This window comes from Thrips palmi, unplaced genomic scaffold (genome assembly GCF_012932325.1).
Source record: "Thrips palmi isolate BJ-2018 unplaced genomic scaffold, TpBJ-2018v1 HiC_scaffold_18, whole genome shotgun sequence".
Classification (NCBI taxonomy): Eukaryota; Metazoa; Arthropoda; class Insecta; order Thysanoptera; family Thripidae; genus Thrips; species Thrips palmi.
In genome coordinates this window covers 5,791,906-5,860,259 of record NW_023144627.1, presented here as the reverse complement: position 1 = coordinate 5,860,259, position 68,354 = coordinate 5,791,906, and the positions used below count along the sequence as shown (strand labels likewise).

Below are 68,354 nucleotides of genomic sequence, written 5' to 3'. Positions count from 1 at the left end.
GCTTCCCTGTAAAATCCAGCTGCATGCAGAGTACGACCGTGAGTCAGATGAATACATTGCCCACCGAGTCCTCCAGGCGTTTGATACAGCACAGTTCATCCACATGACATCTGGAGGTGCAGACTTAGTTATCTTAGGTGGTGATCTCAATACAGAACCTGATGACCTAGCTTACCAGGTCTTGTTACTAAATGCAAATCTTCATGATTCTTATCATCAGCCATCAGCTGTAAGTTTTCTTGACACTTTGCAGACAGGAAGATTTGCTTTTAAATCTTATGTATGTACAGTTACATTATTAATTGTTTTCTGAACAGCAAAACAAAACTTCATTTGGAACTTTTGGAACTGCTCAAAACTCATACACTCCACCAAGTGTTCTAAGAAAAGCTCCAAATGGCCAGAGAATTGATTATATTCTCTTCAAAGGAGGACACAGGGCACAGGTAAGTCACATCTACAACATTGGTATGTTCAGAAATACTCCAAACTGATTCTGGAAACCAGTTTTTGACCCTTCCTGTCTCAATTTTGCTTTATGTTTTTATTTTTTTCAGGTTTCCCAGGAGTTGTACAGTTTACCACTTCCGGACACTGTTCCTGGCGAAACGTTTAGTTACTCAGACCATGAAGCAGTGATGACAAAATTCAAAATTACTCGAGATGCCAATGGTAATTATCGATCATTTCATCAGGACCAGAAAACAAAGAAATTGAGAAATAGTGTGTCTTATGCGTCATTTTAATTTACAGCAATTGCTGGGCAGAGCTTAGATCTGGAACGACAATGTGCTGTGTTGAAGAAAGGCTTGGAAATTTGTGATAAAGCTCTAGAAACAGTAGGATGTCATCGCAAACAATATTGGACGATGGCTGTAGCTCTGCTTTTGGTGCTAATAGCGATGTTGTGGGTGGAATGGGGTATCACACCCTTGGTACCATTCATAACTGCACTCATGTGCTACATGATATTTATGGCGACATTATGGAACAACATGGAAGTCAATGGAATTTTGGCAGGAAAATTGGGCATGGAAATTACACAATCTAGAATTCAATCAGCATGCTCCCCGTCTGACTTTACTGATGTAAACATCCCTAAAAGCGAACCATAAAGTTGCTTTTAGTTTAAGAAAGATAATGGGCAATGAAAGATTAGAATTTACAAATTTGATTTTTACTTGCTATTGATTATTGCCTATTGATTCTATGTTTATCTTGAAAACCAAGAGAGGTTTTCTGCTGAAGGTATTTAGATAGCCCCTAGGTTTATTCTTGATGCCAAACACCTTGTGAAGGAAGGTTCTTTTGGCTTTCTCACTCCACTGTGATTATCTGTTGAGTTTTTAATTCCTTTAAACTTTTGTGAGTTTGTTACCAAAATCTTTTAAGACTTTCTTAAAGTTGTGAATGAGAAGTTCATGTTGTATATTTTGACCAACATAGGTTACTGTATTTTAAAATATTCCTTTGTTAAAGGTGGGAAGTCTACCTCCTATTTAGTCAGTGCCTTTAATTATTCTTGAGTTGTTATTTTTAAATCACTGTGACTTTTTAAAAATGAACTTAATTTACTAGTTTCCTTTTTTTATAAGTAGTTGTAGGTAGTACTTAAAGCAAGTAAAAGACAATACATGTTTAAGCCATTTATTTTGGCAACTAAAGCGGGGATACTTATTAATTTCTCAATTTAATGTGGACTTGACGTTCACATGATCAACGGGTTGTGACAGTCAAGACCCTCCCAAGAGGGTGTTGGCGTTTGTTTTTTAATTTTTGTTTTTTCTCATTGGTTACACAGAGTTTAGAAAGAGAGATTAACATGATGTGTCAATCAGAAATTAGATTGCAGTTTGAAATGTGTAGTGGTCTCTACCTTGAGAACTTCTTAACAAAGTAAAAATATCTTGTGCTCATTTTTACTTACAAAAAAAATTATGACTGCACACAATTAATACTCAATGATGTTGAGTTCATGGGATGTGTCAAACAAGTTTCCTGAAGTATTAAATTTGCCAAACTAGAATTATCAAAATATTTGCGGCCCATCAAGCTTAAATTACAAGTCCATCATCAAAGACAAATTAGCCACTCACTACTATGCTTGCCCTTTCTTATCATTTCCTCCTCTAGATCTTGCAGTGCAGGTGGAGCCTACTACGTAGGAAACAATTAATCCTACTCAACAATTGTAAACTACATTTATAGAGAATTATTTGTGAAAATATACAGAAGATAAGTTTATTGTAATGGTAAGAAGGATGGAACTTTCTCCAGTTTATAATAAGAAAATCTCTAGAGTCCATACCTCATCGTTTCACAGAACCAACAGCCACCCTGATCATTTCATTAACAAGATTTGCTCGCTCCTTTGCAATAGATATGCAGTCTTGTAGTTGCACCTCGGTCAAAGTGCTTCCACCTAAAAAAATGAGGACATTTTCACTTGCGACAGACCACAAATTACTTTAAACCACTTGCTTGAAAGAAGCAGTGAGCTCACCTGGTTTGTGAACAGAGAATATTGATTTACCATCTGTCACTACAGTCAGTCTCGCACTAGATAAACTTTCTTCTTCGGCAGTTGGGTCGCTAAGAATTATTTCTCTGAAATTCACCGAGCAAACCAAGGTTAGTGAACAATCGTAGAAAGTATTGTGTTATAAAATATAGGGAGGGTCCAACTCACTCATCAAACACAGCAAATGATGTTGATACAGGGGAACTTTTCACATCTACACTGGTTCTCTGATTGAGATGAACAGTGGGTGTCTTAGTGTCCTCATCGTAATCAACTTTGGGCAATTTCACTGAAAATCGTACAATACTGTAGTAATTAATAGTCCTGGCAGAGAAAAGAAAAATAATAGGAATATTTACCCGTGCGAAGAGCAGTTGACAGCGCTATCACACACGCATCTTGCACACAACCATCGTAGTCAAGGCAGATCATGTCTATGTGGAGCACCCATGCCAAGTTATCCAATGAGATGCCCAGTTGCTTCAGATCAACCATTCCTGATGTGGCCTTGGCTACAAAGCAAGTCATAACTTGAGCTTCTTCACTGGGTGGGCCAGGGCGGAAGCATGGTGAACACAAAGGTGGCAATTCTACATTCGGAACCACAAAGCCAGACTCTGGCTCATCTGCCTTTGGTTTACCAAGCTCCTAAATTAGGAATGAGGACAGATGTAAGACGCATTAACTTAGGATCCAGAAAAGTATTTTAGGTTCAGAGAAAATCCCAGGGAAACTACTTACAGCTTTGATTCCACAAATTACTGTTGTGTTTCCGATTCTTACAGTGGCAGATCCGTCAGATGTGCTAATTGAATTTGCATTTACAGTAACTGTTCGAGTCTTGTCTGGGGTCCTTCCATCGGGTCTTACATCCTGAGCCTGGAAAACAACTAAATGCTGTGAAATGGTCCAATACAAGAACTGCTTATCAAGGATAAAACAGAAACTCACTAAAAAGTCACGATAGTACTTGACAGGGTGAATAGATCTGCAATACATAAGTGATAAAGTTACATTCACATCACAAGTTTCAACAATTACAACCAATTCTTCTATATTATTTCATAAATTATAATATCTGGAGAGGAAAAACTCTGAACAGCGATTTTTTTTCATTTTGAAGGTGGGGGACTTTTGTGAGTATTATGGGCAAAATTTAGCCCATTTTGCGGCAATTATCTTTAGGAAACAGAGGTTAGAACACCGCCAAAGGATTCACAAGAAGATAAATGAGAATCAAAATAAACAAACACCTACTTGTATTGAGCCGCCATTTTGAAGATTTTTGATCGCAGTAACTAAGAAAGTTACTCATTCAATAAAACTGGGACCGTGACAAACAAAATTCACCAAAACAACAAACCCATGTGTTCGGCAGGTTTGTTGACGTTCGTTGTCGTCTGTCAACGGTCCCTACTCCCCCCGGGCAACTCCGTCGTGCGAATACTGTACAGAGCCCACATTATCGGCAGACTTTGAAAAAAAACAAGACGTCAAGAGGATGTGAGGTTAATGGACCCGATGGAGGAAAAACCAGAATGACAACTTCTTTCAAGGGAAACAACACTGTCAAGGTCAGGGCATAATCAAGACAATTGAATCCTCGTTTTGTTTTGCTGGTACACTGGACCAGCGCGTCGCACTCGCAGTGTAGCGTCTTGAGCCCTGTGACTGGCCCTCCTAACCTCTTGCGAGGCCTCATTCAATAACAAGCAGCAATTTGTTGTGGCTTGAATTTTTGAACAAACGATTACAACATGGTTGAACTTTTGGATTAACCGTCCTTTTTATAAGTTGGGCGACACAGTTTAGCCTCTACATTGTTCCTGTCAAGCGCACATCATAAGGTGAACCCTGTTTAAAAATATCACAAGTGAAGGGCAAAAATGCCAAGTTGCTGTTTTTGTGCCAATTACATACTTTTGCCAATATTTTATCTCGAACGACTTTAAGAGGTAACTTTTCTTATTTTCAATAATTCATGTCTCAATTCAGAATTTGATCCTGTATCAAATACAGGAAACCAAGCAGCTCTGTTCTTATAGTTATGAGAAAGGTAGTGTGAAGATAAAAGGTGCTGACCACTGGCTAGGAGTGCAATTTTGCCCATGTCAGTCCTTTTATAAGCTGATTAGTTTCCACGTCTGCTGTACAAAGTTCGGTGATGCGGAGCCCCTCTAATACACAACCTCATTGATTGTTCTGTGCTTCAGATGATGGCGATTTTGGCAACATTTCTTTGCATCGCTTCCCTTGTCTGTGTGGGTCATGGAGAGGTATCGCCACCACACTTTCTAAACAATTTTCTGGATCGTCTGAGCAACTGTTCAAGTGTAGCATTGCCAAAAAAAGAGGTTTGATTACTTTTATTTGCCTGGGTTGTGACATCCTATTTATTATTTATCGGTCTGCATGTCAGTTGTGAAAATTTTCTGTCATCAGCAATGCCTCACCTCAGAAGAATTGTTCAAAGGTATAAATGTGATGGGAGCAGCACCTTTATCGCAACAAGATAGCTTTCTTGTGTTGGAAAGATTAGCGACCGCTTCTTGTTACGATGGTAAATCTCATGCTGTTGAATCTCTTCCGGACCAAAAGACTAGACCAGCCCCTGGACAAGGTAAGATTTTTGTCTCAAGCATAACTAGTGGATAATTTTAATTTTCTAAATTTTGTACCTAAATTATATTGGTATTGTTGTGTGAGCAGTGTGGGGCATGGGCTTCCTCTTTGTGACAATCATATCCCTGTGCTCCCTGCTTGGAGTGAGTGTGATGCCCTTAATGGACAAGGCATTTTACAAACAACTCTTGACTATGCTTATTGGACTAGCCGTTGGATCTCTGTCTGCGAGCTCCCTTTTCCACTTAATACCTCAAGTAAGTGCCTCAAACAGAATATGTTGTTCCCATTACAAAGTAGTAATGGGATTTGTTGTAATTATTCTTATATCATTTCAGGCTTTTAGTTTAATGGACAATGACACACATCATGAGTACCTGTCGATTTGCCTTTATGTGTGGGGTGGAATCTGGGTCTTCTTCATGGTGGAGAGGATCCTCAAAATAATTCATGACAGCCGTGAGGTAATTATTTTGATAATAATTTGATTAATTAGCTTTCATTAGGCTGGAAATGTACTTCCATTTTCTTTTCATAATTAATATTGATCAATCAGAGGTTTTGTTGTAGGCAAAACACAAGAAGGAAAAGGTGCTCTCAGCTGTCTCTTCAATTTCAAGTCCTAGTCAACCGAGTGTGTGCTTACTTCCATCACGCCGACAGGTGAGATCTTAGCTTTGTTTTGTAATTGCTTGATGATCGAGAAAAAAATTGTTTGAATTTCATTAACCATTGCAGGATGAAGTAAATGACAGCTGTATGCATGATCCGAGTACCATCTATGATTGTCAAGAGCAAGTTATCAAGGCTTCTTTTGGGCATACTGAGGTATTGTATACGTCTCGTATTCTACCACATAAAATAAGATGGTGTTGGTGGTTGACTTGACTATTGAAACTTCTATCAAATTTTAGAGGCCGCATCCAAGTAACAATCATAGCCACACTATCACTTTCGATCGCAACAAGGACAGTGCCATTGCTACAGTTGCATGGATGGTGATTTTTGGCGATGGGCTTCACAACTTTATTGATGGCTTATCTATTGGAGCTGCATTCAATGAGAGTATTTTGACTGGTGTGAGCATCAGTGTCGCTGTTGTGTGTGAAGAATTTCCTCACGAGCTGGGTGTGTACCTTCATGTTGCCTTTCACATTTCGTTTACATGCCTAAAAACTTGTGACATTGAAAAAAATGTTCTTTTTGCAGGTGATTTTGCTGTATTGCTGAATGCTGGAATGTCAATTCGACAAGCACTCCTGTACAATTTTTTGTCAGCCTGCACTTGTTACCTTGGTCTTGTTGTTGGTATTGTCCTTGGTGAATTTGAAGCCAGTACCTACATATTTGGATTTGCCGCAGGAATGTTTTTGTACATATCTCTTGTTGACATGGTATGTCTATAAAGTAACCCGTGCACCCTTTTTATTTACAAAACAAATCTTGAAAAGAAATCCAACTTCTTACTTCTTGTGATGTGTTGTCTTCTTTGCAGGTCCCAGAAATGAATGAAGTTGCAGAGGAAGCGAGCAAAGTGAGTTGGCAGAAAGCAGTTCAGACATTATTGCTACAGAATGTTGGTATGTTGTCTGGCGTTACAGTTTTGTACATGTTGGCACGGTACCAGGATCATATTACTTTTTCATGAGCTCTCCAGCCTTTGGTTCCCATAAATACTGAAAGAGGCGTTATGTTTTAACCCTAGCACAATCATTTTTGAAGGAACAATTAATGTGGCATAAGATTTTTATCTTTGGAACTTGTTTACTGTTTTTTGCTTTCTTCTTCATTTCAATACAAAAAGAAAGCTGTTTTATGGTGTTAATTTGGTTTAGCATGATATTCACCAATTACAATGGCTGCTGATAAGTGTGTCCCTTTTAGTATTATATCTCATAGATACTTACTAAGCTTTGAGTTTTGGGAACTTTGTGCATGAATTGGCTCTTCTTTGTAAGCAAAGGGTTTGATAACAAAGGGAAATTCAATATTTTGGAAGGTATTTAATTATCTGTTGGGGTTCCTCTTTGAAAGAATGCTGCATAGTGTCTACTATATTTTTGTTTCACCAAAAATAAATTTAAATTTAACAATTGTAGTTACCAAACAAACACTACACAAGGATGTGTTCAGTGACAAGCCTGGTGGGGTATACTTTTGTATTGAGACTGTATTAACATAGAGTTCTTAGTATCCAAGGGCTCTATATAAAGTGGTCTGCTGTGGAATGATATTATTTTATTAAATTATAATGTGTTAGTGTTTTGTCCATGACCCATAATTTGTGTTTGACCATGACAAATCATTTCTTAGCAATGTTTTTGTTTATAGATGTACCTTTTATACCACAGTTTTAATGTTGATTTACATGTAAGTAACTTAATGAATGACTTTTTATTAATGTATAATTTATATACAGTTTTTCTAATTTTACCTTGTTGTGAACTGTTGTGTGGGTTCTTTATGTTTTTTTTCTCCATTATGTGCTCTTCCGAATTATGTTAAAGTGGGAATGGTAAGATCGAAATGAATATGAAACTTTTTTTTTTTTTTGGGGGGGGGGCGGGGCGGGGCGGGGAAAAGGATGGGGTATGTCACTAATATACTCGATCCTCAAGTAAAATTTGGTTAAATTAGTGACTAAAAGTGAGATGAAAATCAATGCAGTTGTCAGGTGGGACTTGATGTTTATTATATTATTAGATCACACAGCTTTGTGTTTTACTCTGTGATGAGTACTTTCGTCTAGTTAATTAAAAGACATTTTAAAAGACAGAGCAACGACTACTGCCTGCCATTTCCAACATTGTTACATAATCATTTGGAAGTCTTAGATAGATACCTTTTGTAATATTCTTTTTGAGTTGTGCCATAGGTCCTTAGAGGGTAAAGTTAGATTTATGCTTCTAACTTTTCGCACTTGTGAATCTCCCTGTATCAGTCGAAAAGAAGAGGGTATTGTGTGGTTTTTCTCCTTCTTAAAACTCTATTGCTTTATTAAAACATAAAAGAACTGTGTTATTTGTAACTTAAAAGGACTGCATACTTAACAATAAGGCATGTTTTATTGTCATATGGTCAATATTGCTGATTAGGACAGGCATTCTATGAATGAAATTGTGTGAGATTGTGCAGATCTTAGTTGCACCTTGCTATTTATCTTGTTTTATGAATACAGCACTTGTCTTTCCAAAATGTGTTATAGGAAATAATTCTATTATGAATATTTTTGAAGTTTTCTCAGAATATATTTGCAAATTTACTTCTTAAGTGTTTCAGTTTACTTGACATATCATGTTATGTAATGTCCGGTCTGACTGTGGCGATCTCAATCAATGCAAGTCTGCGTATCAAGAGAAGAATATGATAATATTTAGGTCTGCACATTAAATTTAGGTGTGTCCATTTCAAACAGTAGTCTCAGCAGACACCTCTCACAAATTTAGTTTATTTTTTATCCCAGCTTCTCATTTAAAGGCAATTTTAGTCAGCACTATGATACATTCAAAACTGTTCTTGGATACTCAAGAAGTAAAATGGGATGTTTATCTCACTCTCGCTTTGTTGATATGCAGAACCAATCTTCTCATAAGGCTGATTAGGAGTGTACTAAACTGGCAGTGGAGACACACTAAATGATGAGGTGTTTCAATAGCAATGTGTTAATGGTCAGAGTTTGCAACATTTCAAGTTTCTTGAGCTATATTGGCAGAGGCAACCCGATTATGACATGATGACCTTTCTAGTCAATTTGATCAGGCTTTAAAAATATTTCCTAAAAGACAAAATTCAAATTCAGCGTGTCTGCAAATTTTGTAGTGTAGTCTTTGATTTTTCTCCCTTTGTTATTGGCTCCCTGCGATAGAAATTCACCTGACCTTTTAAGAACTTTAATGTATATTTCTCAATACCTTCAGCAATACCTGTTTACTTAAGATCTGTTCGGTTTTAGCAGATGTATTTTGGAATTGAGGCGGGCTCATGTCGAGATGGGTAGATCTGAATATATTTCAATAAAATTTCTATGTTAACCTGTGTGTGGTCTCTGAACTCGCGCCCTGTTCCCCCGGGGATGCGCGCTGGCCGTACCCAAGCAGTGCGCGGCCCTGTCAGCGGCGGCCCGCGTCCGCGACGCACGGTGGGCCAGAAGACCGGTGGAGACGGCCAAAACTCTAGACCCGTTTTAGGCTCCAGGGTCGCTAAATGGGACTCGAACCGGACGTGTGACCCCACCAATGGATTGCTCTCCGAACGAGGAATCCATTGGTGGGGTCACACGTTTGATTCGAGTCACATTTAGCGACTCTGGAGCTAAAAACGCGTCTAGAGTTTTGGCCGCCTCCACCGGTCTTCTGGCCCACTGTGGGACGGCAGTGCCGTCAGTGACGCCGCCCGCCGCGAGTGCGAGAGAGATAGCGCGCGGCGGGGCGGCGGCTCGGCAGCGCTCCGCACGCGGCCCGCGACGCCCAGGACCGCGCTGGCGCCCTGCACCAGTTGGCGCGCGCGGCGTCGACGGGATGGTCGGGCCTTCCCCGCGCTAGCACTGCGAGCACGTCGCCGTCGACCACCGCGACACCGCGACCGCCCTGGACGTCCTGCACTCCTGCAGCTCGACCTTCTGGAGCACCGCGAGCTCTGCGAGCTTTGGAACCGACGCGCATCTTCGGCGACGCGGCGCGGCCGCCGCAAGCTTGCCGACGCCGGCTGGGCGCGCTGCGCGCTACAGTCGGAGCCGACAACGCTCGCTCCGCGTGGCTCCGCGTGGCCGGCCGCCCTAGGGTCGCCCCGGTGGCGCGCGCGCTGCGCGTAGGCGGGACGGACTGTCGACAAGGCGAGGCGAGGCTGCTGGTTGCGCGAGCGGCGCCGTGCCGTTCACAGCCGGAAGTGTCATCAGCCGAAATATTTTGACGGTGAGTTTTAGCGTCTGTTTGAAGGGAGCCGGCGGCCGCCGCCTGCCAAGACTCGCGCCTCACCTCGCGTGTGAGGCCCGCACAGTGGGCCAGAAGACCGGTGGAGGCGGGCAAAACTCTATGCGCGTTTTGAGCTCCAGAGTCGCTGAATGGGACTCGAACCGGGCGTGTGACCCTACCAACGGATTGCTCTCCGAACGAGCAATCCATTGGTGGGGTCACACGTTCGGTTCGAGGCCTGATTAGCGACTCTGGAGCTCAAAACGCGTCTAGAGTTTTGTCCGCCTCCACCCGTCTTCTGGCCCACTGTGCGCACCTTGTCATACGGAGGGTGTATTAGGACGACAAGGCCTTCGTCGAGATCGGTTTAGTTTGAAGCGATAGGGGGTAGGGGACGTGGGATTATGAGATGCGGATGTCTGTGTGAGCCTGCGCCGGCCCTGCTGTCAGCCACTACCACACTGTCAGCGTGCTGCGCAAGGCCAGACCAGCCAGACGGTCCTCTTTTGGGCTTCTCACGCTCCTTGATGGCAAAAAAACAATAACGTAAACGGTACTACCCTTATTTTTGAGTATGTTTTTTTTTGGCGATGGGGAGGGGCCGTGCATTGCGACTGTAAACCAAACGTTGAGCGGTGTTTGAAATCAAGCCGCACTTCCCGTGAGACCGCCGCCAACACGTGTTGTGACGCCGGCGTTTAAATGCGTCTGATGCATCGTTTTGATCAGCGACTGCACCCCGTCGACTCCGCGTCCTTCGCCTTGTAAATAATCGCACGCTCTCCGAGGCCCTCCCCCTCCCCACTCCACCGCCTTCCTTTCCCTCTCCGCCAAGATGGCCCCGACCACGACCAAGTAAAAATAGTCGGGTTCGGGTGCGCTTCGGGATTTCAGGGCTTCCTGCCAGGCACACTGTCAGGGCCTGCTGCCGCCGCCGCCTGCCGTGCGCGGACTTGCCTTGCCTTACCGTGCGGCCCGTAGCACAGTGGGCCAGAAGACCGGTGCAGGCGGCCAAAACTCTACTCTGCAAACTCAACAGTGTACTCAGTACACTCTCTTTAGAGTGTACTCATGAGTACACTATCTTTAGCGTGTACTCATGAGTACACTCTCTTCAGCGTGTACTCACGAGTACACTCCCACGAACGTGTACTCAGCTGCATGAATTGTGCAGACTTAAGCACACTCTCGTTAGAGTGTACTCAGCTAAGCACACTTTCGTTAGAGTGTACTCAGCTAAGCACACTCTCGTTAGAGTGTACTCAGCTGAGCACACTCTCGCCTGAGTGTGCTTATGAGTACACTCCAAATAGAGTGTACTGAGCACTCTGTACAGTTTGCAGAGTAGACGCGTTTTGAGCTCCAGAGTCGCTAAACAGGCCTCGAACCGAACGTGTGACCCCACCAATGGATTCCTCGTTCGGAGAGCAATCCGTTGGTAGGGTCACACGCCCGGTTCGAGTCCCATTCAGCGACTCTAGAGCTCAAAACGCGTCTAGTGTTATGTCCGCCTCCTCCGGTCTTCTGGCCCACTGTGCGTAGGGCTGTCTGTCTCTGTCGCTCCCACCGGGACCGACAGGGTTGGCCAGCCTGCACGACTGGGGCCAGACACGCGGTTCGGCGCAGTGGAGGCTGCATGCAAGCTGGGATAACGCGCGAGCACCGAGAGTAACAGTGTACAGTACAGCACCGCGATTGCAGCGACTGTGTTTTGGGACGCGTCCTGGGGAGAAAGGAGTAATTGTGACTGTGCCGCCGAACAGGCGAGCAGCAACGATTCTGAAAGGGCGGCGTACCTGTAGTGTAGGTGCCTGTCGTGCCTGTCGGCGGCACGCCTGCATGCAGCAGGCAGCCAGGCGGTTGGCGCGCTTTGTTTTGGAAGCCAAAAATACTCGCCGCGTATTTGAATGGACTGCTCTCGGGGTATTATTAGCCCCAAATACGAGGCAGATTAGTGCCTCCTTGCAGGCTGAGAGTCGTTTTTTTCGTCGCAGTCTGCAGGCCGCTCCTGGCACACTGTCGCTTCGCCGCGAGCACCGGACTGGTTGCCGGCTTGGCTGGCTCTGCCCATGGCTCTGCCGGTGTGCGACTCATCTTACGTCGTTGGGACCTAACACAATGGACCCTTGGATGCAGCGGCCGCGCGCGAACAGGCCGAAGACGCGAAGGCAGGCGGAGTAAAACGAAGACACAGCGAACTGTTCGAAATGAGCATCTGTCTTTAAAGTTTGGTTTGCCCGGCAGCTGTGCGGCGGCACTGCGTGCAGTGTTTCGCGCCGCTTCCGCTCAGTGCTGCCACACTTCCCGCCATGCACCACTGTCGAAAGGGTTGCCAACAAGTGCGAATTTTTTCCTGTGCTAGTGTGGCAGCACTATAGTGATTCATCCCTAAGCGTCCGTCGATAAAAACTAAAACCGAGCTGGCCGTGCTTCGCTGCTTCCGTTCTGAACATGCATTTTCTCGCTCTGCCCAGGCCTCGGCCCAGGCGGCCGGATTCCGATGCCATGAGGGCCCCGAGTGCCATGAGGCGACCATGATTGTGACGGGCAGCGCGCAGGCGGCCTCGCAGCGGCACTTCGAGCAGCACTTGGAGCAGCGCCTCCAGCAGCATGGCGGCGCGCGCGGCCTGGAGGGTCTGCAGCAGCGCCGCGAGCAGCAGGACCTGGGCGACATGATCGACAGGCTCATCCTGCAGGGAGACGCCCGCCTGCCAGCGCTGCCGCCGGCCAGGCCCGACTCGATCCGCGTGCACGTCGGCATCGACGAGGACCTCAAGATGATCCTGGACATGGACCCCAGCATCGTGGACATGGTGCCGCCGCAGCCGCCACTGCCCGCGGTGCCCGGCGACCTGGCCGGCCTGGCCGGCGCCCTGCCGCAGCAGACCAGCCCGCGGTTCAGCAGGCTGCCGCCCAGGGGGTGAGTCACTGAGCCGCCGCACAGTGGGCCGGAAGACCGGTGGAGGCGGCCGAAACTCTAGACGCGTTTTGAGCTCCAGAGTCGCTAAATGGGACTCGAACCGAACGTGTGACCCCACCAATGGATTCCTCGTTCGGAGAGCAATCCATTGGTGGGGTCACACGTTCGGTTCGAGTCCCATTTAGCTATTTTGGAGCTCAAAACGCGTCTAGAGTTCTGTTCGTCTCCACCGGTCTTCTGGCCCACTGTGCGCCGTGCAGTACCTCACGCGGCGACTGACTTCTGGTGAAAGGTTACGTAACCACTTCGTGACACCACGGGGTGGCAACGAAAGTTATTTGTTTTGAACTGTGCTTGTCCAGGCCGCCGTCCTTCAAGCACTCCTCCATGCCGCTGCGGACGCAGATGAAGCTGCAGCTCATGCGGGAGCAGCAGATGCAGCAGGAGAGGCGGGAGCAGCAGCAACAACAACAGCAGCAGCAACAACAACAACAACAAGCCTCGGCGTCCAGGGTGCCCGTCAACATCGGCGTGGACGTCCCGCAGTCCGTGTTCCAGGTGAGGCCGTCGCACAGTGAGCCAGAAGACCGGTGGAGCGGCCAAAATTCGAGACGCGTTTTGAGCCCCAGAGTCGCTGAATGGGACACCAACCGAACCTGTGACCCCACCAATGGATTCCCCGTTCGGAGAGCAATCCATTGGTGGCGTCACACGTTCGGTTCGAGTCCCATTCAGCGACTCTGGAGCTCAAAACGCGGCTAGAATTTTGGCCGCTCCGCCGGTCTTCTGGCCCACTGTGCGTCGTCGGGGAAGTCCTTGGGCGTGCCGGTGGAAAACAAAGGAAGCAAAGCCGCCGCCGTGGCGGTAGGCAGCCCATCCTACTCCCCGGGGACGTGAGGGCACGACGCGACGCGACGGTGTGTGGCGGTGAAAGTCCGTCAGTCTGTCGCCTTCGACGGGATCTCGCGATTGGCAGATGTGCCAAATGACATGAAATAAACGGCACGCGGAGCCAAAGGCGAACAAAGCAAGGGTCTGGCCACTGGGCACACTGGGCCTGGCTGCCCCGGCCACTCCGCCATTTCGCCACCCCCTCCTCCTTTCTGCCACACGCCGAAGAGCGATGCATCTGCGGGCAAAATGTGTGGCATGCGTCCCACAGAGGATTTGCCAGAAGACCGGTGGAGGCGGTCAAAACTCTAGACGCGTTTTGAGCTCCAGAGTCGCTGAATGAGACTCGAACCGAACGTGTGACCCCACCAAACGATTGCTCTCTGAACGAGCAATCCATTGGTGGGGTCACGCGTTCCGTCCGAGTTCTGTTTAGCGACTCTGGAGCTCAAAGCGCGTCTTCTGGCCCACTGTGCGTCCTCCGAAATGTTCTCGGTTGACGGTTCAAGAGCCGCACAGTGTCCGCCACCGGGATACCGATGATGGCGGCTTCGATTTCGATACCTCGTTCCGAGTTCCTCCATCGGGTGGAGATGGATCCGGAACGAACCAGAGCGGGTGTGGGGACGCATAAAGAGCGGCAAGTCTGCGGCGAGCCGAAGGCACGTGTCGGATCGGCAGCCAGGCGCAGCGCGCAGCCAGGGCGCCAAACCCGCCAAACCCTCGAGCACCAACCCGGAGTTGCGCCTACACTCTCTCATTCACTTTCCAAGTCTTCTCATGCGTCTAAAATAATTTTATTGTGTGGCAGGTGCGGACGGTGCTGGAGAACCCCACCAAGTACCACGTGCTGGAGCGGAGCAAGAGCCAGGTGCGGCAGTACGTCCAGCAGAGCCTGAACCTGGGCGAGGAGGGCCTCGGCGCCGCCCCCGCGCCCCCGCCCGACGGGCCCGCCCCCTCGCTGCTGCCCGCCCCCGCCGCCCCCGCCGCCTCGGCCTCCGCCCCCGTGCAGTCCGGCCACCCCGGGTGAGTGTTTCTTTCTCCCTTCGCCGTCGTGGTGGCACAGTGGGACAGAAGACCGGCTTAAGGTTTAAGGATGGACGTTCAACAAACGGCTCTGTCAAGCATGAGCCTCTCACTGTTACTTAGTGAGGTTGATGGGCGGATGGAGGCGGCCAAATGTCTTGACGCGTTTTTATCTCTGGAGTCGCCACACAGGCCTGGAACCGACCGTGTGACCCTACCAATGGATTGCTCGTTCGGAGAGCAATCCATTGAAGGGTCACACGTTCGGTTCGAGTCCCATTTAGCGACTCTGGAGCTCAAAACGCGTCTAGAGTTTTGGCCGCCTCGTCCGGTCTCCTGGCCCACTGTGGGTGGTCAGCGTTTCCCCGGTACTAATGTGACCTCCCCGCCATCGCCGCAGAGGGGTCACCAGCGCGCTGCCGGAGGCCCTGTCGGCGCCGACGCCCGCCCCCGCCCTGTTCCCGGGGACGCGCTCCAGGATGCCGCCGAGGACGCCGCAGGAGGCGGCCGTCGCCGCGGCGCTCTCGGACTACCGCGCGCCGTCCACGGTCAGCAGCTCGGCCTGCTCGGCGGCGTCGGCGGCCACCAGCACCTCAGAGGTGAGTCCAGGACGTCCAGGGCACAGTGGGCCAGAAGACCGGTGAAGGCGGCCAAAGACGCGTTTTGAGCTCCAGAGTCGCTAAATGGGACTCGAACCGAACGTGTGACCCCACCAATGGGTAGCTCTCCGAACGAGGAATCCATTGGTGGGGTCACACGTTCGGTTCGAGTCCCATTTAGCGACTCTGGAGCTCAAAACGCGTCTAGAATGTTGGCCGCCTCCACCGGTCTTCTGGCCCACTGTGCAAGGTGGCCACGCTGGAAGCTGGATGCGGCGCTACCCAACGCGGCAGCGCGGCGCGTAGCGTTCCCGAGGCGCGGGGTATTGTCCGCGACCGGTCGGCCACGCGCCGCCAGAGCGCTGCCTGCCGCCCGGACGACGCGCCGCCCAGTCGCCGAATGTTCCATCCGTCCGCGAGGCAGGCAGGCCTCGCCTCGTCTGCGAAGTGGCGAACCGGTTGGAGCGACCGGATAGAATTGGATAGAATTGGAACCGGTCTGGACCGGTTGACGCTGAATGGCGTCAAGCCTTGCGCCCCACCCTTTTGGGCCGTCCCCGGCGTCCCCGGCGAACCGCAAACAAGAGGGTCACGGAGTGCAAGTGAGTAGGCATAGCCAGAACCGATTCATTGTTCCCAACGAACCGAGTAGAAGCGAACCGAATAATGGGTCCCAAGGGCGTGACGGCAACCGACTACTCAATGGCGGGGCCGTCCGGGAGCACCGCACAGTGAGCCAGACGACCGGTGGAGGCGGCCAAAACTCTAGACGCGTTTTGAGGTCCAGAGTCGCTAAATGGGACTTGAACCGAGCGTGTGACCCCACCAATGGATTGCTCTTCGAACGAGGAATCCATTGGTGGGGTCACACGTTCGGTTCGAGCCCTGTTTAGCGACTCTGGAGCTCAAAACGCGTCAAGAGTTTTGGCCGCCTCCACCGGTCTCCTGGCCCACTGTGCAGCGTGGAGGACGCCGTCGAGGGGGACGCCGTCGAGGAGTCCGGCGTGGTCGCGGAGAAAGAAAGTGGCGGAAAAAGCAGTGATGTATGGCGCGGCGGGGCGGGGCGGCGTCGCGCGCCTCGCGGGTCAATGTCATCCAGGTCTCGGCCGGTCTGCCCGGTCGCCGTGGAGCCGACCTGCCTCAACCAGCCGCGGCCACGGCGGCCACGGTCCAGGGTCCGGCGGCGCGAGAGAGGCGGAGCGCAGTGGGCCAGAAGACCGGCGCAGGCGGCCAAAACTCTAGACCCCTTTCGAGCCCCACATTCGCTAAATGGGACTCGAACCGAACGTGTGACCTCACCAATGGATTGCTCTCCGAACGAGGAATCCATTGGTGGGGTCACACCCTCAACTCGAGTCCTGTTTAGCGACTCTGGAGCTCAAAACGCGTCTAGGGTTTGGGACGCCTGCGCCGGTCTTCTGGCCCACTGTGCGGGGAACGAGTCTCCAGGCAATGGCGGCGGCGTGCTCCTGTTTTGGCCGCGGGCCCCGTCGCCAGTGGCTGCCAGTGGCTCGCCACACTTCACGCCTCGCCTCGCCGCCACCGCGGCTTTTGTTTCCGTCACTGTAAACGCCGGGCAACGCCGGCCAAACGTCATTTGAATGAGAATGCGTCACGCGCACGCCGCGTGCAGCCGCGTGTCGTGAGGGCGCCGAGGACCAACAACGCCCCGCCAGCCCCGCCAGGAGGCAGCTTGACCAACCGCCCAATTTGACTACAAGCACCGTGGCCGGCTACCGTAGAACGTGTGGATCACTGCTGCGTCTGAACCTGCCCTCCCTTCGACACTCTGCCGAGAGCTATCCTGCCTAGCTTTCCCGGACGCGTGTTGAGCTCCAGAGTCGCTGAATGGGACTCGAACCGAACGTGTGACCCCACCAATGGATTCCCCGTTCGGAGAGCAATCCATTGGTGGGGTCCCCCGTTGGGTTCGAGTCCCATTTAGCGACTCTGGAGCTCAAAACGCGTCTAGGAGGGTTTTGTCCGCCTCCACCGGTCTTGGCCCACTGTGCGGCGGTCCTATCCTGAAGCGTCCGCTTGCCCGTGGCCTTAAGCGCCTGCGAGGTAGGCTGCCGCCGGGCACGCAACACACCGGAGTGGAGGCGGTGGCCTACCCCACCCCTGCAAGGCGACGGCGCAAGGTAGGCCACGTCTCCACACCGGTGTGTTGCGTGCCCGGCGGCGGCCTACCTCGCAGGCGCTCCAGAGCGCTCCAGGCGTGTGGCCGGTGAATCTTTGCGGCAGAACGACGACCCACAGTGGGCCAGAAGACCGAACGTGTGTCCCCACGAATGGATTGCTCTCCGAACGAGGAATCCATTGGTGGGGTCACACTTTCGGTTCGAGTCCCGTTGAGCGACTCTGGAGCTCTAAACGCGTCTAGAATTTTTGCCGCCTCCGCCCACTGTGCGACCCTCCGAGCGCCCGGCGCCCCGACCGAAATGGCATACGATCATGTGTGGTCTAGCCCTTAATGGTACTGGCGCCCCGACCCGACCGGCCCGGGGCGCTCAGGTGCGGAGAGGATTGCCTACCGGCACGGGGCAACACGCGCAGCGTTGCCTGCCTCGCTGCCTCGCCCGCCTTGCCTGCTAGTCGGTGATTACTGCCATTGGCTGTCCTTGTGCCTATCCGTCAGATCGGCTGCCCGCTCGTCTGTCCTTCGTCCATCTGTCTGTCTGTCTGTCTGTCTGTCTGTCTGTCTGTCTGTTCTGTCTGTCTGTCTGTCTGTCTGTCTGTCTGCCCGTCTGTCTGTGTACGTCCGTGCCCGTCCGTCCGTTTGATGCTCTAGCCAAGCCCTACGCTTGGGCCACGCCACCTCACGTACCCTTTTGCGTCATACACCACTTCGGCGCCCGCTCCCTAGGACACACACACACACACACACACACACACACACACACACACACACACACACACACACACACACACGCACATCTTCCTGAGCCCCGCGTCGTCGCCAAGTTATGGAGCGCTGCTTTCTGAATGACAAAGCGAGGGTGGCGTCGCCTCGCGTCGCCTCGTCAATGATTGGCGTTGGTGCGAGGGAGACGGCACGCCGCACAGTGGGCCAGAAGACCGGCGGATGCGGCCAAAACTCTAGACGCGTTTTGAGCTCCAGAGTCGCTAAATGGGGCTCGAACCGAACGTGTGACCCCACCAATGGATTGCTCTCCACACGAGGAATCCATTGGTGGGGTCACACGTTTGGTTCGAGTCCCATTCGGTGACTCTGAAGCTCAAAACGCGTCTAGAGTTTTGGTCGCCTCCACCGGTCTTCTGGCCCACTGTGCGCCGGCGCCTAACACTTTCTCACGAGGGGCACGCGGAGCGCGACGCGGAGGCAAGCGTGATGAGAATTCGCGCGGGACCTTGGCAAACGCGGTGGCTTTCCTCCCGTGTTTCGGTTCGAACAACTCCCTTGGGCTGTGTTTGAGAAGATAGAACAAAACGCTGGAAAAGTTTGCTCATTTTCTATGTTTTTATTCGGTTGATTCCTCCCCCCCCCCCTCCTCCCTGCTTCCGATCGTTTTGAAAAAAAGTTTTTTTTTTTGTGTGACAAGGACTTGACGATCGAGGGGGGAACAGCTTCCCACATTCATTGTACAATATTTGGCCACATTCCAAATTCAAGTGACAAAAACGCCTGTAAGTAGGCAACGGCAAAAACGCCAGAAATCTTGCACATTCTTGCACATTTACACAATCATTGTACCCAAAATTTTACAGTGGGTCACCCCGTGTTGACGATTCTTTTACTGGACCCGGCGAGGACTTGTGGGCAGGACTTTTGACAAGACGAGACCTCTTTGACAGCGACCGCCGCGCCGCCAGACAGACACACGTGGTAACAAGCGTGGGAAATGTTTTGGTGAGAGGTCGCGGCTTCCAAGTCCACCGCCACAAACAAAAATAAAACAAATATTAATAGACAGGCGTCCGAGTGCGTTATTTCGGTGGGGCAGCCAGGCACCCGCCTTGAGAAGGTAGGGCAGGCCGCACAGTGGGCCAGAAGACCGGTGGAGGCGGCCAAAACTCCAGACGCGTGCAGAGCTCCAGATTCTCTAAATGGAACCCGAACGGAACGTGTGACCCCACCAATGGAATTCTCTCCGCACGAGGAATCGATTGGTGGGGTCACACGCTCGGTCGGAGGCCTGCTTAGCGACTCTGGAGCTCAAAACGCGTCTTGTGTCCGCCTCTACCGGTCTTCTGGCCCACTGTGGACCGGGGCAGGCCATGTAGGGCACGAAGGCGCTGCGCTGGTGGCCGTCCGACCGTGACCTCCACGGCGCGCGCGGCAGCAACAACAAAGACATGACACTGCACCGGCCCGAAGTTGAGCCCGCCGAAGCAGCAATTTCTCATGCCCGAAGCAGGGGCCGTGCCAGCGGGGCTGCGCCGGGCCGAGCGGGGCACAGTGGGCCAGAGGACCGGTGGGGGCGGCCAAAACTCTAGACGCGTTTTGAGCTCCGGAGTCGCTAAATGGGACTCGAACCGAACGTGTGACCCCACCGATGGATTCCTTGTTTGGAGAGCAATTCATTGGTGGGGTCACACGTTCGGTTCGAGTCCCGTTTAGCGACTCTGAAGCTCAAAACGCGTCTAGAGTTTTGGCCGTCCCCACCGGTCTTCTGGCCCACTGTGCGGGGCCTTGCAAGGCTGGCGATCGCCGCGCCGCGCCGCGTCTAGACGCCGTGCAAGGGGCCCTCGGACCTGGCCGCGGACCTGGCCGCCCCTGAGGGCCTGCCTGCCTGCCTGCCTGCAGGCTGATTCCGAGAGTTCTCGTCGCGCTGTCTCTCTCGCACCTACTCAGGGCGCCCCATGAGTGCGAGAGAGACAGCGCGACGGGATGAGTCCACTGGCGGCTTGCCATACGACGTGCCGGTCCCGCGCGGAATGGTGTGGCTGCCGAGTGATTCAGAAGATCGGTTTGTTTCTCTGTCTCTCTCGCACCCTTGCGGAGAGCCCCATGGGTGCGACAGAGACAGAGCGACGAAACGACGCCTCTGACTGCCGCTGCACAGTGGGCCAGAAGACCGGTGGAGGCGAACAAAATTCTAGACGTGTTTTGAGCTGCAGGTCGCTAAATGGGACTCGAACCGAACGTGTGATCCCATCAATGGATTGCTCTTCGAACGAGGAATCCATTGGTGGAGTCACACGTTCGGTTCGAGTCCCATTTAGCGACTCTGGAACTCAAAACGCGTCTAGAGTTTTGGCCGCCTCCACCGGTCTTCTGGCCCACTGTGGGCTGCTGCCGCCGCGATGTTCCCCGACGTCCGACATGACAGCCCACGTGTCCGTCGTCTCCCCCACAACAGAATGCCGAAAAAGAGAGAGAGAAAAAAAAGAAATAGAACCCACGCCCCGTTTTAGGCCAGTGATTGACAACGAGCGGGCGGCGAACTTTCAAAGGAAACGTCATCATTTCGAATTGACATAACAAAAATCGAAAGGAAACAAATAATGTAAGCGAATAAGAAAGGAACACAGTCAATAGTTCGCAAAAAAAAAAAAAAAGATTATCTCAATGCGGGTGTTTGAACCCACGATCCCGGCATTGAAAGTGAAGACTCCTGACCGCGCGGCCACCGCGGAGGGCGTGCGCTGCCGGGGACTCGCGGCGCGGCGGCGCCGAGACGCACAAGTGCCAGTGCTTCTGGGAAAGAGGCGGACAATGCGGCGCCCAAGGTGAAGCCAAACTACACTCTTATAAGAGTGCGGTACCAGCCTGGCGAAGGCTGCCAGGCCAACAGAGGGAACACAATATTGACACGTTTGACAGCCTCGGTGCTCCCGTTTCAAACACGGACCCTGGCCTTCCGAAATTCCAGTTACTCTTTGCCCCGTCGGAAAGTGGGCCAGAAGACAGGTGGAGGCGGCCAAAACTCTAGACGCGTTTTGATCTCCAGAGTCGCTAAATGGGTCTCGAACCGAACGTGTGACCCCACCAATGGATTCCTCGTTCGGAGAGCAATCCATTGGTGGGGTCACACGTTCGGTTCGACTCCCATGTAGCGACTCTGGAGCCCAAAACGTGTCGAGAGTTTTGTCCGCCTCCACCGGTCTTCTGGCCCACTGTGCGTCGGACGACTTTCTGGAACTGCACCGCCGCTGGACCTTCCCGGCTGGAGAAGTTGAAAACACTCTGACGTCATGGGGCGGTGACGTCATGGCTGGGCTTTCCCCGAGCGGCGCAGCGAGAGGGGAGGGGGGCGTCCTAACCTCCCCTCTGCCACTATATGCAGTGCACCCGACCCGCATATTTCCGCCGAGGTTGGCGTGATAACAGTGTGTCTGCTCATCTTGAGAACATTCCGAAGGGAACGAACGGGCCTGCCCGCTGCGACGCACTGCGACGCTGCCAACGGTTCGCCGATGCACACATTTCCGAAACGAGTGTACCTACACATTTCTTTGATTTTATTGGTGCAATGTTTTCCACGCATCCCGACGCGGGTTTTCTGCACATATTTCAGTGATTGTTTATATCTTTTCCGTTTGTTTGCTTTCACTTTCTTCTATCCGCGGTGATTGGACGGCCTGTTTGAGGGCGTGACCTGCACAAAACAACAACAAAACAAAAAGAAAAATCCCAACCGTTACCGTGCAATTATTGTTGCCCGCGGACAAAAGTGTCAAAAGACGAAAGTAATTTTTTTTTCCAGTTTGTAAACTGCATTTGCGACGTCCGTTTTCCAAACGAGCTAAACAAGTATGGGCCCACTGCCATCAGCTGTTACTACCGCCACGCCGTCCGAGAGAGAGAGAGAGAGAGAGAGAGAGGGGGGGGGGCAGCGAGATGCGGGTGTCGCTGCGGGTGTCCAGCTGCAGACACATAGTTGTGGACGCGTTCGCGGGAATCGCGGTAGCAGTTCAAAAAAAATAAAATACTATCGTACACTGTCATGAAAAATTTGATTCTTTTTTTCCAACTGGAGGAAAAGTGTCCCTGCTGGCGCTGCTGGCGCTCCGACACGGCGTCCGAGATGCAATCAAATCTGCGGGTTCCTGTTTTGCTGAGACTGGGGCAGCGCCGGGCAGCGCGACCTGCGAGAGCCACTTGCTGCGTGTTGTTGTTGTTGTTTGCTGTCGCCTTGTCGTTATGATTTCCACCCGGTTTACGAGCATGTTTAATCCGTCTGCCCCCACCCCCCACCCTCTCTGCCGTGCCGCCACTGACCTACATGCCGCCTTCGCCGCCAAATACTCCTGAACCAGTCTCTCTCTCTCTCTCTCTCTCTCTCTCTCTCTCTCTCTCTCTCTCTCTCTCTCTCTCTCTCCTCTCTCTCCTCTCTCTCTCCTTCTGTCTCTCTCGACTACACTGTTTCCGGCCATAAATTCACAGCCCCACTGCTAATCAGTCGATTTGAGACAGCGTAATGGTCAAGAGACCTAGACCGCCGAGGTGCTTTGCTTCTCTGCATGTTAATCGAATTGAGATTGTCTTCGCGTCTTTCATTGGCAACCCGCGTTCGCGCCGCTGCTGTGGCTCGAGGTTCGACGGTTCGATCCCCGGTGGTGGCGGCCGCCAGCAGGTGCACTACGCGTCGCCACTACACTGCAGCCGGGCACGGCGTGGCGCGGCGCGGCGGTCCGCTCCGGAGAGTGTTTTGCGAGAGGTCACGCAGCGAACCGGTTCTTCTCATCAACTTGTGCAGCCGTCGCTCCGCCGGTCGGTCCTTTTAGATAATATAACGTTGACAACGCCCGCCTCCTCGTTTTGTGTCTGCCCCAACGGCCCAGAGGCCCAAAGGCCCTTTGGGTCTGGAAAGCGAATGCGAGCGAATGCCCGTTCGGGATTAACCCAGTTCGGGCGGTTTTTACGGCGCCACCGGTCTGGAGCAGACAACCCCGTCACTTTCAAAAAACATTTTTTCGAAAATTTATCTGCTCCCTGCGTATCTTTTGGCTATTTTTCTCCTCTTCTCTTTTTTTTACCGGTAACTGTTAACAAAAGCCAACACGTTACCTAACCCAACTACTATTATTTTTGTTTGAAAATGTTTTTGTTTCTTTACTGATTACGCTCTCCTCCCTTGCGGGGGCGTTCGTGCGACCGGCGTTCAAGTCTCTCTCGCCCCTCCTGCTCTCTCTCTCTCTCTCTCTCTCTCTCTCTCTCTCTCTCTCTCTCTCTCTCTCTCTCTCTCTCTCCCCGCGTTGTGCGGGTAACGAACAAGCAGCCCCCGGCAGCATTCCGACTCGTCGTCATCAAGGTCCAGACGCCTTTTGTGTTTTCGTCGGTTTTACACCAACACTCTGCGTGCGCGCGCGTGCGTGTATGTATGTGTGTGTGTGTGCGTGTGTGTGTGTGTGTCCCTCCGGATTTTCGCTAAGAAGGGGAAACTCCGGCGTGCGTGTCGTTTGTGTCTCGCCTGTGACGTCAGACAGACAGACAGACAGACAGACAGACAGACGGACGGCCTGTCTCATACGTCACCGAGCGATTGGTTTACGCTCGTACAGCCTCCCCCTCCCCTCCCCCTCCCCCTCCCCTCCCCCCTCCCCCTCCCCTCCCCCTCCCCCTCCCCCTCCCCCTTGAAACTGCTGAGTCGTGCCCTCGCTTTTAATTAGAGCGGACGTATGGGAAGTAGCGCGGCTGCATCTCGTAGTGTAGGACCCAGGGCCGGCGGTTTGCGTTCAGGTGTCGTCAAAGGCCGCCTTTCTACACACTAAATGTTTTGTACAATTTTGTATGAGACAACACAGTTTTTTTTTGTGCACACGAAATTTTCGTACCATTTTCGTACGAAAAACTGCACATTTTTCGCCATTTTTGTACAAAATTGTACAAATTTGTACGAAAAGTTCGTGTGCGCCAAAAACTGTGATGTCTCGTACAAAATTTGTAAGAAAAAATTTAGTGTGTAAGTCCGTTTCCAACGCCATTCAAGGGGAAAAAATAAAGGTAATTTTGGCAATCTTTTGCTACTTGGACCATGAATTTTCTAAGTTAGCACATATCACGTACGAAATAAATTTAATAAAATTTATTTGCGTGTGATATTTTGTGCCTCGTGCACTGAGAATGAAAGAGCCATGATCATGACTGAAATTTTTGGCGAGGAATTCTTTATTGCCCAAATTTGCCCAAAATTGGGTATTGATCAAGACTTTTTCATTCTCAGTGTGGTCAACAATAAGTAGAGAATCTGTCACTTGAATCGTCGGAATTTCGTCCCCTGCGGTACAGCACTACCACTGTCGCGCGGCGCAGATTTATGGAACGTCAAGTTTGCGCGGGTTTTCGTCATCCGAAAAGCCGCACGGCACGTTGCGGTTGTTTTAGCGATGCGCACTTACGTTGTTTTTGAGGCGTGCCTCGGCGTTATCTAGCAATCCTCTCAATGTGGCGCGTCAAGGCTGTTCCCTGTGTATCTTTTCGGGACTGTATACCAAAACGCAAAAAATTTAAAAAAAAATTTAAAAAAAAAGAAAAAAAGGAGTCATTATTTGATTTGAGGGTTTGGCCCATAGGTGCAAAGGTGCGTAAAAAGAGAGAATTTAAAAAAAAATCCACGACTAGAATGAAAATTGTTCTGCCACCTGTTCCAGCTTGTTAAAGGCTGATAAGAAGTCGTACGTCGCAGTGGCAGGGGTTTAAATGTGGCCTTGCGCCGCCTTGTGGAGATAGCGGAATCTCAATACGCAATCGCGTTTGAAACGTAACTGCATCCTCGCTGTAAACAAGACTCGCAATCTTGGAGCATCATAATTACTTTACTGCTCTGCCGAATTAATTGTCACACATGTCGCGGCTTTTCGGAACGGGCGGCGAAAAGTAAACTGAACCACCAATGGATTCCTCGTTCGGAGAGCAATCCATTGGTGGGGTCACACGTTCGGGTTGAGTCTCATTCAGCGACTCTGGAGCTCAAAACGCGTCTAGAATTTAGGCCGCTCCCACCGGTCTTCGGGCCCACTGTGCGTCGTGGTGGAGCTTTATACCCCAATTGAGCAGTGAGCAGGGCAGGGTGGGCACCACGACCCACGAGCTCTGGATCTGCTGGCCAACATGTCTCCACTCTTAAAGATCAAAAGTTTTCGTGGGATGTCGTAAGGTTTTGGATCAAAAATCACCAGATGAGATGTCACAAAATGTTAAGTTATGTTCAAAAACTTGCGTTTTAGATATATCTTTTTTTTCTTCTTGGGATCCCATATTTAACTTAAAATAAACAAATAAAACAAAGCCTCATTTTGAAGCGTGGTCTCCGCAACTCATGCAACAGGCTGTCGGCGGGTTGCCTACCCTACGGAAAAGACCTCCAAGGCTATCGCCTCTGACGGGGTTTGCCCAGCAAACCGATGATAAGGGTCTCAACCAGCCCTTGCGCGCCGCCAAGGCACTGCCAAGGCACTGCCCTCCGTCACTGTAAACACGCTGGCTTCCGCTTCGAGTGGCGCAGTTGCCGGAAGTACAGGTGGTCGCGAGGGGTCGACAACTCCCATATTACCTCGTACGCAGAGCTTATATTACCTCTATATTACCTTATATTACCGTATATTACCCTATATTACCGTATATTACCTCTATATTACCACTATTTTACCACATATTTCTGTGATTTGCTTGTTTCTAACCTAAACTAACGTTAAACTTGCCGTACTGAACCTTGGTATCAAGGTGTTAAAGCTATTAGGCTTCTCCTTGCGACAGGAAGAAATTCGGATTTGATGTCCGTGTTCAATCTGACATGAAGCTACGCGCCATACTTTTGTCACACTCTAAAAAAAATCAGTACAGAATTTTGTAACATGGTTACGCAGCTTTTTCAATAACATGTGTTACAGAAATTTGTATCACGATGGATACAGTTTTTTTTCTTTGTAACTAGGTTACAGAATTTCGTAACGGTTACAAAATTTGTAAACAGTCGTTATTCTTCCAAATCAAGCATCAAAATGAGAATTTTGGTCGAACGTAGTCTCCTTTGGTCTGATTGAAGGACGTTATGCCATTCTTCGAGTCACAACTTTCCCAGATGTACTCTGAGAAGTCGAGAATCGAACCCCAGACTCAGGGTTGGCGGCCCGCCACGCTACCAACTGCGCTGTGCGGACGCTGTGGAGGGAGCGGCGCAGGTAGCCGGTGACCTGAGGCGCGCGTGGTAAGGGACGGAGGCCTTGCCTGCCAAGAATACACGAGACTGAATCTCTTATTCAGAGTCGGGAAAAATAAAAGCACATGAAAACTCTAAGTTTAACTTGTCTCTATGGGCACTGCTGTTCAATTTTGCCGTTAAAACCTTATGTTTTAATCGCTGATACAGAATTTAGTATCCAGTTACAATTTTCTGTATCGGTTATGTTACAAACATAATATTGTAACCTTCATGTAACAAATTTCTGTATCAAGCTCCAAAATGATTCATTTTTCTGTAACCGGCACATCTGTTACAAAATTCTGTATCACTTATACAAATATTTGTAACCAATGCAGGTGATACAAAATCCTTCATCAAAAATGATACAAAATTCTGTAACTTTTTTTAGAGTGCAGATAGGTTGCATCGGGTTGCATACCTTTTATCTGACAGGGGGCGCTGTCATGAAACGAGGGTAAGGTCTGCATAATACCAAAATTCTAGCCAGAACTCCTGATCTTAGCCTTAGTCAAGGATACTGTGTCACGTTCTCATCTTCTTTTATCATATATTACCGTTGTTTCATTTCCGTATATTACCTTATATTACCCTATATTACTTATATTACCGGTAATATATACTACCTCGTACACGGCTCGAGGTAGTTGTCGACCCCTCGGGTGGTCGGCCTAGCCTCAAAATCGCATCGCCCTGTCACTTGGCGCACAGTGCTGCCACGCAAGTGGGCGAAGACTCCCGCGATGCACCAGTGTCGAAAGGGTTGCCAACCTCAGCCTCCTACAAGGCGATATCTAGGCTTGGCTGTCGAGAAGTTGCCTGGTGGTCAGGCTGAGGTTGGCCACCACCCTTTCGACACTAGCGCATCGTGGCAAGATTTGCCCACTTATTTGGCCAGCAAAGTGTGCTCTCGAACTTGATGCGACGAACAAGCGTTGACGAAGCCAGCTTGCGCATGCTTGCTCGGCCGGCCGAATGCCATCCTATCAGCCTATCATTCTTGCACAAAGGAGCATATCGGCTGAGATGAGTAACGACAATGAGTAGCCGGCTATCGTGGAAACTTCGGCGATGCGGGCGCGACGGGTCTGGCTGCGGCATTTGACTGCAACAAAGTAGATTGTGCCGATGAGAAAATGAGCTCAACATGAGCCGTTTTCGTGGAACTCCTGGGGTAGCGGATGTTTGCAGCACCTTTGGCTTGCGCTACAATGTACATCGCGGCATTGGCGTTAGACCTGGTACCACACCGCACAGTGGGCGGTCAAAACTCCAGACGCCTCTTGAGCTCCAGAGTCGCTTAATGGGACACGAACTGAACGTGTGACCCCACCAATGGATTGCTCTCCGAACGAGGAATCCATTGGTGGGGTCACAGGTTCGGTGCGAGTCCCCTTTAGCGACTCTGGAGCTCATAACGCGTCTAGAGTTTCGACCGCCTCCACCGGTCTTCTGGCCCACTGTGCACCGGTAGTGCCGCGACCGGCCGCCACGCGATGCCAGAGCGCGCTGCACGCCGGTAATCCACCAAATTGCGCTATTTCCAGAGGCTGCCGCGGCGAACGCCGCGTCCAGACCCATATTCGTGTCATTTTGAGCCGATTGTGGGAAGGGCAGAGGACACACAACACATGGGCGCCACGCCGCCCGGCGCCATTGCGTGACCACACTGTGTGTGTGTGTGTGTGTGTTTCCAGCGGGCTGCACAGTGACGGGACGACGGCTATTATTTATTTTTGACATTGCAGCGAGCGTGTATTTCGGTCCATGAAGTACACCTGCAACAAAACGTGTCACAGCCGCAGAAATTGAAACATCATTTGCCACAAGTTGGGCTGCTGACGGGTGTAGGGTTTGAGTGTTTCGACGATGACTCGAGATCGCTTTTGAGTGTCGCTCGCAGTGGGATTCGCGGCCATGATGGCCCATACCGCACCCGACCCACTGTGGGCTACAAGACCGGTGGAGGCGGCCAAAACTCTAGACGCGTTTTGAGCTCCAGAGTCGCTAAATGGGACTCGAATCGAACGTGTGACCCCACCAATGGATTCCTCGTTCGGAGAGCAATCCATTGGTGGGGTCACACGTTCGGTTCGAGTCCCATTTAACGACTCTGGAGCTCAAAACGCGTCTAGAGTTTTTGCCGCCTCCACCGGTCTTCTGGCCCACTGTGCGACCGGCACGCTGCCACTAATATGCCGAAGCACTGCCGAAGCACTGCGGGGCACCCGAAGCCGCCTCGGCGCGGTTTCGGAGCTGCCGGCTCGGCTCGGCTCGGCTCGGCTCGGCCGAGCTTCGCTTCGGGCCTTCGCTCGCTTCGCGCTTCGCTTCGGTCGGGCCGGCTTGGCGCGACGCTCAACTCGACGCGGTACTCGGTCCCCGGCGGTCCGTCTCCGAGTCTTCGTCTGTGACTCTGTGTCAGTCCGGCCGCAGCCAGGCAGTAGCCAGGCAGCCCTGCGCGACCCGCGTGCCGTGTGTCAGTGTGCCTTCGACGTGAGTGCGACGCGCGTGCGACGTGTGCGACGTGGACGCGGCGTCATGGTTTTGCGGCAGTGAGGGACTGCACCGCGCACCATGCCTGTCTTCAACATCATCTCGCGACGGTGCAAGGTGCGCTCGAATCTCGATCGTTCGATTTCGATAGTCTCGGCCGTTGGCGGCCCCACAGGCCCCGCCGCTTTCGATGCGAATTGGAGCCCCACATAGTGTCTGAAAATGTTTTGGCCGGCGGCCCGGTGCGGCCCGGTGCATGCACCGAGGCTGCGACACACTGCCAGAGACGTCCTACACTGGCGGCGCTCGAAGGCCGTCGGCACATTCTCGCTGCTTTTCGTGTCCTTTGACTGCGGAGTCCGTGTGAACCAGGACGTTGGAATTTAATCACGGAGAGGTGTCGCCGATAAGACGGGCTGGCAATTTGCTTATCGCAGTGCCTTGCTCGCCTTCCAGCTCGGAAATCCCCGGGACGCACCCGTGTCGAAAGGGTTGCCAACCTCAGTCTAGGCAACCCCGCGAGAGCAAAGCCTAGGTTGGCAACCCTTTCAAGTGGGGACTTGTGTGGCAGCACTGCGACAGCAAGCCGGCCGAAACTCGCAAACGCCGCACAGTGGGCCAGAAGACCGGTGGAGGCGGCCAAAATCGTTGACGCGTTTTGAGCTCCAGAGTCGCTAAATGGGAGTCGAACCGAACGTGTGACCCCACCGATGGATTCCTCGTCCGAAGAGCAATCCATTGGTGGGGTCACACGTTAAGTTAGAGGCCCCTTTAAGGCCTCTGGAACCCAAAATGCATCTAGAGTTTTGGCCGCCTGCACCGGTCTTCTGGCCCACTGTGCGCCGGGCGGCGTGGCTCGCGCCCGCCGGGCTGCCGCGTCAGCTGGAACTAGGCTCAGCGCGACGCGCCTGTCTGTCTGCCTGTCCGACTGTCTATCTGTCTGTGTGCCTATCTGTCTGTCTGTCCGACTGGCCCTCGGACGTGACCCCGGCGTGTCTTGACACACGGCGTGTGTCACTGTCTGTCCGTCCGTCTGTCTGTCTGCCTGTCTGTCTGTCTGTCTGTCTGTCTGTCAGTCTGACTGAAGTGTCTCCACGTGAAGCAAGTAAAGCTCTGAGGGCGGCTTTGCCGGCGCCACTATCATCGCTCTGTGGATCACCATATTATCTCCAAGGGGAGGAGCAGTGCTCAGCCAACGAGCGGAATTTTTCTTAGACATGGACAAGGAATTTTCGGGCACAGTTTTCCAGCGTGTCAGACGCGTTAAACGCGGCGCGGCTTTTGTCACGCTCTTGCTGGAGTATCACATTTCGTGTTACTCTGTCCAAAATCGCCTGATGCAACCGATACGATCTGGGCCCGTTCGAGACTCGGTTCGAGAGCGAGAGAGACGCGCCGCGCCTTGTCCAACTCGATTTAAAAACCGGTTGCTGGAAGAACAAGGCGGCCCGTATTGTCCCCGTTATATTCGCAAAGCAATTTTTTTTCGACGGTGTCGTATTTTCTTTTTTTCACGGTACCTCGTTGAAAGCGGATTTAATTAACCTCGGATGGATGTGTTACAAAACGCCAGTTCGGCTGATTCGCACAATACGGCCGGGTGGGACGGACCGCTTGGGGAAAGGCCGGTCTTGATGGAGAGGAACTGTTCTTTGTGGAACTTAATGGAACGATTCTTCATGGAACTAACGACTCGTTATTCGCAGTCAGCTCGTCAAGATAGCCGTTATCTACTCGGTGACTCTGCATGCGACGGGGGTAGGGCCCAGGCAAGTGGGTTGGGTACACAGGGGCGGCCAGATTACTTAGGGTGAACGTCTTGACTGCATTGTGGGGCATGTGGATTGGGCAGGGCGAGCTCTCCTTGTTTGAAGCTAGTGACAACCCTTTCTTTGAACTCTGAGGGTGTGGGGAATCGTTGCCGTCCTCGCATACTCCAAGCTAGTAACAAAGAAAAGAACATTGATAGCAAACAAAGACAAAGAAGGCCCCAGAAGGCGACAGTAAATACTTATCAACACCGCCTGTGACATAATTGGGTGTCGTTTAGGGCTTAAACGGTTTCGCCGGCGGATTCCTATCGTACTGTAGGCACCATAAAATTGCTACATTTCCGCGGCTTAGTGGTCGTACAGTATTGAGAGCTTTTCTTCGTACGTCTGAATTTTTCAAAGCACTTTCCAATTGCCATTTTTAAGCCTTTATCCCGGTATTCAAACCCTTTTCTCTAGTATTAAAGCCCTTTCCTATCCGGTATCTTAACCTTATTACTCCGTCGTTTTTAGCAGATGATTGTTAAATCAGCTAGCAAGCACAATGCGGGATTAAACTTGATAGGGCGGCTGGTCGAGCGTTGCATATGAGAAGCTTGTTCGAACCTTCAATAGTTAAATCAAAATTAACATTTTCGTCCATTAAACCATGCACGTGTTAATCATGAATTGCAATACACTAAAATTAACATTCTCGTCAGTATCATCTGCTTTCGCGTTAGCGTTAACGTCTATTTTGACCCTTTTCTCCGGTGTTTGGTTTCATCTTTCCCAAGGCATTTCTTCCTCCACGGTTTTTGCGCGGCCCTGCCAGGGCTGGTGTCGCCTCGCTGCCGGCCTCGGTGTGCTCGTTCCGATGCATGCTGGTCCGCCGAATCGAAGCCGCCGATTAGTTGCGCCCTGCTCGGCCCTGCCACAGTGTGGCCACACCAAGGGTACCCTCCCGGAACTCGGTCGTGCACAGTGGGCCAGAAGACCGGTGGTGGCGGCCGAAACTCTAGACGCGTTTTGAGCTTCAGAGTCGCTTAATGGTACTCGAACCGAACGTGTGACCCCACCAATGGACTGCTCTCCGAACGAGGATTCCATTGGTGGGGTCACACGTTCGGTTCGAGTGCCATTTAGCGACTCTGGAGCTCAAAACGCGTCTAGAGTTTTGTCCGCCTCGCCCACTGTGCCGTGCAACCTACCATATCGACGTGCTGTTTTTCTACCAAATATTACCATGCCACATGGACACAAGGCTGGAAAAGAAGTGACGAAAATCGAGTCGTTAAAAACGAGGACAGATTTGGAAGTGGTTTGTCGCGCCTTGTCGGTAGCCGTCCTCGTACGTAACTGCCCCTCTTGACTTGTGTATGAGGGGAACTAATGTGTGGAGGCTCTTGTCCCAATCATCTATGCTAAGGTAATGCCGACTTTGCATACCAGGTGCAGGAAGGACTGTTTGGGGGTCCCTGCCCCGCTCGTTGGGGCCCTGTGAGCCCCGTTGGGCCCCCGATGGGCCCCCTTGGGGGCGTGCCGCGCGGTGCCAGCCCGTTCGCTGGAAGACTCATTTTTCCCTCGCATGAATCAGTGTTGTGATAAAGAGGTCGTACAGTCAGTGCTTCGCTGTACACTGTTGTCGTTCGCCACGTACGTTCGATCGGGCTTGTCGATAGTCGGTGGGGTGACCAGGCGTACGCTTCCTCATATCGCGAGCTCTTTAGCCACTGTTACTGTGCCCACGTTTGCCACACATGCTCTGCAAACTGAAGTGGGTACATAGTACTCTCTTATTAGGGCATGCTTCCAAGAACGCTCTTACGTATTTACAGCATACTTGCTAGGCACACGATAAAAAACAGTGTACATTGCATGTACACGCTTAATAAGAGTGTACCCGGCAAGTACACTTAAACTGGCCCATGCTTTCAGATAGGACTAATAGAGTGCATTTAAGCGTGTACTTGCAAGGTACACTCTTATTTAGCGTATGCCAGCCACACTCTACTTTAGTGTGTGCCTGGCAAGTATGCTGTAAATAAGAGTGTGCTTGGAAGTATGCTCTAATAAGAGTGTACTATGTACACACTTCAGTTTGCAGAGTGGTGCATTTGGGTGTTCTGCAAGGATCAAAAGGATCCTTGGTTGAATGCGTGTGACGGCGGAGTGTCGCCTTACGGTGTGCCGCCACGTTTCCGGCCGAACACGACGAGGACAGAGGCTGATAAGGACGATCATGTTGTCAGTCGCGATGTGCGTTGATCCGCCAGTCGGGGGTTCGTTTTCGGTAATCCCACCCTGATCCCGAGGTGCCGGGATTCGAACCAGAGTCAGCGTGGATTACCTCCTAGGGTGTCCCGCTTTAGAAGTGATTGAATACTAGATAAAGTAGCGTGGCACGCTTCGGCAACTGATTGAGTTAGTGGCACCTTCCTGCGCGACACACATTTTGGGTCGGTTTGCTTGTTGCGTAACGCTTCCCCGGGCCCCCTCCTCCGCCGCCGCTTCACAGTGGGCCAAGAGACCGGTGGAGGCGGCCGAAACTCTGGACGCGTTTTGAGCTCCAGAGTCGCTAAACAGAACTCGAACCGAACGTGTGACCCCACCAATGGATTCCTCGTTCGGAGAGCAATCCATTGGTGGGGTCACACGTTCGGTTCGAGTCCCATTTAGCGACTCTGGAGCTCAAAACGCGTTTCGATTTCTTTGCCGCTCCCGCCGGTCTGCAGGCCCACTGTGCGTTCCAGGATCGTGCGGGTCTTCGGGTCGGCCGAGCCTCGCCGAGGTGTGACAATTTCGCGGAATCGGCGCCTCTGCTCCCCTCCCCTCATGTCCCTCATGTTGTCCGAGGTGTTGGCTCTCAGGATGGATTCTTTTTGGATTCTTCCTCGCGCTCGCGACTGGACTGGAAAACCCAGCACACTGGCCACGGCTACCTCACACTTGCTCCCCCCCCCCTCTCTCTCTCTCTCTCTCTCTCTCTCTCTCTCTCTGGCTCAGTTAATGCTCGCCTTCCCATTGGAGCGGTGCTAGTAAAAGAATATTTGCCCGTATTGCCCAGCGACGATGGCGGTCGTGGCCATGCCGTGGCACTCGAAGGCAAATGGACTTGCTTGACTGATTTGCGGAAAGAGGTGTTGCGGCTGTAAACGTCGCGACGTGCCACGGTGTGCCACGAGGCACACTGTGAAAAAGGGGCGTGCAGTGCACAGTGGTCCAGAAGACCAGTGGAGGCGGCCTAAACTCTAGACGCGTTTTGAGCTCCAGAGTCGCTAAACAGGAGTCGAACCGAACGTGTGACCCCACCAATGGATTCCTCGTTCGGAGAGCAATCCATTGGTGGGGTCACACGTTCGGCTCGAGTCCCATTCAGTGACTCTGGAGCTCAAAACGCGTCTAGAATTTTGGCCGCCTCCGCCGGTCTTCTGGCCCACTGTGCGAGGCCCGAAATGGAATTATCACCCAGAGATGTCGTTGTTTCGCACCTGCGCTGTGCAAATCAAGCCGCGAAGGGCGGGGGGTGGGGGGTGGGGTGGGGGAGGGGCGGGGGTTGTGGCATCCTGAAAAGTATGACTCGCCTCCAACTCACCGACTGTTACGACAGGAGCTTTAATTATTTTGTTGCCAAGTGTGTGGGACTTATTTGCTTTGCCTTGGACACTCTGGAGGCTGGAAAATACGCACTAACACAAAGAGAACACATGTTGTGTCTATGCGGACAGCTGGACTAGACTGCGCACTCAGACTTCCCTGAGTTCGGCCGGCGAAACGCAGGAAAGCCACGCACAGTGGGCCAGAAGACCAGTGGAGGCGGCCGAAACTCTAGACGCGTGCAGAGCTCCAGAGTCGCTGAACAGGCCTCGAACTGACCCTGTAACCCCACCAATGGATTCCTCGTTCGGTGAGCAATCCATTGGTGGGGTCACACGTTCGGTTCCAGTCCTATTTAGCGACTCTGGAGCTCAAAACGCGTCTAGAATTTAGGCCGCCTCCACCGGCCTTCTGGCCCACTGTGCGACGACGCTGACGTGGAGTTGGTGTTGATTTGAATGACTCTGTAATAGTCTGGGCAGGTGTTGTCACATCACCCCGTCACTCCCAGCGGCGTGAGGCGACTTGTGCCGCACACTGTCACGGCAGTGTCACGGCAATGTTTCACTGTCACGCCGTGAGGCAGTGTGTTCTAGTAACCTGTACAAGGCTAGGGGCTCCATGGGCAGTCCACTGGTAAACAATGGCTTTGCGGACACCATTGAGGACTCTCGTCACTAACCTTACGCACTCTTATTACTCCGCGCAATTTCATTTTTAGGATCGGCGTTTAAAATGTGTGGAAATTTACCCCTTTTTTTAAAAAAGAGATTCAGTTTTGGAGGTTAAGTCATTACTCGGTAGGAGATTCAGTAATGCACTGTTCGCTGCAAACGAGTCAAGCCGCGCGAATTTCAAACTACAAAATGGTCTCAGTGGCGAAGTGCAGACTTGATGGCTCAGCCCGCTGGAAAAACAATCTCTAGCTAGCCTGTCGCACAGTGGGCCAGAGGATCGAAGGAAGCGGACAAAACTCTAGGCGCGTTTTGAGCTCCAGAGTCGCGAAGCAGGACTAGAACCGAGCGTGTGACCCCACCAATGGATTCCTCGTTCAGAGAGCAATCCATTGGTGGGGTCACACGTTCGGTTCGAGTCCCATTCAGCGACTCTGGAGCTAAAAACGCGTCTAGAGTTTTGTCCGCCTCCACCGGTCCTCTGGCCCACTGTGTGTCGATGCGGCGCTGGCCGGCGCTGCCAACACAGCGACACGAAGCGACGGGCTCATGACCCCGTTCCAGTGGTGCCAACAGTCGGCACGTTCCGGCGACACAACGACCTTCCGCTTGACATGTGGCGAGCCTGCCGCCGCCCGCCACACTGTTAAAGGGAGGCTTCGCCGGCCGTCTTGAAACGGTGTAAAGTTGGCCAAAATCGGTGACGTCCCGGAGCCGTTTCGCCGCTGGCGGCCCCGTCACACCGTTGTTCGTTCGTTAGATGTGCAAATGGCGAGAATTTCTCATGACGCCTCTCACGCCTGGAACTCGCTTCATTCAAATCCCTGAAGGGAAGGCAGGTTCCCCACTCATCCGGGATTCGGGCACAAGGCTGGCTGACGTGTTCAAACGTTGGGATGTCCGGAGGGCGGGCCTGTCGCCGGGCCGGCGCACAGTGGGCCAGAGGACCGGTGGAGGCGGCCGAAACTCTAGACGCGTTTTCAGCTCCAGAGTCGCTAAATGGGACTCGAACTAAACATGTGACCCCACCAATGGATTCCTCGTTCGCAGAGCAATCCATTGGTGGGGTCACACGCTCGGTTCGAGTCCTGTTTAGCGACTCTGGAGCTCAAATCGCGTCTTAAGTTTTGGCCGCCTCCACCGGTCTTCTGGCCCACTGTGCGGCGCGTCGTCGCGGACCTCTGGGGCGCCAGTGACACGCAGGCCGGCGGCCTTGGTTCTCGTTTGCCCAAGTCCTTGGTGCCGCCGGCCAGCCCTCCACGCCCTCGACCTCGAACGCGTCCACCGCGCGCCAAAAAATAATATGTTTTAGCAGCCGCAAGTGCGCCGATCAAACATTGACTGGGCAGCACGCGAGGGGTGACCCAGATTGTGTGAATGTGCAAGATTTCTGGCGTTTTTGCCACACATGTTGCCTATTTACAGGCGTTTTTGCCACAATGTGGAATGTGGTGAAATTTTGTACAACGAATGAGGGAAGCTGTTCCCCCCTCGGCAGCACGTCGGTAAACAACTTTCCCGTACCTTACCACGCAAAATGTTTGTAAATTATAAATGGAGGAAAAGTTTGTGAGGGAAACTGAAGCGAATGCAGGAATTTTCCGTTTCCCTCCAGCGCGGCGGGCAGTGTGGTAGAGTGCCGTGGCGCCCGGCGCCGCCCGGCGAGATGCACGCGGCCTTGACAGTGGTACCAACAGAAGAGGGGAAGGGACTTGTGGTACGCCTGTTCCGCCTGTTCCGCGTTGTCTCACCCATCATAGGAGTATTGACATGTGCCCTTGGGGCCTGGCACAGTGGGCCAGAAGACCGGCGGAGGCGGCCGAAACTCTAGACGCGTTTTGAGCTCCAGAGTCGCTAAACAGGGCTCGAACCGAACGTGTCACCCCACCAATGGACTGCTCTCCGAACGAGGAATCCATTGGTGGGGTCACTTCGTCGTTCCCCGAGGATGCGACTGTCGGTTTCGATTCGGTCGCTGCCGGGATCGGCCGGGATCCCCGTGTGAACCGGCACCCTACACTGCGAGTCCCGGCCGCGCCGCTGTTTCCCGGGACGAGTCGAAATGGCGTGGGACCACGCGTCTCAGAGTGTTGGCCGCGTCCTTGGTGGTCTTTGCGAGTCTTTGTCGGACCGGCGGGGATTTTGCCGCATTTCGCCTTCTTTTCGCGTGATAACGACTCGGTTTGGGGAGCGTTGTGTGTCCGTCCGGAAATACACGAAAAGAGTCGGAAATTTTAGTTGCAAAAGTGTCGTTGTTCTTTGAAGCACTGAACTGTCGTCCGCGCCTTGGCGACTCCCAGACGGCCCCCGCTTTCGTTGCCCGGACTCACTCCCAGTGGCGTGGCGGGGAAAAGAGTTTCCGGACACCTTTCTGTTGTGATTGGACTGCGATTGGGCGGGGCTGGCTTGGGGGGGGGGGGACAGGGAGTCCCAGGGAGCCGTTTCATTTCGCGGCAAAAGCGCAGCAGTGGTGCCAACCGGTCTTTTGGCGAAACGGGTCGCCTCACGTCACACACTCTCACGCACACCTACACGTCTCTCTCTCTCTCTCTCTCCCTCTCTCTCTCTCTCTGCCAGCCGCGCGCACACATCTCTCACAGGAAGGTGGCACGGCCAAACCGTGAGGCAGGACACCATTAATTTATCTTCTCAAAAACGTGAATTTTTAGGTTTGGATTTTTTTTCCCTTTTTTTTTTTTGCTGACGTTTTACACGTTGAGCACTTGTCTTATCTTTTCGACCGGCGGCTTTGCCGGGTAGAAAGCTTAGAGAGAGAGATAGTGGTTTTCATTTGCACTTGTGACGCGGCGTCCGCGTGTCGCACAATGATCGTGACGCTCATTATTTTTTATCTCAAGATACTCTAGTGTGTTGCAAAGGGGCGCTTTAATATATTTGCATGGATTCGTTTGCGTTTTCTGTGCGTGTCAAATCATCACCGTCAACAAGAAAAAAAGATACGAGAGTGAAAAGTCTGAAATCATGCTGTTCGTCGTACGGAACGCCTTGTGGAACGCCTCGTCGTGGAACGCCTTGTGGAACGCCTCGTCGTAGAACGCCTTGTGGAACGCCTCGTCGTGGAACGCCTTGTGGAACGCCTCGTCGTGGAACGCCTTGTGGAACGCCTCGTCGTGGAACGCCTCGTCCTGGAACGCCTCGTCGTGGAACGCCTCGTCGTGGAACGCCTCGTCGTGGAACGCCTCGTCGTGGAACGCCTTGTGGAACGCCTCGTCGTGGAACGCCTCGTGGAACGCCTCGTGGAACGCCTCGTGGAACGCCTCGTGGAACGCCTCGTGGAACGCCTCGTGGAACGCCTCGTGGAACGCCTCGTGGAACGCCTCGTGGAACGCCTCGTGGAACGCCTCGTGGAACGCCTTGTAGATAAGCGGCGCAGCGAGGCGTTACACCTCGGGAACAACGCCGTAACGCCGAGGCGTTCTTAGGCAGATGCGGCGGTCTTGGCTTGCCGCCGCTTGCCGCCCGCTCCGCCAGTTCGCCGTGACCGCGAGCGGCCAGCCGGCCCTGCCTGCCCTGCGGACCCGGCTCCAGGACTACACTGCAAGTCGCGACACTCTAACTCCCCACTGTAAAGCACAGTGGGATAAATCAAACAGCGAAAACAGTCGGTTTTATTGGTACGGGCGGGGGGTGTCTGGATCCTCCCGCAGCAAAGTTTATGTCCAACCGTGAAAACAGGTGGAATTAGCAATGCGGGGATCGGTGCTGTACTAAAGACCCACTGACCCACTGCCGAGTTTGATAAACCTTGCGTCGCTTTTATGCCCTTCTTGGCGACGTCTGGGCCTCTGGCGTGCCTGGCGGCGGCGCACAGTGGGCAAGAAGACCGGTGGGGGCGTTCAAAATCCCGGACGCGTTTTGAGCTCCAGAGTCGCTAAATGGGACTCCGACCGAGCGTGTGACCACCAATGGATTGCTCTCCGAACGAGGAATCCATTGGTGGGGTCACACGTTCGGTTCGAGTCCTATTTAGCGACTCTGGAGCTCAAAACGCGTCCGGGATTTTGACCGCCTCCACCGGCCTTCTGGCCCACTGTGCGGCGGGTGGCGGCGCTCCCTTTGGACGCCATGGTCCCCGTCGGGGTCCCCGTGGCCCTGGTCCGGCCCGCGGCTGTCACCACGCGGCATCATCAATGCGACGTTACCGTTCTAATTTGTGACGCAGGTGTGAGGCGGCCGGGCCACGCCGGGCAGGGCGTGTCAGTAAACCACGTCCCGCCCCGCCCCGCCCGGTCGGTCGGGTCGGCTTTCCTTTTCGGCTCGTCGCCCTGCTACCGCTGCCACCGCCGCCGCCACCGCCTGCCCATGGCCGTGCGATCGGCCGCTTTTGGAGTTATTAAAACTTTGGGCGAGTTGCGCTCGGCTTTTTTACGACTTGGCTTCGGCGTGCGAACCGAACGCCGCGTTTGGAATCGGGCAGTCAGTCTGGTCGCACAGTGGATTTGCCTGAAGACCGGTGCGCACAAAATTCTTGGCGCGGTTTGAGCTCCAGAGTCGCTAAATGGGACTCGAAGCGAACGTGTGACCCCACCAATGGATTGCTCTCCGAACGAGGAATCCATTGGTGGGGTCACACGTGCGCTTCGGGTCCTGTTTAGTGACTCTGGAGCTCAAAACGCGTCTATAGAGTTTTGGCCGCCTCCAGCGGTCTTCTAGGCCAATCCACTGCTTGTCGCTCAGGGTATGTTCCAAAAGCGGCGAGCCAGGCCCGGGCCGGCAGCACCCCGGGGCGCGAAGGCGCGAACCACTAACCCCGCGGGCCAGCCTCTGCTAACGATTAAAGCCATTCAATGTTGGGTTGCGCGGGCTACGATGCGCGCGCGCACACACAGACAGACAGACAAGACAGACAAGACAGACAGACAGACACAGACAAACAGACAGACAGGCAGACAGACACAGACAGACAGACAGACAGACGGACAAGACAGACACGCACGCACGCGCACGCACGCTTGCTCATAGACGTCAGCCATTAGCACGCCGCTACATAACGATAGATTGTCGTCTGATTGGAGACGAATTTGCTCTCGCCCCGTCCCCGTCGCCAAGGCGCGCCAAGGGGGGCGAGTGCGAGAGAGACGGCGTCTCATTGTAGTCCACGCCGAGCCGAGCGGAGCTTATGAGTGAATTCAAGCCGGGCCGGGCCGCCGGCTGGGGCGGAGCCGAGCCGGCCGAGCCGAGTCGAGTCGAGCCGCGTCGAGCCGAGCCGAGGCGAGCCGCGCCGAGCCGAGCCGAGTCGAGCCGCGTCGAGCCGAGCCGAGGCGAGCCGAGCCGAGGCGAGCCGAACCGAACCGAGCCGAGCAGTGCCGAAGAGAGCCGAAGCCCGGCCGAGCCGAAGCGGTCGAGGCAGGCGAGCCGAGGTCCGCGCCAAGTTTCGTGAAATATAGCAAGCTGGGCTGTACAGGCACAGGGCGGCCCGAAGGGGCCGAAGGCAGCGCGGGCAGGTGGCCCCATCTAGTTATAAGCCGTTCCGAGCAGCTCGCGGTGGAAAGGAAACCCTCGCCCGGCCCGGGGTCGAACCCGCGACTCGCCAAGTTCGCCTCCAGGACAGATTTATGCACTATCGATGTGCGATTTATCGACCAGTCGAGTGCTTCGAGTCGAAGAAATGCCTCAACGTAATAGTTTTAATTTACAACCGCATCGCTTCACTAATAAAATTAAAAACAATCCTGGATGATTATTCTTAATGCCTGTCACATTTCGGAGGCGTTGCAAGTCACCCCAAAAATTGATTCCGGTCGGTCCTCACAGGATGGGTCAAGTTGGCGGCAGTTCTCGTTTTCCCTCATTGACAGATTTCGTCCGCTGGCCTCGATGTGGGCACGTTGTTGGGGACCACTCCGGGGCGGGCTGGCGCGGGCCCGCATCTCAGGGGCGACGGCGGGACAGATCCTCAAACCCGATTCAGAAAGAAGGACAACATTTAAAAATCTAACAAAAATAATTCATCAATTTCGCTTTAGATTTCCTATTTTTATCGCCGGCCCTTTTTCGTAAACCCTTTTATTTTATTATTTTTTGCCTGGCAGTGTTGGTGCTACATAGACTTGTCACGATGACAACTCTGTATGAGCCTGCTGCCAACTGTCGGTAATTCGAGTGTAGAGTGCGGGCCGTCGCCAATGCGCTATCGCCGTGCCGTGCCATGCCGTAGCGCGCCGTGCCGTGTTATGCCATGCCACGCCGTGCCGTTGCGCACCGTGTCGTTGTGCACCGTGCCATGCCGTTGCGCGCCGTGCCATGCCGTGCCATGCCGTGCCGTTGCGCACCGCGCCGTGCCGTGCACACGTGTGCCGACTTTTGTCCTAATCTGGAGACGCTGGTGGGCGTGGCTCGGCGTGGCGGCGTGGCGCGGCGTGGCCGATAGCGAGATAGTCTGATCCCCGCGCGGCGCCATACCGGCACATCGGCGCGTCGGCGGTGGCGTCAAATTCGACGAATGCAGATTCACGCCGCCAGGCCCGTCAGGCCCGTCAGGCCCGCCAGGGTGACCCGACAGACGGGCCCCTGCTGCCGAGGCGATACCGGCCCGCCGACGCCGCGGCTCGACGGGACTGCCTACCCGCCAGGCGCTAGCAGGCTGTCGAAATCCCGGACGCGTTTTGAGCTCCAGAGTCGCTAAATAGGACTCGAACCGAACGTGTGACCCCACCAATGGATTCCTCGTTCGGAGAGCAATCCATTGGTGGGATCACACGTTCGGTTCGAGCCCCATTTAGCGACTCTGGAGCTCAAAACGCGTCCGGGATTTTGGCCGCTTCCACCGGTCTTCTGGCCCACTGTGGACACGTCACGAGTGACGCTCGTGGCTCTGCGTGACGCGGAAAGTGACGCGGAACGTGACGCGGAACGTGACGCGGAACGTGTCGTGGAACGCGTCGTCGTGCCGCGGCGTGCAATGCGGAACGTTGCATCTTGTTGGGCCGCATCGAAGGCCATCTCCACCGTCGTCCTTTTCCTTGGATTGCTCCACGCACCTTCTTCTTTCTCGACTTTAATCGCCGAGTCAGACTTCAACAAACGCACTGGCGGTTCTGCCGAGGCTGGGTTTTGCTACCCCGTCCAGTCCGGCGGCACTATTTTCCGTAGCCGAGTTTCTGCGAAGGGAGATCTGCTTCTGCAGTCCTTGACCGTCCATGGCGCCGGCCCACTGTACCCGCTACACTGTGTGGGCCGCTTAATGAGCGCTTCCCTTTGGGTGACGCAAGGCGGATCCAGAAAGGGACGGAAAAAAACTCAAATCGACCACTTTTCTGGGCTTTTCCCGGGCCCCGTCAAATGGGGCAGGGGGGATCCAAGTTCGTCCAGAGTCGAGGGGTGACCCACTGTAAAATTTTGTTTACAATGATTGTGTGAATGTGCGAGAATGTGCCAGATTTCTGGCGTTTTAGCCACACATGTTGCCTACGTACAGGCGTTTTTGCCACCTGAATGTGGAATGTGGTCAAATTGGGAAGCTGTTCCCCCCTCGTCCAGAGTTCACTCCCTTCGTCGTGATCGCGCCGGCAAGGGGTCCCCAACCGAGCCGGCGAGCGTACACTGACTTAAAGTCAAAACTGACTTTTTTGACTTTTTTGTGACTTTTTGATTGTTTTTTTGACTTTTTTGTGACTTTTTGATTGTTTTTTTTGACTTTTTTGTGACTTTTTTGAGTATCTTTTCTGACTTTTTGCGACTGTTTTGCCTTGGAACTATTTTCACTTTCACACGTTTTAATGACTTTTTGACTTTTAACTGACTTTTTGACCTTTAAATGACTTTTTTGACTTAAAAAGTTACTTTTCCACCAGCGTTCATTGAAATTTGGCATTTTTAAAGGCTGTTTCGTGACTTTTTGGATACTTTATAGTGGTTTTTCTGTTACTTTTTGACTTTTTTGACTTTTAGTGACTTTTTTAATGACTTTTTCACCCGTGTACACCGATTTTCGCCGGTTGGGGACCCCTTGAAGGCCGGTTTTGGAACTGCCCGCAGCTTCCAGTAACTTCCCGCCAAAACTTGAAACGAGTACAGTGCGGCCGTCCTTGCACCAGGATCTAGATGACTTACGGCCGCTCGGACAATGGACTCGCGAGGCGCAGCGCGCAGCCAGGCCGCCCTTAGAGTCCCCTCGGGCCAACCGCAGCCTCGGGTGAGCTAGCCTCGCCGCAGGGGGTCGACGCGACGCGACGCCAGCGACAGCCAGTGCCGCTTCCCGCCGCGCGCGCCATCTGGGTGGCGAAACTGCGTACCGGCGGCGCCAGCGGACTCATTGTCTGTCTCCCTCGCACCTACTCGGGGCGCCCATGAGTGCGAGAGAGACAGACGGTCTGCGTCACTCCCAGACGCCGTAATGTGTGAACACGCCTAGGACGCGCTTATCAATGGCCTACACTGCGAGGAATAAAAACGGCGACGGCGCGCCATTTTCATTCGCGCCCGTGTGATGGGCTTTTTATACGGCTTCCTCCTAAGACAGTGATTCAGCATTGTGGCTCGGGACGAGAAATTATTTTATGGATCGGCGCGAGAGCGTTTTGTTGTCTGAAATGGGCAGAGACTGTCCTTTTTGTTGTTGCTGCTGTCTGAAATGGACAGGGTCTTTCCTTTTTGTTGTTGTTGTTGTTGTTGTTGTTGCTGCTGTCTGAAACGGACATGGACTGTCCTTTGTGCTGTTACTGCTGCCTGAATTGGACAGAGACTGCCCTTTTTGGTGTTGCTGCTGTCTGAAATGGACAGAGACTGCCCTTCTTTTTATAACGACAACTGATTTTCCCGGTGGCTTAATTTTTGCTGTGCCCCTGCGATATCTTTGTGATGCAGATGTCTTTATGCGGGTTGTTTGTTTTTGTTGCAGGTATGCACGGATAAGACGGAGCCACCGAACAAGTAGGTTAACGTCCTAAAGTGTAGTTGGCTTGTTGCGTTCGAAATTCGCGAAACGCGACAAAAATCTCTTTCAAACTTGCCGAAACTGATTTATTTTCGTAAACTTAGCCTTGGCTTCCCGAAAATCATCGAAAATTCCTTTTTCTGCCGGTTCTGCGCTCGGTTTGAACCGGCAGTGCTGAGAACGTTGTCGTTTGAAAATAGTAGACGCATACTTTGCATGTTCGAACCTTGTCAGATGAAACAAAACGGGCGCCTGTGAAGTCGTGACATGCACACACACTGCAACAGGCCGCCGCATCCGGAAGTGCGAGCCGAGCCGAGCCGAGCCGAGCCGAGCCGAGCCGAGCCGGGCCGAGTCGAGCCGAGTCGAGCCGAGTCGAGTCGAGTCGACCCGGCTACCGGAGTGGGTGATAGCGTGAGTGTGCACATGATGAGAGCGTAGCCGCGTAGCCATCGGCAGGGCTTCGCTGGCTTCGGCCGTGGTGCTCGCGGTGCGCACAGTGGGCCAGAAGACCGGTGGAGGCGGCCAAAACTCCAGACGCGTTTTGAGCTCCAGAGTCGCTAAGGGGCTGTTCATAAAATACGTCACGCGTTTTATGGGGGTTGGGGGTATCGGCTAGGTGTGATGAGTTGTGACGCTGAGGGGGGTAGGGGTGTTGGGTCTTGTGACGTATTTTTAAAAATACCCGTTTAATACGACATTTTCGGGTGGGTAAGCAATGAAAACGCCCTCCCGCGAAGTTAATTAATTGTCTTTTAACTTACTAAAGCGTTTATTTTACTCGATAGTGTAAAGTCTTAGAGAAATGAAATTAACTGATGTATTTTGCGCGATTTCTCGCTCATGCTAAAAAAAATACGTCACAAGTGGGTGGAGGGGAGGGAGGGTTAGCCGAATGTGACGAAGTTGTGATGAGGGAGGGGTGGGGGGTCAAAAATGACCCAAGAACGCGTGACATATTTTATGAACAGCCCCTAAATGGGACTCGAACGAAACGTGTGACCCCACCAATGGATTGCTCTCCGAACGAGGAATCCATTGGTGGGGTCACACGTTCGGTTCGAGTCCTGTTCAGCGACTCTGAAGCTCAAAACGCGTCTAGAGTTTTGGCCGCCCCCACCGGTCTTCTGGCCCACTGTGGTGCGCCGTGCTGCCAGCGTGCTGCGCTCCATGTTGAGTCAAGCTCGAGGCCACTGCCGTGTTTCGGGAAAGGATTATCAACAGGAACTGGGCGCAATGACTGGGTTGGGTACTCCGCGGGGCAAAGTCTGAATCGATTCCCGGACTCTGTTTTGGACTCGTCCTCACAGTGTCCGTGTGCTACACACTGTGTACGCAACGCACTGTAGCGCCACAGCCAGTCGTTACCGCCGTCATTGTCCAAAGTCTGGCAAAGCACCTGCCGCACTGTAAAATATTCCGTACTTTTGTACGGAAATGGTACAGAAAAATATAGTACGGAGGTACGGAGGAAAGTACGGAACGTTCCGTGGTTGGCAAGTACGGACGTTCCAGACAAATTATTGACCAGACATGTTCCGCACTTTTTCAGTACTTTTTTCTCACAGTGCGCGGTTAACCTGCCCGGACGCGTGCCTACCGAACAGCAGTTTGACGAGGATCTAGCTTTGCTTTAGCTTCGTCCCCGACCGGCACAGCCTAGTCACTCTGCTATCTCAGCGTGCCTGTTTGCCGGAGACTCTGTCACTATGTGTTCTGGTTTATTGAAATTAGTTCGTGTGCTACCGAGACGCCGTGTGGTCGGCCGACCCACTTTACAATGTGGATCGAGAAATTAGCGCCACTTATGCACTTTCGAGATTCCAAGTAAGCTTTGAATCAGGGAAAAGTTGACAGGGGTTTGTACTCGTTATTTCGATGTCCGTACACACGATTCCAGATTCCCACGATTCCCAAACTGATCCCACGATACAAGCGGGGATTTTCGATCGTATTCATTTGTTTTTCAGTGTTTTTTGTTTTCATCCCCGGATGACTTTCCACTGAATGAAACTTCGGAATAATTAGGAATGGTTCACGGAGTGGGTAACCCCCGTCAAATTGTGAAAATTGAGTCTTGATTCCCTGAGTTGTGCATCAGTATCAGGTTAAAGAACTCGGAACCAGGTCGGTTCGCTCTGTGATCTGCACTAGCGTAGCAGAGTCTTTGTTGCCATTTCAATATTCGTGCTGGCGCTTTGGTGGCGCCTAGATGGCGGTGCCACTGCAGCGCGTGCCTCTCCAAGCAGGGACTCGATTACCAGGGGCATGCCTGGCTAGGCTGTGCCTGTGCTGTGCCGAGTTCGGGGCCCAGCCGGCGTGCAACGGCACTTAAAAAATAAAGGAGAAAAAAAAAAGACTTTTGAGTGTTTGCAGATTTTCGATGCACTGTGCCCCTTTTCAGTCAAAACCAAAGTCCAAAGTGGATGAGAGTCTGTAGACGTTTGATGCTCCGTTTCCCTTTCGAAGGGAAATAACTGAGGGCAAATTTGTACTCCAAAATTCACCAAAACTTTGAAATGTACTAAAATTCATTAAAATTTACCCAAATTCTTCTCAAAACTCAGTAGTTTTGGGCTGAAATTCAACTGAAATTCATTTGATTTGTACACCGAAATTCACAGTGATTTCTTCCCTTTCTTCCCTTCCGTAAAATCATAGCTCGCTTTAAAAAATAACGCACAAGAAAAACTTTACGATTACTTGGCGTACTTGCATGCGTTAGGCGCAAAACCAGTGACTGTCACAATGATCGAAATGAAGCCTTTTTGACGGAAGTGATGTGGCACGTTGTGCACGTCCGCGATTCGATGCACTTCCTGTCGTGGCTGTATTTCCCATTTTCTCTCGTTTTCCCAACACCTTTCTCGTTTAACGGTCACGTTCCTAAAAAAAAAAAAAAAAGTTTTTCCGAGTTCCTTCCACGTGCTGACCGGTGTACCGTGTGGTGACTGAACCAAGAAAAATTGCCGTAAACATATTTTGAAACAAAATCGAATTGATTGGTATCTTTTTGCGCGACCATTCCAAAACCGGCAAAGAAAACGGTTCGTCCAGCGAAATGCGTAATATGCAGGCTGCGTCACAGTGGCGATGATTCGTGGGTGTGGGGTGGGAGAGAGAGAGAGAGAGAGAGAGAGAGAGAGAGAGAGAGAGAGAGAGATGGGGGAGGGGGAGGGTAAAATCGCCGTGTCATGCCCGGATATGCCCGAGGCGAGTATCACCATCCTGCGAGGAGTACCTTGTGAGAGGGAGAGAGACGGGTGTCTTGCAAGACAGAGCGCCCTCCGCGTTGAGACGAATTCGTTTTAAAAGCCCGACCGGATCGCTTATGGGCGGCGTAACCGGGTCGAACCGGCCCACCAGCCCCCAGGGTAGGCAACCCCGCCCTGAGCGTGCGATGCAAGGCTTGCCTGTTTCGGCTTGCCTTTTGGCCATGCGAGCTCCTCTCTTTGACGGTAACAGCCCACCTTAATTGCACTTAGAGTGTGGCGGCCGGTAAAGCCTCTTCTCGACTGCCAACCGCTTGTAAATGTGTGAAAGTCAATTTACCGCACTTAGTCAGCCACCACGACCTGGTTGAACGTGCGTCGTGCCAACAATGTAGTCGTTTCGGTTTTGGTGTGTCGCGCTTTCGTGTGTGTGTGTGTGGGGGGTGCATAGAATTTCTATTCCCACAATTATGTTTCGGAACGGGGGGGGGGTAAAGAGCGATTTTGGTAGGAAGGACCGTCCCACGTGCATGCATGCAGAGTAGAGGCCGGTTTCGAATTTTATTCCCGAAAGTGGCCACGTAGTGCGCTTCCAGGAACGCACGCCGGAACTTCCCCCACGGAACACTGTCGAGCAAAAATGACGAAAAGTCAGTCACTTTTCTTCCGTTCATTACATCAAATCAACGTGCTGAGAAGGTGCATACTGGTCAATGTCACCGAACTGACCTTATCGATAAAATTTCCATGGTTATAAAATGAACGATCCGTTTGCTGGTTGTTGATGATGTTGTTGTTGTTGATGTTGTTGTTGTTTAGCCAGGAGCCGGCCTTATGCCGATTGGCGCGCGAGAAGGGCTACTCTGTATTCCGCAGGCGGCTCGGCTCGGCTTTTGCTTGGCGTCGCTTGGCGGCCGCCGGCGGCGGGAGGCGAACCCACGGCCGCGAACTTCACTTCACTCACTTCGTGCCGCATCGTTGCGCCGTGCGGCGCGGTGCGGCGCGTTGACACAGTTCCGAGTCGGACAGCGGCCGGACAGCGCGGCGCTGCGCGGCGCGGCCAGTGGCTGTCCTTGATGAGCAGCGCCGCTGTCCTCTGAAAAAAAAAGACACACACACTGTAAGAAATTCCGCACTTTTGTACGGAAATTGTACAGAAAAATAGTACGGAGGTACGGAGAAAGGTACTGAACGTTCCGTACTTGCTCCATATGAACCCATGCAAATGGGTACGGAAAAAAAGTACGGAAGTTCCGTAGTTGGCAAGTACGGACGTTCCAGGCAAATTATTGACCAGACATGTTCCGTACTTTTTTCTCACAGTGCATACAGTTTTGACATATTTCTTACACGAAAAAAAATTCTTTGCACGTCGCGTGTGGCTTTCTTCGCGTCGAGTTCTGAACTAACTCTAGCCTTTGCTATTTTTAATAATAGGAAAAAAATCCATGAAAACTTATTTTTGAAATTCACATATTTTTTTCTCGTGAATGACTTTGGCTTGTAGTCAAGCATTTTGAAGTGTATCATGTCCGACTTTACACGCTTCCCGCATGAAGTCAAAGGCGCCGGACGATTGGAAACAAATAGCGACCGCAACAACAACAACAACAAGAGGCGGCCTTGAACCGTGGCCGGGCCATCAATCAGGTGATGATGATGATGATTCGGAACAGAGATGGGCGACGAAAAGGTTGCTCTCCAGCTCGCTATACCTCGCTCTAGCTCGCTGTGGCCGCTCCTCGGCATCCATCGCTCATCGTGCGAACCCGGTACATTCATCACGGACATATTTGCAGACCATTCTTGTACTTTGTCTGGCAGAAAAAAAGTTATTAGAAGTACTTGCTTGAATCAATCACGGATCGGTGGTGTCTATGGTGTGTTACGGAAATTCAAAGTTAAATCAGCAAGCCGATTTGTGGTCAGTGCACTTCCTCTTGACCGTCAACTGCAGCAAGTTTGTGGCGGTCTGTTTTTTTTGTCATTCATTCATTCATTCATTCATTCATTCATTCATTCATTCATTCATTCATTCATTCATTCATTCATTCATTCATTCATCCCGTCCTCCTCGCGGCGGTCGGCTGCCATATTTGACGCAATAAACGCCGTTTCGCTACAGTGAACACACACACACACACATGCACGCGCGTGCGCACACACGTGCGCCATTCATTGATGGCTGGCCCATTCATGATTTCCCTCGCGTGCTGCTCCGGTGTGCACGGATAGGTGGAGCAGACGGAAGGACGGACAGACAGACAGACAGACAGACAGACAGACGGCTGATGGACCTCTGGACGTGGGACACGGGCCTCAAGACCATAAAAAAAAGCCGCCAGACACTATCACTATTATCAAATCAATTTGGTAGCTTTTCTGTTGCCACACCGGTTTCTTTTGGCTTTTCTGTGGACGGATCCGCTCTTGACGTGATGGAATCATTCTTGCGACACCTGGTGCTCTGACCCACTGACACCTTGGTCACAATTGGTCATATTTGCGTTTTTCAATGCTCCTTTTTTTCCGAGTTCCGTCGCGCAGAGCCCTGCCCTGCTACACAGCGCAGTTTGCTGGAGTTTGTGGTCAGATTGTCCAGTTTGGAATCAAAGCATCCCCACTCCGGCGTTTTCTAGAGTGCTGTGGCAGGCAGTGGCGTGCGCAGAAATTTAGAAAGGGGGGGTCAGGCCACGCTTTCTGCCTACTTACAGGGGGAAAGTGACGCAATTTGCCTACCTTTCAGGCGGCTGTCTAGTGGCCAAAGGGGGGGGGTCATGACCCCCCTGACCCCCCTGACCCCCCCCCCCCCCCCCCTGCGCACGCCACTGGTGGCAGGTGGCGTATACAATCTAAGAGGCTCCTTCCGTGGCACTCTGCATTGATAGGATGGTTTTCGGACACTGTAAGTGTCGTCGGGAGATAGACAAGCGGCCGGTCGGGCAAACACACCAACACTCACCAACACACTGACGGGCCATGTGGTGTTACAGCTGGCTCGCAGTGCAGGCGCGCACAGCCTCAAGGCACGGCCTTAATGAAGCACTGATTGTCACCAATAGGGTCCATCCCAGTGCCGCCCGACGACGCGCTTTTCAGACTATCGCTCCCAAAACAACGACTCGATATAGAGCGAGGCGGAGCGAGGTCTCGAGCGACGCAGAGCGATTTTCGCGTCCGAGCCACCCCTAGCGACAAGGGTGCACAGCGGTGGAGGCGGTCGAAATCCCAGACGCGTTTTGAGCTCCAGAGTCGCTAAATGGGACCTCACCGAACGTGTGACCCCACCAATGGATTGCACTCCGAACGAGGAATCCATCGGTGGGGTCACACGCTCGGTTCGAGTCCCATTTAGCGACTCTGGAGCTCAAAACGCGTCTAGAGTTTTGGCCGCCTCCACCGGTCTTCTGGCCCACTGAGCGGTGCCCGAGCTTGCGTGCTCCACCGTAATGTGGCGCTGGGACACCACCCTACACTCGAAATGACACAAGGATTATTAAGTAATCAATTCATCGCAACAGCAGTGGTGCCAACGCAACAGCACTCGAAAACGCAGCCTGCGAGGGTAGCCTTCTCTCCCCCTTCCTTGCGCAAACCGCGCATTCGACTCGAGGAATCGAACGCGCCACTTTTTGAACCGACGAAACAAACTGGCGCGATATTTTGGCTTTGTTTTGTTGGCATGCCGTCATCCGGTTTCACGCGAACTCTGACAGTGCCGTGGAGTGGGGGTACCGCGGGGTACCGGATGCCGGAATTGTTTCGGCCATGGCACATACGAGATTTTGATGACGATGCAAACCGCACTGTCGTTAATCCTCCAGGACGCACTCTAATGCTGGCGATTACGGACCAAAAAAAAATTGGAATGGCTTGATTCACTTACAGCCGCAAACAACGAAAGCTCCGCCGACTGGGCCTGTCTTTGCTGCCGCACCAACACTTCAATTTCGAAAACAAAACTAGTGTTATGAAGTCTACTTTATAGTTTTTGCCAGTGTCTGGATATTAACACAAGGCTAGCGATCGTCATGATAAAAGACGCCCGGGAACTGCAAAATGGCGCACAGTGGGCCAGAAGACCGGTGGAGGTGACCAAAACTCTAGACGCGTTTCGAGCTCCAGAGTCGCTAAACGGGATCTAATCGAGCGTGTGACCCCACCAATGGATTCCTCGCTCGGAGAGCAATCCATTGGTGGGGTCACACGTTCGGTTCGAGTCCCGTTTAGCGACTCTGGAGCTCAAAACCCATCCGGGATATTGACCAGCACCAAGGGTTCTGGCCCACTGTGTGGTGGTCTTGGAGCTGGAACGTAGCACCGTGGGGGTAGGCACCACGGCCACCACGGCCGTGAGCGCGAAGGCTACCCAGAAGGCGCCTGCCGAGCCACAGCGGGGCCGCTGGACCGTCTTGCTACAAAAATTCAGACGATGCACCAGAGTCAAAAGGGTTGCCAACCTCAGCCTACCTTCCAGGACGTTTGGACTTTGCTCTGGAGAATTGCGGCCCTGTAGGCAGGATGATGCTGGCAACTTCGACGCTGGTGGAATTTTCGCCTCCTGACACTGTCGCACAGTGGGCCAGAAGACCGGTGGAGGAGGCCAAAACTGTAGACGCGTTTTGAGCTCCAGAGTCGCTACATGGGAGTCGAACCGAACGTGTGACCCCACCAGTGGATTGCTCTTCGAACGAGGAATCCATTGGTGGGGTCACACGTTCGGTTCGAGCCCTGTTTAACGACGTTGGAGCTGAAAATGCGTCAAGAGTTTTGTCCGCCTCCACCGGTCTTCTGGCCCACTGAGTGCCGCGGTAAGCCCCGCGCAAGGCAGAAAGAATGATGTCAACTGATGGCGCTCGTTCGATTGGAAGGTTCTTGACAGTGTCCTTGCCGTGCGGGCGATTAGGTAACCGGGACGCTAAACTTACTCCATTTTGCTCCGATTGCCCATGGAAGGACCAATTTGGTGCACGCGTGTGGGCCGTGTCATGGTCATTCGTTTCATGGTCGTCCTGGTACTCTTCATGGCCGTGTCCGGGGCTGCCGGGGCTGCTTCCACCGCCCACGCGTCGCCCTGTCTCCGTCGCACTAGCGCGGCGCCCCGCCAGGCGCCGTAGGCGTGCGAGAGAGACAGAGCGACGCACGTTGCTACTCTTCTACACATGGTGCTCCTCTGCCGTGTGTCGCCTTGTCTCTCCTTGTCTCTCTGCCGCACCTTGCTACTATGCTATCTCCACTGATAAGACGTCATCGTGGCGCGGTGCAGGCCTACTGCCTTAGTTTCGAAAAAAATAATTAATTATAATTATCAGATACTGAAATTGTGCTCCAGACTAGAACCGGGCGTGTGACCCCACTGATGGGTTCCCCGTTCGGCGAGCAATCCATTGGCGGGGTCACACGTTCGGTTCGAGTCCCACTTGGCGACTCTGGAGCTCAAAACGCGTCTAGAGTTCCGGCCGCCTGCGCCGGTCTTCTGGCCCACTGTGCAGGGTGGCGACTTGCAAGAATGGCGACGTTCCGTTTTGCGTCGGAAACAAAATGGCGTCGGTCCGGTTCAAACTGGGAGTGATTACCACCTGGTCGGCGGGCCGGCAGCCCGAGCTGGCAGCCCATAAAACGCACCGCGGTTAGCACCTCCCCGCCGCCACGCTGCCGCCTCGGCACTGGCTCGGCTTACGTCGAATCCCAGCGATTATTTGATTCGCGAGACTGGCGAGACATGCAAGGCTGGAGACCCCACGCGCCGCGAAGCCGCGAAGCGCGCCGAGGCCTCAAGTGCTTTTCGTGCAAAGCCTCAGCCTCGCGCTGCGCGCCCCCTGGCGGCGTGGCGGCGAAGCGGCGCACAGTGGGCCAGAAGACCGGTGGAGGCGGACAAAACTCTCAACGCGTTTTGAGCTCCAGAGTCGCTAAATGGGACCCGAACCGAACGTGTGACCCCACCATTGGATTGCTCTCCGAACGAGGAATCCATTGGTGGGGTCACACGTTCGGTTCGAGGCCCATTTAGCGACTCTGCAGGTGAAAACGCGTTGAGAGTTTTGTCCGCCTCCACCGGTCTTCTGGCCCACTGCGCGGCGGAGCGAAGGCTGCCGGTGATGGCCGCCATAACCTCTCTGAGCTTGGCCGGCTTCCGCGAGCGGCCGTACGCCGGACTCGCTATTGTCCGTGGTTACGAGGAGCTGCACTATTCAATCAAGCTGCTGCTAGCGAGCTACTGCGGCTCTGCGCCACCAGCCAATGGGGAGGCTGCCATCTGCCGCCACTTTTGGATCAGCCAACCGGCGGGCTTGTTTTTGGCGGGAAGTCCGATAGGAGCCAATCAGCCAGCAGGCGGACTTTTGGCGGGAATTTTGAAACGGGCTCGTGCGTTGCAATCTCCAGTCCTGAGAAAGTGGCCGTTGGGCAATCGTCACCGGGGTGACAACCAGGGCCGAGGCAGTCGGCGGGCCGGGCCGGCAGGGCGGAGCCGGGGAAGGCTGCCGGCGAATCCGTCGATAAGCGGCGGGGACGTACAGTGGGCCAGCAGACCGGTGGAGGCGGCCGAAACTCAAGACGCGTTTTGAGCTCCAGAGTCGCTAAATGGGACTCGAACCGAGCGTGTGACCCCACCAATGCATTGCTCTTCGAACGAGGAATCCATTGGTGGGGTCACACGTTCGGTTCGAGTCCCATTTAGCGACTCTGGAGCTCAAAACGCGTCTAGAGTTTTGGCCGCCTCCACCGGTCTTTTGGCCCACTGCCGTGCGGATAGTTAGTGTTTGAAACGCACCGCGCTCTGTTGCAGGCCGACGTGGACGTCCTGGACGACTTCCTGTCGTGCGATGCCGCCACCTTGGAGGAGAAGATCAAGCTTGCCGACAGCGCCGCGGACCTGTCACTGGACCTCCAGGTAGGCAAGGCTGTTTTAATTGCAGAGTCGGATAAGTGCAGTCACGATGCACGTTTCGATTTGCAAGTTTTGATGCCGCTTGAAGGCGCTCCACGGCTAACAGTGTTGTACTCGCAGGATGACACGGACAGCATGTACAGCCTGCTGGGGCTGCGGCGCCAGGGCTCCTGCTCCGACATGGACCTCTCGCTGTCGCTCTCCGACGTGGCCCTCGCCACCGTCAAGCAGGAGCCCCACAACCTCAGCGACGCCGAGCTCAACGCCATCGCCAAGGACCGGCAGAAGAAGGACAACCATAACATGAGTACGTCGTGACCATTACTCGCATGCAGCCGAGCAGAGTCACTGAGGCACTGCACAGTGGATTTGCCAGAGGACCGCTGGTTGCGGCCGAAATTCTAGACGCGTTTTGAGCTCCAGAGTCGCTAAATGGGACTCGAACCGAACGTGTGACCCTACCGATGGACTGCTCTCCGTACGAGGAATCCATTGGTGGGGTCACACGTTCGGTCCGAGTCCTGTTTACCGACTCTGGAGCTCAAAACGCGTCTCGAGTTTTGGCCGCCTGCACCGCGGTATTCTGGCAAATCCACTGTGCACTGGGAGAAGCGTTTAGCGTCCGGGAAGTTTAGCGCCAGCATCCAAGCTTTCGAGCCACCCGCTTGAAACTTTGCATGCTTCCGTCTAAATTTTGAGCGGAGAGTCCTGGGCCCTAAACGCCTGTCTCAGTGTGGTCCCCAACCCCGGCGGCGCGCCGCGGCGGGGCCCCGACATGGCTAACCTAACCTTCCCGTAGGACGTGGTCTGTCGCCCCCCAACGCCATCGACAAGGATCGCCAGAAGAAGGACAACCACAATATAAGTAGGTAGTGGTGTGCTGCGTCAATGGCTCCCTAACCTAACCTTTTCTCCGGCATTCCCTCTTTCCTGGACGGAAATGAAGGTTTCCAAGTCGTGTTTTGTGTAAAAGCAAAATCAAGCGGATGTTCTGAGAAATTCTTATCCACTTTTAACAGAGTTTGAACTGGGATTTTTCACTGAAGCTCTGGCGTGATGATTTTATCCAAGTTAAAACTAGCCAATTTCTTTCAGAAAGAGAGAATCTCTTTCCAGTGTATGTCCACCAAGATGTCCACGCGACGCAGGTAATGCGCTTGGCTGCCAATGCCCGTCGTGGCAGGGGCGGCGCGAGAAAGACGGAGGGGGTGGGGTGTTCAAAATTAGCTCGGGTTCAAACACCGGATTGCCTTGTTCGCTACCTTGCTGCGCACAGTGAGTCAGAAGACCGGTGGAGGTGGCCAAAGCTCTAGACGCGTTTTGACCTCCAGAGTCGGTAAATGGGACTCGAACCGAACGTGCACAGTAAAAAAAGATTCGCCGATTCGGTGACGTCTGGGCGCCAAAACGAGAATATTACAAGAACAGCGACACCCTCAAACTGTTCTGGCGGCCCTCTGTTCGTTTCGGCGACGCTCGGTCTAGTTTCGGTGGCGCTCGGTCCGTTCCGGAGCAGCCACCTCACCAGAACAGCACTGCAGTCACCCTCCCGCCAGCGGCTTTTAATCGTCGTATTAATGTGAAATAGGACACTAAACAAGTCAGGGGCTGTCAGTAATCATTCGCGTGACTCATCAAAGCGTAACATTGCCGGCGGGTACGCACAAATATGCACAGACAGCTCAAAAACAGTTGTTGTGTTCATCCTAACCTCTCTGGCGGAACACCACCTGGTGACGCAGGTCACCGTTTTGGTGACGGACCGTCGCCGGGTTTGTGGGGGTGCCCGTTTCGGTGAGATTGGATATAGAACGACCACCAAAACAGCGACTCTTTTTTTACTGTGTGTGACCCCACCAATGGATTGCTCGTTCGGAGACCCATTTAGCGACTCTGGAGCTCAAAACGCGTCTGGAGTTTTGTCCGCCTCCACCAGTCTTCTGGCCCACTGTGCTGCGCTTGCTGCCGCCCTTGCCCGCCGCGCAGAGAACCTATGAGAAATCGCGCGCTGCTTTGGCGCGTCGGCGCGTTGGCACGCGGTTTCTGTTTATTTTCTATCGGCCTTGGACGCGGTTTCGGCACCGTGGCACTGCCGGGCACTGCCGGCAGTCCCTCCGCCGCGGTACGCCGTAAAATAGTTGACATACTTTGGTCGCTTTGGCGATGCGCGCCCGGCCCGCAATTTGCCTGTCCGAATATGACTGGCGTTTCCGGGAGGCGCACTGCTGCACTGCTCCGGCCTTAAACTTGCAGTGTAGGGCTGGAGGGACTGTCGGTCCCGGAGGCGGATCCAGGGCCGAGAGGGCCAAAGTGTTGCTTTTGCCCACCTTTTACGCGGCTACGCTGATAAACCAAGCGTGGTCTAGACCACACCACTGGCGTGATCAAATGGGTGCCATTTTGACCACATCAGTTGGTGTGGTGTAGACCACGTTTGGCCACGTTTGATGTGCTCTAGACCGAGGGGGTATGCACTCGCGTAATAGTCGGTTCACTCTGTCTGTAATAGCACGCGTAATAATACGCGTAATAGTCGCGTAATAGTCGCGTAATAGCCGAAATAGTCAAAATTTTATCAATTTTGGTGTGTTTTAGGCCGTTTTTAGCTAAATTCCGATTAATTTGTGGCGTAATAGAGCGTAATAGCGTAATAGTCGGTACACAGGTTCAGAGAGCGCATACCCCCTCGCTCTAGACCACGTTGGGCCACGTTTGGTGTGGTGTTTCGCACCAAACGTGGTCTAGACCACACCAACAGATGTGGTCAAAATGGCACCCATTTGACCACACCCGTTGGTGTGGTCTAGACCCCGTTTGGTTTTTCAGTGTATCTGGCCCTGGGAGAAGGGGGGAGGGGGAGGGGGTGGGGGCTGTTGTCCTTTTGTCTCCCCACTGGATCCGTGCCTGGTCCGTCCCGTGTCCTCGTGTGTTCAATGTTTCCGTTTTTGTGTGCTTCCACAGTTGAACGCCGGCGGAGGTTTAACATCAACGACCGCATCAAGGAGTTAGGGACCCTCCTGCCGAGGACCAATGACCCGTAAGTACGCCCCACTACAAAAATGGGTTTTTAACACATTGGGCCAGTTGCTCCACAAGGACGCAAATTTTCCCACTTCGCATCAGTATGAACAGCGTTGCACAGTGGGCCAGAAGACCGGTGAGGCGGCTAAAACTCTAGACGCGTTTTGTGCTCCAGAGTCGCTAAACAGGACTTGAACCGAACGTGCGACCCCACCAATGGAGTCTCCGTTCGGAGAGCAATCGATTGGTGGGGTCACACGTTCGGTTCGAGTCCTATTGCGCGACTCTGGAGCTCGAAACGCGTCCGGGATTTTGGCCGCCTCCACCGGTCTTCTTGCCCGCTGTGCGTTGCCAGCCTCAGCCTGCTTACGAGGCAACTTCTCGACAGCGACGCCAAGATATTGCCTATCGGGCAGGCTGAGGTTGGCAACCCTTTCGACACTGGTGCACCGTGGGCCAGATGAACTAAAGTATCCCTCTGTGCCTGCAGCTACTACGAGGTGGTGCGTGACCTGAGGCCCAACAAGGGCACGATACTCAAGTCCTCGGTGGACTACATCAAGGTCCTCAAGCTGGAGGTACAACGCCTCAAGCAGTCAGAGGCTCGCCAGAAGGTCCTCGAGAGCCAGAACCGGCGACTAGCCCTCCGCGTCCAGGTAAGTTACGCGAGGATTGTTTGAATGCGACTGTTTGGGCATGTCGCAGCCGCTCTGGATATAGACAACTGATAAAGTAGTCAAATATTTTGCCACCCGTTTTTAGACATGTTTGTCTGCTTGCGCGCAGGAACTGGAGGGACTCGCGAGGAGCCACGGCCTGCAGTACAGTGACTTCAGCTGGCAAAACTCGACGCCGAACTACCTCCACGAAACGTCACATTTACACAAGGTGGGCATCCCAGCGGCTGGCCTTAACGCGCAATGGGCCAGAAGACCGGTGGAGGCGGCCAAAACTCTGGACGCGTTCTGAGCTCCTGAGTCGCTGAATGGGACTAGAACCGAACGTGCGTCCCCGCCAATGGAGTCCTCGTTCGGAGAGCAATCCATTGGTGGGGTCACACTTTCGGTTCGAGTTCCATTTAGGCGACTCTGGAGCTCAAAACGCGTCTAGAGTTTTGGCCGCCTCCCACTGTGCAACGGTTTTAGTCCTTATCTGAGAGTACAAACGTATTGTGATTTTTCGGTCGGTAATTTCTCATGTTCGACTCGCAGATGCCCGACGTGGTGACGGAGGCCGCGACGCTGAGCTCGGCGCAGCTGGACGACCTGATGGAGGACGACCACCCCGTGACGGGCGACCCCATGCTGTCGGCACACTTGTCGTCGCCGGACGGCGTCAGTGACCCCGACGACATCTCGGTGGAGGACTGCCTGACGGGCGGCATGGACCTGGGGGCGTGACGGACTCCAGTGTGCGAGTGAGAGTGATTGTGGACCTTGCGGCGGCCCAGTCCCCGCTCGCGCCGTCGCCCTGCTGGACCAGTGCACGTCCGCGTCGTCGTCCAGGACGCCGTCGTGCCCGGGGCGCGTTGGATGTCCGGGACTTCGTCGGCGCGCTACCTTCAAGGGTTGACGGAACAAAGGAGTCTGTTGTTCGGGCGAGGCCCTGGTGTTTGCCCAGGAGTAGCCCAGGGACCAGACACCCGGCAACATGCTCCGAATCTCACTCCAACCCCGTGCTGTGTCGGTTGCAAAGTTACCAAATTCTCCAATTTTATTTCCCCCCCTTGGCAAACTATGTTTTACGAAGTTGTGAAGTAAGCTCGACAGAGGCGTGAGTAGCTCTCCTTACTTCGGTGAAAAAAGTCAACAGCAACAACAACAAAGAAACAAGGGGGAAAAATAAATTTGTATTCTTTGCCCAACCATTCACATCTAAGGTATTGGAAAAAGAAGTGAACATAGTCTAAGGAGTCTGGAACACCAAAATGTAACAATGTTTCACCCCGGTGGCCCTGGCCCATATAAAGCAATATAAGCTGGTGGCTGTTCTGTGACATGGCTTGAAGCCTGCACCGAATAGCGACCGACTTACGATAATACTAGTCATCAGTGTGAAGGGAGAGGGTTCATTTCAAATGCGGGAAAGTGTTGTGCCTTCAGGAGGAAATTGCTTCGTTCAGTTTGTAGAGTAGTTTGACTCGTCTCGGTGACATGAGACGCTCAGGGCCCATGTCCCACTGACACGGATGTTAGCCGGTCTGACTTCCGTCTGCTTTCGGACTTTCAAACGCACCGAGGAGCTTGTTGGGAACACTTACTGTTATTATTATTGTTACTATTTTGATCTAACATCGAGCCCACGAGCACATGGGTGACCATGGTGACCTGCGGGCAACTTTGTTACACAGAGATTAATGTAATGTTTACAAAACATTCCTGTAAAGTGATGTTAGTTTTATTGCAGATAATTGCATGCCAATGCTCAGCTAGATAAGTTGTGCCTCCCTACCTTGTCCCCATTTCGCACCCGCCTTGGAGTCGCTAAAGAAGGCCCTTCCGCTATTCAACTGTTTAACTTATTGAGACGGCCTGTAAAAGTTTGCCGTGTACCCTACTGCACCACACCGCCGCTAATCTGCGTACTCCTTCCCGTATCGCGCAGACGCGGTGACGTGTCGTGCATTCACTTCATTCGGAGATTTGGACAGCACCAACCAAAACAAGTACAAAATGTAATTATATAAAGAGCGGGAGAAAATTTGTCTTGAAACCACCTCGGCTCCGACGTTGATGCGATCCATTTTGCTGTCGTTTTCGAGATAAGTTTTAGCTGTAGGCGGAATGTTGTCCATCGTGAAGGACTTGAAATAGTATTTAAAAAGCGCTCGATGCCTGGCGGTCGCACTCACCTTACTAGTCGGCCATTGGTGTCTTCGTGTTCATTATAGTTTTCAACTCAGGGGAGTCATCCAGGAACCAGAATAAAACCAAAAGACGAGTCTTACAGGACTCCACAGACGTTCGTGTGGGTACACCGACAGGCTGCTGTGTGGACGAGGCCCCTCAAACCGAGAAAAAGCTTCAATCTCTGTGGCATGGGAACTCCAGACAAAGTCATCGTGCGAAATCAAGTCTCATTTGAATTCTTGTAATCAAATCCAAACAAATATTTTTGAGAAATTAATTAAAACTTAAATGAGAGAAAATTTTAAGGTTGAAAGTACCAACTGTGGAACACCCTTCTACCAGACAGTTGCCATGCCACTGAAACTAAAAATATTACGGGAATTTGAGAAATATTGATTGTTATGAATTGTTCAAGTGATTTTTAAATATTGTTGTAATGTAAGTTCCTGGATTGTCTATCAATTTGTTTCAGTTATATCCACCTCAGTATTGTTGCAAATATTATGTTGAAAAAGTGGTGGTAGTTTTAAGTTGTAAAAAGCGTGTTTAGTGTAAATAATAAGTTATATATTTTTGAAGTGTACATTAACTGTCTTTGTCCAACTGCCAAACCCTCATATGTGCACCTGTTATTAGTTACGGAAACACTTTTTATCATTTTCAGTAGTTTTTGTCATTGACCATGCGCAGTGCTGAAGTACCTTCTTGTCAATAAAATGCCATTGTTTCATGAATGCAATGAAACTCATACCTGTGTTCTTATTTCTACTTCCTTCTTTTACAAACTCATACCTTACACCGGCCACGTTAGGCAACAACAAGCCAACAACAGCAAAAAACTAACAAAACTAAATGGAATATGAGAAAGGAGACGCCAGTCATAGGAGTGTAATGGGTTGCCTACCCATCCGGCGCATGTTCAGTGCATTCCCGTATTTTGCCAGAAAAAGGTCGTGTAGGGCGAAAATGGCACTCGGAATAGTGTCAGTACTCTTGAGGGAGTGCTCCAGCACAACACACTCGAATTTGGGTGAATTGGGAGGTTTGGTCCATATAGCCTTAACATTTTTTCGACGACAATGGTCGATCACCTCCGATTTGTCTGAATTTCATATGGAACCTTCTCATGGGTCTAAGAAACAGATGCCCGATGCCCAATGGCCTCTTGCACATTTATTTTGGTCCAAAAATGACTTTTCCCGCGACCCCAGTTGAGTTCTGGTGCGCTGTGGACGGTGGGTTGCCTACCTATGCGGCGCAGGCTCAAGTACTTCCAGTTTTTCGCCAGAAAAAGGCTGTTCAGGGCCCATATGGTCCTCAAAACAGTGTCAGCAGCTACGAGGGAGTGCCCCAGCACAACATACTCGAATTTGGAGGTTCGACCCAAAACGGTAAAAATCCATGATGTATAATGGGTCTAAGAAACAGATAACCGGTGCCCAATGGCCCGTAACGCATTTTATTTGGCGTGAAAATGACTTTTTCCGGGACGCTGGATGAGTTGAAGAAGCTGTGGACGGTGGGTTGCCTATACCTATCCGGCGCAAGCTACCCAGGTTTTCGCCAGAAAGAGACTGTTTAGGGCCCAAATAGTCCTCGAAATAGTGTCAGGAGCCACGAGGGAGTGCCCCAGCATAACATACTCGAATTTGGGCGAATTTGTTGTGCTGGAGCACTCCCTAACGACTGGAGTGTGTGGAGTGCAGGTCCAAAATAATTACTCTCTTCAACGTGCAATTCTCTTTTATTCCTCCAACATTCAATACATATTTGATTTCTTTAAACACTGTACATGATTTATTTACATTGAGTTAGGTGATGTGCGAAGGTTGCATTATGAGCAGGTGACTGGAAGGAACTCGGAATCACAGGGAATTTTAAAACGTTTAAAACGTATGAACCAACGAGTAAAGAAAGTCCAGAAATTAAAGGATTTTTTTTCAGCAGCTGAATCAATTTAACAAGATGACAAGATTGGAGCAGAAATCCCTTGATTTCCAAATTTGTAGCAAGTGGTGTGATAGGCAGACAGTTATAAAACTAGGTCCAGATATGACTAGATGAATAGCTGCCTTTCTCCTAAAACAGTGTTTACTCTTCTAGGTTTCGTGTACCAACTCACTAAAGAAATTGAAACAAAAATGGGGGAGGAGGGGTACATTGAAATTGATTGTTAAACAATGTCACCGTCCAAGGAAAACAAATTGAAAGCAACGTTACTTCAAAATCCCAAGATGATTTTTAAAAACTTTTGGTTGCCAATTCGGCGTTACATTGCCGTGATGTTACATTGTACACCATGTGAGTGCTTTATAGCTTTTAACTCATATTGTATATGTGACAGTCACGAGAATATCAAATCACTGAAACTTTTGTAAGCACTGCATGGTAGATACTTTCTTAACATTCGCACACATATGTCAGCCTTTAGTAAAACATCCTTTTACCATCAGTAATTGGTCCATCAGAAGCCTACTCAGCACTTAGGCTTTTCCAAACATTTTTTATGAATGTCACATTTATAAAATAAAATTAATTTCCATAAAATTTTGCGCAAGTTGAAAGTACACCCAGGTTAAAACCTAATTTGATATAATCATAGCAGAGTTTTTAAAGTAACAAATATACGGAAAACAATCTTAAAGGACATGGAAGGTTTACCTGTGAATCCGACTTAAATGTAGAATCATTGCTAGGGGGCAGCGTTTCGCTACTTCTAACAGCATCTCATCATAGTCATGCATATTTTTCTAGACTGCATTTGCAAATCCTGTGTTCTCAAATGCAAACTAAAATCTTCCCAGCATCATTTTTGCACTTAAAAAAAAATCTAAACTAAAATAATGATTACCATCATTGTTGGCATTGTCACAAGGGGATACTAACAAGGTACTTTGTAAGTAATAGCGTATCTAATTACACTACAAAGGGAGTTGCATCAAAATTTGACAATTTTGCATTTAGAAATACTTGAAACAAGATGCTTAATCTATTGTTATTAATGCTTTCTCCATTGGAATACAATGTAAATGATGATGGTATTCAGGTTTCAGTTGGCTGCTGAGAAAAACAAGTTGAAAATAATCATCCAACCCAAAAACTATTTTGGACTATAATAGAGAGTTAACAAAAGTAAACATTGAATAAAAGTAACACAATATTTTCTAACTTACTGATTAAACTCTCACATAATATTCGATAAACTTGAAACTTCTGTCTCACTCCTAATGTTTAATAATCTCTGGTAGAGATTTCTGCCAGGATACCTTCACATTTTCTTTTACGCGAGTTACAGTATTTGAAGCCAAATTGACTATCACGTTTTGATATGTTGTTTGGTTAGTCCATGATACATGCAACTATTTAAGTCACATAAAAAAAGGAAAACACCTGACCATTTTCAAAACACAAACAAAAAAAAAGAAAAAATTAAAACAAAAGCACAGCAAAGACATGGAAATAATACTCGCAATAGTACACTTTCGAAAGCTTCATCCTTTCAGTATGCAAAGAAGACACAAATAATTTTCGATACTTTACAGTGGCACTTTGTGAGGCCCTTAAATCTACTCTGCTTACATCTCTAGAGGTGATATGTAATGTCCTGATATTTGATATGGCATTACTTGTCATACCCCTGTGTATTTAATGAACCAGTAAGAATGGTCATTGTCTGCATTATGTGCACAGTGCACATGGCACAAACCCTTGCAATCTGGGAATGAGAACATCAGAAATATTGAGCAAGATAACATAGATAGAGTGCTAAGGAAGGACACATGATGTTTCTTTTTTGGTCAAAGAAAGGTCACAAGTTAAAATTAATTAAGTTTGGTAGGTATAAAATAAAGAAGTGAATGTAAGAATTCGGGTAAATAAACTGAGATCTGAAGTGAGAAAAGACAGTGACCCACCATGTCAGTTAACAGTGTAGCTGAAACCATAATGCTATGTACTTACTTACAGGGAGATAAATATCATACTGCTGTTTGCAATGGTAAAAGTATGTGAACAAACTAATCAAAACATGATTCCTTGTCCCTTCCTCCACACAAGTAACAACTAGGTACATAATCAAAATATATGTGTTGTACAGTACATACTTACTATAGCAAAAGATATACACATTCAGCCCTAATCACAAAGGCCATCTAACAGACATGCCACCCACATTGATATGTTCACTTGATATGTATCGGTGATTACTTCTAACAGATGATCTATAACATTTAACCCTATAGGGTAAAAACAGTCTACAGCACATTTTTCAGAATTTATAAAGTTAAGATGGCGTTGGCAAAAACGCTTCATACAATTATATCTACAGAATCCCTCTCAGCATTGAAAGATTTCTTACACACTAAATCATTTTCACATATTTCAAGTTCAGAGGGTGGTGTAAAGAGGGCATTGAACATAGCAAAAGGGAGTAGATAATTGCAAATCGGGACAGTAACAAACATGCTCCCTCCACTTTTCCACTTTTCATTAAAATTCCATTTCACCCTCGAATTGATTTAAAAACCAGTCAAAGAATTTAGCGAGTAAAACTCTAGAAGAATTAACAAATTGGACTGTTTCTTTTCTTACGAAAAAAAAAATGATATGTTTAACAATGGAAGTACTTCTATTCAAGTGATATCTCTTTGTACAATGCATTCATAACTTTGTTAAAAATTACTAGAAAATGATATCTTGCACTATTTCGGTCTCACGTAAAACCTCGTCGACCTCATCGTCCTATACACCGTGCAAAAAATGCGCTAGGCTCCATTCGAAAGAAATGGAACTGATATGTTTTCGTTTCGACCCGGTCCGACAGTGTAGTCGGAGCCAGGCTGGGGCGGGGGAAGTCCAGGGGGAGTCCAAGGGAGTCCCCGCCCCTCTCACCGTGCTTCCTTACAACGCAATTACTTTACAACAATTACATGGCATTACAATTACACCGGCACTGCTGATCGCAGCCGGAAGTATCACAATAGTTACTCATCCAAATTGTGCAACACAAGGCGCGCTCGCTCGCCGGCGACGCTGGCCGTGAGTTCCACCCCACCGTGCCCGCTGTCCGAAGAGGCCCGCTCGAGAGGGCACACTAATGGCTCGACAGAGTCGACTAGAAGCTGAGATCGAATTCGACATGGAAGTTGGAGGTGGCGCCGCGGTCTGGGCGAAGGCTGCCTGCAGCTCCCGCACCGCGACGGCGCGACGGCACCGCAACCAAACGAAAGGAGCGACGCTACAACTAAACAAAACGAGAAGCACGGAGCGGCCGAGGCCGTGTCTGTCGGCGACAGTGGGCCAGCCGAAGCGCCGAGGCCCGATCCTCGTCCGGAGCGCGACGCGGGCCGCGTGGCGTGGCGGCGGCGGCCGGCACGGGGTGCCCAAGGCGTACCCAGGGCCTACCCGGGGCGTGCCCAGGGCGTACCCAGGGCCTACCCAGGGCGTGCCCAGGGCCTACCCAGGGCCTACCCAGGGCGTGCCCAGGGCGTACCCAGGGCCTACCCAGGGCGTGCCCAGGGCGTACCCAGGGCCTACCCAGGGCGTGCCCAGGGCGTACCCAGGGCCTACCCAGGGCGTGCCCAGGGCGTACCCAGGGCCTACCCAGGGCGTGCCCAGGGCGTACCCAGGGTCTACCAGGGTCTACCAGGGGCGTACCCAGGGCGTACCCAGGGCGTACCCAGGGCGTACCCAGGGCGTACCCAGGGCGTACCCAGGGCGTACCCAAGGCGTACCCAGGGCGTACCCAAGGCGTACCCAGGGCGTACCCACGGTCTACCCAGGGCGTACCCACGGTCTACCCAGGGCGTACCCAGGGCGTGCCTGAGGCGTACCCAAGGCGTACCCAAGGCGTACCCAGGGCGTACCCAGGGCGCACCCAGGGCGTGCCCCGGGCCTACCAAGGGTCTACCCAGGGCGTACCAAGGGCGTGCCCAGGGCGAGCCGCGTGCCGCGTGCGCACTACCGGCGGGTTAGCGACCACAAGGACGAGAAGCGCGCCACGACGCACGCGGCCAGCACGGACGCCAGCAGAGGCAGGGGCGTACCCAGGGCCGCCGCCGAGGACGACGCCGTCCTGTCCGGGACCCGCACCTCGACGAGCCCCAGCTTGAGGATGGACAGCAGCAGGTGCGAGTGGAAGTCGGGGTGCCGCGAGTTGATCTTCTCGACGATGTCGTGCAGCGGCCCCACGCACTCCTCCTTCTCGCGGCGCAGCGCCTCGGCGGCGCTCAGCTCCTCGCTCACGTTCACCTGCACCAGCTTGGCCACCAGGATGAGGTTCTCGCGCGTCACGTTGTGCATCAGCAGCGAGCACAGCACCTCGCCGTGGCCGTGCCCGTCCTCCACCGCCTCGCCCTTCTCCGAGGCCTGCACGTTGTGCTCCGCGCGCGCCGCCTGCGCCGTGCGCATATGCTCCTGCAGCGTGGCCGCCACGTCGGCCACCGTCAGGTTGGACAGCTCCTGCAGCAGCGCCTCCTCGCGCTCCGAGTAGCCCACGAACAGGAACACGCCCTCCGGCAGCGAGTACGAGTCTGCAACGCAACAGAGCAGCGGTCAGCGACAGTCAGCGACGGCAGTGTTGGCAAGAAAAAGGTATCAGAAAAATCCCATCAAGCACTAGTGTGGAAATGATCGCGAACCTCAGCCTGCCCACTGGGCACTGTCTGGCGTCTGGGCTTTAGCTCTCCAGAAGTTGCCTGTTGGGTGGCTGAGGCTGCACAGCACAGTGGGCCAGAAGAGCGGTGGAGGCGGTCAAAAATCCCGGACGTGTTTTGAGTTCCAACGTCACTAAATGGGAGTCGAACCGAACGTGTGACCCCACCAATGGATTGCTCTTCGCAGGAGGAAACCATTGGTAGGGTCACACGTTTGGTTCGAGTCCTGTTTAGTGACTCTGGAGCTCAAAACGCGTCTGGAGTTTCGGCCGCATGCGCCGGTCTTCTGGCCCACTGTGCGCCTTGTCCACGGCCCACAGGTTAGGTTGGCTCACCTGGCGCCGGGCGCATGCAGATGAAGCGGCCGGAGTAGCAGAGGCAGCGGCCGCGGTAGGCCTGGTAGGCGGGCGACGCGTGGTTGTAGAAGGCGTACTCCGTGCGGCACGGCGTCCGCGCCACGCACACTGTATTGCAGGACAGCGAGTCGCCCGGGTGGCACTGGCACACCTCGGAGCACTCGGGCTCGTCCGGACGCTGGAACTGCAAGCAGAAGAGGTTAGGTTAGGACACAATCACGCCTCACTTCACTACATCACAACGCGGGGGCCGCACGGCGCACAGTGAGCCAGAAGACCGGTGGAGGCGGCCAAAGACGCGTTTTGAGCTCCAGAGTCGCTAAACAGGACTCGAACCGAACGTGTGACCCCACCAATGGATTACTCGTTCAAAGAGCAATCCATTGGTGGGGTCACACGTTCGGTTCGAGTCCGATTGAGCGACTCTGGAGCTCAAAACGCGTCTAGAATTCAGGCCGCCTCCCACAGTGGAACGCCTTGGGACTCCGCGATGCTGTCCCGTCGGACAGGCGTGCCGCGCGGATTGCCTACCCCGCCACTGTAAGGCGCCATGCCGCCTGCCGGGTAGGCAGTCCCGGCGAGCTGCCGTGTCCGCGGGGCAGTATCACGGGTTCCTAAGGCGCGCGCCGGGAGCCAGGTTCCGGAGAGGCTCTCGCGAGCGGGGTAGCGACGGACCGGCGCCCGGCGATACTCCGCGCCAAGCGGATTGAAGGGGTGGCGTCTCTCGCGCGCGGAGTATAGCCAGCGCCGTGTCTTGTGCAACTGTCTCAGCAATGAGGAAGGCGAGCTCGGGGTATGGAAGGCAGCACCGAGCGATTCAAAAGAGTCGCTTCGTCGCTCTGTCTCTCTCGCACTCATGGGGCTCTCCGTAAGGGAGCGACGAAGCGACTTCTGAATTGCTCGGCAGTCTGAGAAGATGGGAAAGAAGGGGTGGGCGGGGCGAGGGTTCGAACCCGGGCACACTGGGCCAGAAGACCGGCGGAGGCGGCCAAAACTCTAGACGCGTTTTGAGCTCCAGAGTCGCTAAATGGGACTCGAACCGAGCGTGTGAACCCACTAATGGATTCCTCGTTCGGAGAGCAATCCATCGGTAGGGTCACACGTTCGGTTCGAGTCCCATTTAGTGACTCTGGAGCTCAAAACGCGTCTAGAGTTTTTGGCCGCCTCCACCGGTCTTCTGGCCCACTGTGGGCCGGCCGGTCAGCTAGCGCACGTGACCAGGCCGGCGCTGCCTGGGCCTAGGCCTGCCGAGCAGGCAAGTTGAAAGGCTGAACTGCTCTGCCGGTCCCAAGCGGCTGGTGGTGTGCGGTGTGCCGGCCCGCCCCCGCCCTGGCCCAGCAGACTGATTCCGAGAGTCGTGTCTGTC

General features: G+C 52.4%; 5 protein-coding genes across 9 annotated transcripts in view; 3 read left to right on the top strand and 2 right to left on the bottom strand.

Annotated features, from left to right (window-relative positions):
- Window positions 1-2,087, top strand: part of LOC117645178 (putative neutral sphingomyelinase) — a 3,016-nt gene extending 929 nt beyond the window's left edge. Inside the window, exons 4-7 of the mRNA XM_034385168.1 lie at window positions 20-229; window positions 318-446; window positions 558-672; window positions 754-2,087. Coding sequence (XP_034241059.1) covers window positions 20-229; window positions 318-446; window positions 558-672; window positions 754-1,115 — 816 coding nt within the window. The 3' untranslated portion in view covers window positions 1,116-2,087. The remainder of the gene's footprint in view (window positions 1-19; window positions 230-317; window positions 447-557; window positions 673-753) is intronic.
- Window positions 2,088-2,187: 100 nt separating this feature from the next.
- LOC117645180 (exosome complex component RRP43-like) lies at window positions 2,188-3,932 on the bottom strand. Its single transcript, XM_034385178.1, has 7 exons — window positions 3,779-3,932; window positions 3,473-3,509; window positions 3,263-3,400; window positions 2,881-3,169; window positions 2,690-2,810; window positions 2,504-2,607; window positions 2,188-2,422 (listed from the first exon to the last, which is right to left on the bottom strand). The coding sequence occupies exons 1-7, from the start codon at window positions 3,793-3,795 to the stop codon at window positions 2,310-2,312; spliced, it is 819 nt and encodes a 272-aa protein (XP_034241069.1). The 5' UTR covers window positions 3,796-3,932; the 3' UTR covers window positions 2,188-2,309.
- On the top strand, window positions 3,912-9,174 carry LOC117645177 (metal cation symporter ZIP14-like). 3 transcript variants are annotated; one of them, XM_034385165.1, is made up of 10 exons: window positions 3,912-4,095; window positions 4,735-4,875; window positions 4,964-5,141; window positions 5,231-5,400; window positions 5,482-5,607; window positions 5,714-5,806; window positions 5,882-5,971; window positions 6,058-6,271; window positions 6,353-6,537; window positions 6,639-9,174. In XM_034385165.1, the coding sequence occupies exons 1-10, from the start codon at window positions 4,060-4,062 to the stop codon at window positions 6,789-6,791; spliced, it is 1,386 nt and encodes a 461-aa protein (XP_034241056.1). In that variant the 5' UTR covers window positions 3,912-4,059; the 3' UTR covers window positions 6,792-9,174. The 3 variants fall into 3 exon arrangements, with proteins under 3 accessions (XP_034241056.1, XP_034241057.1, XP_034241058.1); XM_034385166.1 differs by lacking the exon at window positions 3,912-4,095 and adding an exon at window positions 4,160-4,368 and having other exon boundaries at window positions 6,639-6,791; XM_034385167.1 differs by lacking the exon at window positions 3,912-4,095 and adding an exon at window positions 4,364-4,476 and having other exon boundaries at window positions 6,639-6,791.
- A 19,770-nt stretch (window positions 9,175-28,944) lies between these two features.
- LOC117644568 (microphthalmia-associated transcription factor) lies at window positions 28,945-60,727 on the top strand. Of its 3 annotated transcripts, XM_034384128.1 has the most exons (9): window positions 28,946-29,207; window positions 43,973-44,004; window positions 54,008-54,112; window positions 54,230-54,416; window positions 54,909-54,974; window positions 57,071-57,146; window positions 57,621-57,786; window positions 57,917-58,018; window positions 58,342-60,727. In XM_034384128.1, the coding sequence occupies exons 4-9, from the start codon at window positions 54,245-54,247 to the stop codon at window positions 58,528-58,530; spliced, it is 771 nt and encodes a 256-aa protein (XP_034240019.1). In that variant the 5' UTR covers window positions 28,946-29,207; window positions 43,973-44,004; window positions 54,008-54,112; window positions 54,230-54,244; the 3' UTR covers window positions 58,531-60,727. The 3 variants fall into 3 exon arrangements, with proteins under 3 accessions (XP_034240017.1, XP_034240019.1, XP_034240016.1); XM_034384125.1 differs by lacking the exon at window positions 43,973-44,004; XM_034384126.1 differs by lacking the exons at window positions 43,973-44,004; window positions 54,909-54,974 and having other exon boundaries at window positions 28,945-29,207.
- Window positions 60,728-65,641: 4,914 nt separating this feature from the next.
- LOC117644647 lies at window positions 65,642-67,187 on the bottom strand (the record flags this gene model as incomplete). Its single annotated transcript, XM_034384257.1, has 2 exons — window positions 65,642-66,509; window positions 66,968-67,187. Coding segments are annotated over 2 exons (792 nt in total), but the record flags the coding sequence as incomplete, so codon positions are not given.
- Window positions 67,188-68,354: the final 1,167 nt, after the last annotated feature.

What these genes read in the sequence shown, in the direction of transcription:
- LOC117645180 (XM_034385178.1), bottom strand. An exon ending in GTCAACTGCTCTTCGCACGG is followed by an intron (nt 2,811 to 2,880) that starts GTAAATATTCCT and finishes TACGATTTTCAG; the next exon opens with TGAAATTGCCCAAAGTTGAT. An exon ending in ATTCTCTGTTCACAAACCAG is followed by an intron (nt 2,423 to 2,503) that starts GTGAGCTCACTG and finishes TCATTTTTTTAG; the next exon opens with GTGGAAGCACTTTGACCGAG.
- LOC117645177 (XM_034385165.1), top strand. Translation starts at nt 4,060, where the DNA reads ATGACAACTTCTTTCAAGGGAAACAACACTGTCAAG. An exon ending in AGGGAAACAACACTGTCAAG is followed by an intron (nt 4,096 to 4,734) that starts GTCAGGGCATAA and finishes TCTGTGCTTCAG; the next exon opens with ATGATGGCGATTTTGGCAAC. An exon ending in TAGCATTGCCAAAAAAAGAG is followed by an intron (nt 4,876 to 4,963) that starts GTTTGATTACTT and finishes TTCTGTCATCAG; the next exon opens with CAATGCCTCACCTCAGAAGA.
- LOC117644568 (XM_034384125.1), top strand. Translation starts at nt 29,172, where the DNA reads ATGCCTGTCTTCAACATCATCTCGCGACGGTGCAAG. An exon ending in ACCTGTCACTGGACCTCCAG is followed by an intron (nt 54,113 to 54,229) that starts GTAGGCAAGGCT and finishes TTGTACTCGCAG; the next exon opens with GATGACACGGACAGCATGTA. An exon ending in CTGCCGAGGACCAATGACCC is followed by an intron (nt 57,147 to 57,620) that starts GTAAGTACGCCC and finishes CTGTGCCTGCAG; the next exon opens with CTACTACGAGGTGGTGCGTG.